General features: G+C 41.4%; 1 protein-coding gene across 1 annotated transcript; it reads right to left on the bottom strand.

Moving 5' to 3' along the window:
* Positions 1-20,628: 20,628 nt before the first annotated feature.
* On the bottom strand, positions 20,629-61,530 carry LOC134494804 (thyrotropin-releasing hormone receptor-like). The gene is made up of 2 exons (XM_063300050.1): positions 60,721-61,530; positions 20,629-21,009 (listed from the first exon to the last, which is right to left on the bottom strand). The coding sequence occupies exons 1-2, from the start codon at positions 61,528-61,530 to the stop codon at positions 20,629-20,631; spliced, it is 1,191 nt and encodes a 396-aa protein (XP_063156120.1).
* Positions 61,531-72,089: the final 10,559 nt, after the last annotated feature.

Genomic DNA, 72,089 nt, shown 5'->3' with positions numbered 1-72,089 from the left:
AATGCATCACATTTACCTGAAGATACCAAATCAGAATTATACCATTTCATCCTAAGATATTTTTACTAAACTTCACTAAACCATACATTTCTTTCAAGAATACCAAGCTGCCATTGTGTATGTAAACAACAGCAGGGATTTTATATGCTTTTAATTGGAAAATGTCTTTGATTCCCCTCTATGGAAGAATGGTTAACCAAATTGTGGGAATATGCTTCATTGTCTAGAATAACTTCATATTTAAAATCTGATATGAGTTTAATCATATTTGGAAACCATTTCTAGGTTACAACCCTACACATAGAATTGTGCCACATCTAAAATTTTGGTTTTAGAGTTATACTTTAATTTCACATATAATCTATATATTATTTACAGTATTTTTGTAAGGTACTGTTTATTATTTATAGCTTTTCTTTCTTTCTCTCTCTTACTGATTTCAACTTTGTTAACCAATTATTTTAAAAGTTCCATAAAGATATGTTTGACTAGAAATTGGGTGTGAAATGCCTTATGATATTTTAAGTTTATATTCATATATTAGAATATATTAGCCATATGATATCTTAGATTTCTTGATTATTTGACATTTGTTTGCTATTTGTCCATATTTTATTCTTTATACTGGGTTTCTTTTTTTAAATTATCTGTGTGATAATTTTTACTATAGCAAAACTAAAAAAAACCCACCCAAAAGAATTGAAAAACCTTTATCCGCTTATTTTCTGTATATCCTTTATATCAGATGTATCAATCATCCATTTATGTATCCATCTGGTCTCTGGCATCTTAGTAGCTAGATCCTCTCCTTAGCCACGTCACTTAGATTGCCCAATATTCATTATTTTTAAGAGTATTCTTTATTCTGAAAGATGGCCCATCTTCCTATATAACACAGGAGAGTTTTAGCAGCATTATTTATTTAGAAATACAAATGAAACCATGGTTTCAAACAGACAATATTGATCCACCTTTGCTTTTGATTGGTTGCATGTACTGGGGAATATCGGGAGTTTTGCCTGCACAGAACACTTCATCCACAATTTAAAACCAACATTTCTATTCATCTTCTTTCAGGGTAGGTCAAAACTTTGTGATACCTTGCTACACATATAACAGCTGGGGGCAAGAACACTTTGATTATAGGATCCCCAACAGAGTCTGGGATGTCTTCAGGGCTATGAATTTGAAATTACTTGGAAGACTGACTGTACATTTAACTGACAGATAAAGGCCTCAATAGCTGTGAAATGACTGCTATACAATTTGTTCTATAAGATTAAAGTCATTACTTTGTCTATTGTTTTTTTTTTTTACTTTTAATTGTAAACTCCCCAGAGTCATTGGGAGTCAGGCAGCCTATAAATCTTTTTTTTTTAAACTGTTCAATCATGTCTGATTCTCGGAGGCTACCTAGACAAGTCCCTGCAGTTTTCTTGGCAAGGTTTTTCAGAAGTAGTTTGCCATTGCCTCCTTCCTAGGGCTGAGAGAAAATGACTGGCCCAAGATCACCCAGCTGGCTTTGTGCCTATGGTAGGAATAGAACTCCCAGTCTCCCGCTTTCTAGCCTGATGCCTTAACCACTACACCAAACTGGCTCTCATATGAATAAATATTAATGTAAATCATATAAATAAATCTATACATAATATTACATGAAAAATGGATTGTTAACACTATGAGTCCCATTCTGCAAATACAGCAGTCTAGCAGATATATGGTTGCAGGTCTCAAGGAGGTAGACAAATAGACATACAAACATATATACAATATCTCTGAACTGCCTGACATCCCACATATTAGACTATACTTACAGTGACCATATTTTCTTGGAAAAAATAAAGGACAAATGTGAAAAAGGGGCAAATCTGAAAGAAGTTCATAAGGATTAAAAAAAATTAATTGTTTATGTTTATAACTTTGCATTACAAAGGAAAATTCAAGAGCAAAACCAAGAAAATAAATAATTAAATTAAATAAACCTAAAGTCCCAGCTCCTGCCGACCTAGCAGCTCGAAAACATGCAAATGTGAGTAGATTAATAGGTACCGCTTCAGCAGGCAGGTAACGGCATTCCATGTAGTCATGCTGGCCACATGACCACGGAAGTGTCTATGGACAAACGCCGGCTCCTTGGCTTTGAAACCTGGAGATGAGCACTGCCCCCTAGAGTCGGACACGACTGGACTTAGTGTCAAGGGAAACCTTTACCTTTACCTTTAAATCTAAAGGACAGCTTTCTGAAATAAAGGACTATCTTTTATAATAAAGGACATAGTCACTGTAACTATACTCAAGGGTCAAGTAGCACTTCAAATCACTGGAAGTGACTACCATGCATGAGTTGCACAATACATTGTAAAAGCAGAGTGAGGGCTACACATTTCTTTATGGAGTTGCTTCAACTGAGTGACACAGTGGAATAACCATCAACCTGAATCACTCCGTTGTGCTTAGGCAGACCATATTTTCTTGAGACAAAAACGGGACATTGGGATGGCAAAATGGGGCAGGGCTGGGCGACGGGCTGGACTGGCAGGCAGGAACTTCCCTGGTTTTCCTGGGCTGGGAATCTTCGGATTCCTTCATTTGCAAGAGGCAAGGCTGGGCTGGAGAGTCTAGTGAATGGCTGTCCCTGACAAGCCGTTCCTCCTCTGGCTGTGCTTTTGCATTCTTTTCTTCCCGCTGTTTCAAGGCAGGAGCCAATCGGCTCACCCTTTGATCACCGCCTATCAGCTGATCCTGTTTTTTTCTTTTTAGGTTTCCTGCTGGGTTTTGCTCTGCGGCTTTTTCCCCGCTGTTTCTGCTGAGCTCCCTCTCCTTCCACTCAAAGTCAGACCGCATTCTGACAGGTTTGCGGGAACTTTCAAATTTTTAAGTAAGATTTTTAAGAAAACAAGACAAAATGGACATTTATATTAAAACAACAGGATGGTCTGGAAATGTTAAAAAAATGGGACTGTCCCATTCAAAACGGGACATATGGTCAGCCTAATTGTGCTGCATAGCCCTAGTGTGGAACTGAATTGAGTTGCATTGAATTGACAACTTCCAGCATCCCCCACCAGCATGGACAATGGTGAGAGATTGTGGGTAAGGGACAGAGAAGCTCGGGAGCTATACTACAGTTCTAGAGAAGAAAGGCTTGTCTCTTCCCTCCCACAGTGGCAGAACACAGCGTGGATCCCACATAGTTTCTTCCTTTTGCTGCTCTGGAAATGATGTCCTGTTACCTGTGGGAGAGAGGTTCCCTGGGCAGCCTATTTCTAGCCTCTGCTTCTCACCCTGATTCCATGTCCTTAAAACAAGATGAAGAGTGTCTTATGTCACAGAGGATGAATGGGAAGGAATAGAGGTTAGCTCACTGAAGGTATTTAAAGCTTCACACAAGATTTCCACACAGGAAGAGCAAGAATACACTAGGTAGACTTACTACATCAATCCCATCCAGATCACCAAGCCTACCAAAGTAAAGAGATTGCTGTACTTATATACACCCCTTCCCGGTTTAGAAGGGTTGAAAGTCTTGATGACCATAGACAGGCTTTCCTCTCTAGAGCTTTAACCACCAATGTGTGGAAAGTCGAATGATGAATCTGGGGCAGCAGGGATAGATAGAATGGCAGGGCCATCAGAGCACCTCTGCTCACCTCCCCCACCGTATGAAGATAGGAACAGCTTTGGTAATGGCTTAAAATAGCTCTGGAGCCTTTAAACTCTCTGGATGATGGAAAGCAACTTGAGAAAAATGAACTTTCATGAGGTTGAACTGAGTGTGGGAGAATCTATGCCGATGAACTGCATCATACTGTTTGTTGTCATATTGAATCCCTTGCTCATCTTGACATCTGAAAAACATTTTCCCATAATAGTTTTACAAAGAAATGCTTGAATGTATCACCAAGAATACTTGATTCTGGAGGGCAGGAAGGAGCCATAGAGGAGAGACACTTTTAAGAAACACGGGCGATATGTGTTTACCTCTATGCAAATTAGCTGAAGAAGGTGTTCTCCTGTGAAAGAAGCCAGAATTTCAAGGCACATGGACAATATGCTAATGCTAAAAAGTTACAGGATCATTCAAACTTTCTCTTTTGTCTTTTCCCAATTTTTATAACAGTGAGCATGAATGGGCAAGTGGAAGGAGGGTCTTGTGTATGTGGGCAGTCTTTCTGGCTCCAGTGGCCATCAAACTCTTCCTAGCTGCTATTTCTAGTTATAGCTCTGCCCTGTGTATATGGCTGACATGCACGTATGCATATAAGTTTCAGGCATGGCAAAAAGTGCTGTGGCAAATGTCTGCTGCTGACAGATTAACTCCTCTAAAAGGGCCATGTCCTTTCTGCAAGCTGGAATGCAGGCCAAGTCATTTGGTAAGGGGAGTATAATGTTGTGAGCAGCTGTTCTAGTAAGTTGTTCTATTTCTGAGCCTGAGAAGTGTATCAATCCCTTGTGGGCTACGCATTTCTTTTAAAGAGCTGAAGCTGTTATCATTTTCTTTGCAGAGTAGCTTACATCTTCAATGTCACTGAACTGAATCAAAAGTCAGGCTCCATACTTGAGATTTGGAAATGTGTCATCTGTCATCATTTGGGTTTTCTTCTTCCTTTATCTGGAAAGCTCATACTTTTTGGCAAAGGAACAGAATTGTACTTCAATCACCAGAGAGGAAGGGTGGGCAACCTCTGGTGGGCAAAGAGCACATGTAACATTTCTAGGTAGCTGAAAGTCACAAAGTAGGTGGGGCCTATTTCAGGGTTTCCATGACAGTTGTCATGGGATTTCCACTTCAGAATAATGAGAAATTATGCCATCCATTTTCAGAAATCATGGTTAAAAGGTATCTGAGGGCCAAAATAAAAGGCTTGAAGATTGCAGGTGGCCATGGGGCTGCCATGTATCCACCTGTGCCATAGATATATTATTCTGTTTTCTTTCAGAGGCATAATTTTGATACATGTAATGAAATGCTATGTTTTTTTTTAAAAAAATAGACATTTCTAAACTGAAATGCATAGCTACATTATTAATCTTTATTACTGTATTGCCTTTTTTTAGAAAAATGCACCAGGCTGGCATGATGTTCTTAAGCCATTCAATTTTTACATGGGTGTGAGAGTCATTGGTTATAGCTGAGGGGTTCTGAGGAGTGAAGAGTGAGTAGGCTTGGGGAGCAGAGGTTGACTGATATCCCAGACTGCAGCAGCAGATCACTGAACTGGGAAAGGAGTGGAGGAAGTTGGTGGATAGGTGGTTGTGGTTGAGGGGCAAGAATTGTGGTGAACAGAGGATGGAGGAATGGTGGAGGAAAATGTTATGTTGTGTGTTACGTTATGTTTTATGTTATGTTGCACTAAGAAGGGATAGGAAGTTGGGGAGGAGAATAGGAATGTAGTAAGCGAGACAGAAGTTAGAATGGAACTAGGTGGCCAGCCTGAATACCTTAACCAGGTTGCTGGCACACTGAGGTGTGAGTGAATGTAGGGTGTGGTGGATTTTGGAGAAAGCAAGCATGGCTCAAGGCAGCTGCAGAGGGCTGCAGAGGGCTGGGTTAACTGCAATTGTAGTCGGATGCTGTAAGGAGACTCTGGGATTGTTGGGGAGAAGATGGAATGAGAGGTTTGTATTAATGGGGAAGGGGAGATACGGTGCGGAGTTTGGGTTGGGTTATTACAGGAGAAATGAGACTGGCAACTTGGTCCCTGCCTCTTTTTCTGGCCTTGCATCTTTAGTTGTGGCTCCAGGAGGCTGGAGTGCTAGTGAGCTTGGTCTCCAAGAGCTGTTGATCTGGGATTCTGTGGACTCAGGTGAAATGGAGTCTGCTCTCTGGCATGAGCTCTGCCCCTTGGAGCTTCATAACCATTTGGCTGCCTGAAGGTGGTGATTAGCTGGGCCAGGAAGTAATCAATTCCTACCTGGAGGAGGGGTGTATGCCAGATGCCTTTAGGGAGGTGCTGATATGCCATTTCTTGAAGAGGAATTCCCTGGACGCAGCTACTTTGGGCAATTACTGTCCTATCTCCACCCTTCCCTTTATTGGTGGAGCTTCAGTGTCCTTGAGAAAGTAGATTATCTGGGCCACTTTCTGTCATAGGTCTGGCTTGGGCATTGGCATGGAATTGAAACATTATTGGTCATTCTGATAGATTACCTGTGTTAGGATCTGGGTGTGGAGAGTGCACCCCTCCTGGTCCCACTGGACCTCTCAGTAGCATGCAAAAATCAAGGTATCCTTTGGGATTGCCTGTGACATTTGGGGATTGGCGGCATTGTTATTGGGGGTGGGGAGAGGAGACGTCATTTCATAGGTGCTTCCTTTTGGAATCCTGCAGGATTCAATTCTCTCCCCTTTAATTTTCAATATCTAATAAGCCCATTGGGGAAATTTATCTATCAGTTCAGAGTCACATACTATTGGTATCCTGAGGATCCCAGGCTATGTAAACCACAGAGTCCTTTTTGAATTGCACCAAGATATAGTAATGTTAAATAAATAATCAGCAGATACATACATACATACATACATATGAACATATCGCCACCCCAGACCAAGCTGGAGATAATATGGAAGTCTTAGCCCAGCATCTGGAGGGTGTGGAGGCTTGGATGGGATGAAACAAGCTGAAATTGAACACCAACAAGATGCCGTTTGTCCATCTGGCTTTCTGTTATGATTATAATTCTAAACAGAGTAGCACTTCCTCTGAAAGAGGAGATCTGTGACTTGACTGTCCTCATGGAGTCATGGCTACTGCTTTATGGGTAGACAGAGGCTGGGGCCAGGGAGGTCCCCTCCCCACTTGAATGTATAGGACCCTCAGTATCCATTCTCTGCATGAACACGGGGGCTGAGCAAATTCAATCTGGGCGAGACAGTTCTAAGGTACCTGGGAACCAAGACACACAAGCTCATTTGAGATTGAGCAGGGAAAGAATTTTACATTTAGAACTATCTATCATATTATGTAGTTTCTGCTGGCTTTTTTGCATCTTGGGAGCTTTGGATGTTGTGGTATGCCTCTTTGTGCCCTCTCTCTTCTTCTTTTATATTTATTCATATATAAGTATGTAGGAATATGTATCACCCCCACCCCAAATCCTGTACTTTCTCTCTTTGTAAGGAATTTGACCTAATAAGCTCTCTGTTAACATCATACCAGTCACTGGGAGTATCCTGAAGCATTTAGAGAACTCCAATGAAACTGATAGAACTTAAGTTTCTTATCATAGCCCATGATTGATTGACCAATTGATTTTGGTATGCCTTCCAGTCAGTGTTGACTCCTGGTGACTGCCTGGACAAGTCTCTGCAATTTTCTTGGCAAGATTTTTGGGTTTGCCATTGCCTTCTTCCTAGGACTGAGAGAGTGACAGGTCCAAAGTTACCCAGCTGGCTTTGTGTCCAAGGTAGGACTAGTTTCTAGCCAGGTGCCTCGCACCGCTACGCCAAGCTGGTTCTCATCATAGTCCATTATGGGGGTACACAAATATGCTAGTGACTGCACTTTAGAAAATCATGGGTGGAGCTAAGACAAAAATAAATATTGGGTTGATTTTATTTATATTTCATTAAAAATTAAAAACTGATTAATAGTTTTCTCCTTTCCCCTGTCAATTAAAAATGATATATTGCTAACAATTTTTGGAGGCTTCTGGGGTCTGCACTTGATGCTTTCAGTGGTTCTCTGAGGCCACAGCTTAGGTTTATATCTAATCCCAGTTTTTTTCCTTCTGTACATTTTTGCTAGAGAGAAACTGGCTTCATAAAGTGTACTTTTAAATATAATTTATGAAATAGAAGTTCTTGATTAAAACTGATCAGCTAGCTCAATTGCTGAAGTTGGAATATAAACATGCCAAGAAATGTCTGCTGATTAAGAAACTCTGGGAATTCTGTCAACTGCAATTTTTTACAAAACACACACACACACACGCACAAAAGACACAAACTTTTGACTAATTACATTAATATGGCAGAGGCAGACTGGAATGAGAATGGAGCTCAGTATCACAGTACTGTATCTCATTAAGTCTGTACTGTAGTCTCTTTCCCAAATTCAATTTATCTTTCCTGCTGATTGCCACTTTGAACTAATTAAAGGGGAGATGTAGTAAAAGGGGGAAAGGTTCATGTCAGTCTTATCAGTCTATTCATAATTCTAAGCTTCTTAATCTCTTTATTCTGTAATTGTCTATTCATCTGTCCAGGAGGAAGCCCCGTTTATACCTTTATCATAAACTTTATGATACCTCTGAAAAGACACACCCCAGATTTCACTGGTAATATATTTTATAGAGACTGTTTTTTTAAATATATATTTTATAGAGAAATATATCTTGATTTTTTATGATGGCTTGCATTCCCTAGAACATGGTACTATATGTAACAGTGGGAGGTGTGCTTGATTTATAGTACTCTCTCAATAATAGCCATAATGTGCAATTTCTACTGTAAAGAGTTATTGATTCTACTGTTGTTGATCACTGATAGGGGTGAAAAAAAAATGACCTGTTGCTTGAGGAAGAAATCTCCTGTTTTGTTACAAATTCAATCAACTTCTTTTTCATTACAATAAAACAATGTTTGGGCAGATTAGGTACCTTTATCTGAGGCTCTTCCAGCATTTTTAGAATTAACATTATAATATTGTTATGAAATTTATCACTGCTATTAAAACATACTTTTGATAACCCATTTTAAATTTGACTGTTAATATATTTTATATTCAAATATGGAATATGCATTTCTAAAAATATTTTGCATTTTCTAAAAATATACATTCAAATATTTAATCACAAGGGGTCAGAACTCAGTATTTATGGAGATTCCCAACTATCCCCTTGATTATTTCTAAAGCTGATAGAGATTATTGTTGGTCTTAATCATTCCTCAAGTCTGTTGGTATGAAAAGCTTAAAAGATGTGCTGAGTTGTACTTTGTTTTAGTCCATATAACCATGCTTCTATAACTTTCCTAGAATGAAAACAAAGAAATCCTCCAGGTTTATTTTATCACACAGCCCAGTCCCTAGCACAGTCTTGGTTTTGAAAAGATAATAGGAACTTGGAATAAAATGTTTCGTCGTCGTCATCATCATCATCATCTTCATCATCATCATCATCATCATCAGGATGTCACCCAACTCCATCCAACTCTGGGCAGGCCCCAAAAACAAAAATAAAATATCCTTATGCCTCAGTCACCTCTGGCCAAAACAGGTGATGTGGTCCTGAGCCAGAGGCTGCAAGGCTGGGATGGGATGAAATAGGTCCAGGCTGAATCCTAGCAAGTATGTTTTGCATTCTGTAAGCTGCTTTGAGCCTATCATAATTAAAGGCATAGAAGCCCAGGTAAGTATGTGAATAAACCAGAGCGATCCTTTTCTGAATTATGATCTCCTTCTGGGTTTTTGATTCTAGCACTGCAACAAAGTATATTCTTTTCCCAAGCAGCATCAAACCATGACAACTGATTATTCTAATCATTAAGGGACTATTTGTCTAGATCTCGTATGAGAATTTTGTTATTTATGCAAAATTTAGGGTTCCTCTAAGTACTGTTCTTCTTTTTCATTTATCATTTATTAAAGCCCCCAAACTGAATTGCAATAATTTGATATATATATATGCATGCCCTTTTCTTGTTAGTTACATTATCCCCATCTACCAAATTGTTTCTTGCAAGGTGCAGAATAAAGGTGGGATCACCTGGGGTTCCACTTGCAATCTCTGCTCTGCTGCTGCTACGCATGTGTCAGGCTTAAAGCTGGAATAACCAAAGGCCACCCCCTTTGGGATTGTCCATGCTAATTATCCACAACATTGTTTCCAATGGCTCTGGAAAGTTCTATGTCTTTTTGGTAGAGAGAGAGAGAGAGAGAGTAAATTCTTACCTGTTCATCTTTCTCTTCTCTCCCTGCCTTTTTTCCCATTTTGTCAGTTAACTGTTTTGATGTTTAATAAATAAACAACAAACCATATTTTTGCTAGCTCTGCTGAATGGCACCTGTGCTTGGTCTGATATGGATATAGGGACTGACTGGGAGTGTGCTCAGTGCAAACTACACCGGAAATTACCCACAGTAATTTTCCAACATCTCTGAATCTCATAACATATGCTTACTGCAGATTTAGTAGTTGCTAAATCCGAGGATGTTTATTATAGAAATTAAGGGATCATGTTCAACCTTCATGGGCTTAATTAACAATTTCATTTTTCTCTGAAGCTGAAAATAATTTAGCACCTGCTCAGCTAAGCTAGAATTTTTCAATTAACGATAATGTATGCTGTCTTGGACCTTCATTTCTTCTATCTCTGGTACCTAACTGACTTGATTAGAGGAAAGATGGGCAAAAATCAGGCATGAGTAAAACAAGAGTCACTTGTTGAGATGGACGGCTATAGAAATCAAATAAATAAATAAAGTATCTGAGTAGGGAGAACACCCACCCACATGCACACTCACAGAGACTTGCCATAATGGAGAATTATTGCTTTGGTGCTGAAGTAGGAACAAGAACAACCTTCTTCAATCTAGTGGCCTCCAGTGGTATTGTAAGTCCTATCACCCCATAACCAGCATACCCAACAGGGAAAGATGGAGCTGTAGCCTGAAACCTCTGTAAACCAGGGAAAGCAAACAAAAAGCATCAGTGAAGGCTAAGAGAGAGAGGAAAAAAAATAAAGAAATAGTCAATCTAATATGCCATCATGGATTTATAATTAGTATCTGGTTGTCCACTGTGGAACCAGAATGCTGAAGCAGATGGACCTTTGGACTGATCTAGCAGAGTTCTTCTTTTTTCTTAGGGTCCTGTCATGATACTACCATTTCAAAGGCAAGCTGACCCACAATAATTTTAGCTGCTGCTGACCTTGAAATACTTAGTGTTCTCTCCACCTAACAGGAGAATGCCAAGAGTGTCATTCAGTCAGTATCCCACACTGACCCACGTTTTAGTTCATGGCTTTTGCATTTTCTGATCTGCAAAAAAAAAAAAAAGTCTTCCTGCCTGTCCGTCTGACTGGTTGCTTTTTTTTTTAAATCGTATGGCATAGCAGCTTGGTGTTCATGCTGCTTTTTCTTGCTGGGAAATCCTTGTGAGGTCCAGCAGCCAGATGTGTAGACTATTTAGCCATGACAAGTCACGTTGCCCAGGTTGCACCACGAGGAGGCTAGTCTACATTGCACCAAGTTGGGCTGAGAGAAAGTGACTAGCCCAAGGTCGCCCAGCCGGCTTTCATGCCTAAGGCAGGACTAGAACTCACAGTCTCCTGGTTTCTAGCCCATTGTCTTAACCACTAGACCAAACTGGCTCTCACTGGTTGCTATAAGAGGGAGCTACAAAGCTGACATGGCACTCTCCCTTCTGCTGCACTTAAAAGCTCTGTGAAATAAGAGTGCCTTGATATAATGGTAGAGCAGCTGAACTTCTACAGCAGAGCTTTCCAAACTTTTCACGTTGGTGAAACACTAACACACTGCAGGTGCGGCTGTTTCACTGGAAGTCATGCGGAATCAGCTGTTTTGACCCGATAATGCATACTGCACATGCACAGTACCTGTATGATCCCTCGACCACACAACACACCTACAAACTGCAGCCGACACACTAATGTGTCACAACACACAGTTTGTAAAGCTCTGTTCTACAGGAAGGAGGAAGTACCTGAACCCTAGGAGGTGGGAGGTAAGGTGAGGCAAGAGTTCCCATCAATAGGATTTTTTTTTAAAAAAAATCGTATGGCATAGCAGTTTGGTGTTCATGCTGCTTTTTTTTTTTGCTGGGAAATCTTTGTGAGGTCCAGCAGCCAGATGTGTAGACTATTTAGCCATGACAAGTCACGTTGCCTGGGGTGCACCACAAGGAGGCTAGTCTACATTGCACAGAGTTGGGCTGAGAGAAAGTGACTGGCACAACGTCACCCAGCCGGCTTTCATGCCTAAGGTAGGACTAGAACTCACAGACTCCTGGTTTCTAGCACAGCACCTTAACCACTAGACCAGACTGGCTCTCAATAGCAAAATGGTTGACCTCCAGACTTTGCAGTACTGTAGAACTGTAAATGAAAATTTCATTGCAAGAGCAATTTTAGTTATACCTCAACAGAGCTGAAAATAAATTGGCCCAGCTGCCAAATACAGAGCACAGAATAAGATCACATAGACCTAGAGTTGATTGTGGAGCAATGCCAAATTTCAAATTTCAGGTTCCTGATCCTGATTACATTTACATTGTTTTGCCTTCCAGTAAGATGGAATCCGAGAACATCTCACTGTACTCATGAGAAACTTATGTACAGGCCAGGAAGCTACAGTCCAGACAGAACATGGTGAAACAGACCAGCTCCAGGTTGGCAAAGGAGTGCGACAAGGCTGCATACTCTCTCCTCCTTTATTCAACCCGTATGTGGAATGTATATTAAGGGAAGCTGGATTGGAAGAAGATGAGTGTGGTTTTAAAATTGGAAGAAGAAACATCAATAACCTGCACTATGCTGATGACTCTGCCCTGATGCAAAATGCAAAGGATCTGCAAGCCCTAGTAGTAAAAATCAAAGAGCACAGTGAAAAAATGGGACTAATATTAAATATAAAGAAGACTAAATTAATGACAACAGGTAGACCAACCAGCCTTAGAATTGACAAAGAAGATATTTTGGCATTTTTGTGATGTCTTCATCATGTGCTCATTATCTCCAGAAAAGGAAAGGAGACAAAGTCTGTTGTTATGCAAAAACTGCCTCCAAGGAGGACATTCTGAAGGACTGCTTTGTCATTTCACCTTATTCACCTTAAGTGGCTGTCCCCAAAGACTATCAGAACACAGAATGTTGTAGCTTCCTAAAGTATTAAACTGAGTGGACACCAAAGAGTTTTCCATCACGGTTTAGACTATGACATTAGCCACTTCTCCCAAGCATGTTTTCAATATTATATTTAAGATGAAAAAATATGATAAATTAAATATTAACTTTAAAAAGACTTTTTTTTAAGTGTCACTGTGACTATTTGCTTTTTAGAAAGTCTTCTGGACAACAATGGATAATAATGGACAGCTAATTAATTATCAAGAGTTATAGCTATTTCAAATGATAGCTAGTTTAACTCACTTTTGTATTTTCTGCATTCATTTAAAGGCAGGTTGCCTTTAAAAGCTCTCAAAAGCTCATTAAAAGCAAACACTGAAAACTCTACTTTACTGATACTGTTAATATCAGCCCAACAAATCAGCTTTAGGAAGCTGTGTTTGGAGCCAACATCTTTTCATTTTTTCCTCCTGATGTCAATCATATGAATTCCTCTTTAATCCTATTAAAGACCATCCAGCATCCCAAGTAAACCACCTGTCCAAGCATTTCCCTTTGCAATCACAGATGGCCACTTGCTGCCGGCATCAGAGTGTGGATCTCCAAAATATACAATCGCATTAGCTCCAAGCTGTTAGTATCCTTTGCTGATTTACATTTAAACAGCTGTTTTCCCTTAGCTTTTCTCCAAAAAGTACTGGCATGTATTTATCATTAGATCTGTTTGGCAGATTTCTGCATGACCATTACATACCCACTATAAATTTGACGTTCGAAGTGGGTTTAACATCCCATCAGATGGGCTTGGATATTCCCTTCACATTAACAGAGCTATGCATAAATAATTTTAGAATACAATCGGTCTATTCTATCTTCCCTAATGAAATTAAAGCTATTCCACAAACTAGCATTCCCATGGATTTAAGTTAAAGTGGAATTCAATAATATTAAAACGAACTCCTCTTTGTAATCAGCAACGCCAGGGGCATCTGCAAAGGGGGTGGTGGTAAAAAGTGAAGATGGTGGCTTTGTGTGATTGTGGCAACTATCTTGGAATTTTTTACTCTTCCCTCTCCCACTCATGGATTTCCTTGCATAATGGTATTTGATTTACTAAAATTGCAACAACTATTTTGCCATTGCATTTTTGGGGATTAAAAAACAACAACTGGGAAACTGAGTGAAATGCACACACACACACACACACCCATTACTGTGAATTTATCTTTTTTTTCCCTGCAGATTTGTTCACTGGTTAGTACTTCTTCATGGAGTGTTCCCAGCCTATCAAGGATCAGATGTGGAATCATTTTGAAGACTAGAGTTTTTAATCTTAATAGTAGCTCTGGATAATGCTTCTCAATAGGCAGACCCAACCATGCCTTTTCACAGAAATCTCCCCATAGTTGCTGAAACTATTAAAATGTTCCCGGTACTTCTTCCTTTTGATCTAAAAGTATATCTGTCACACAATTACAGGGTCATGTCTTTAGATGGGAGAAGCTGCAGATGAAAAGTTCCTTGCATATGAAGCTCCCTGTACAGTAGATAGTGTTTTGGCCTGCCCCATCCATCAATTTTAAAAATTCAGGAAATGTGTTTTAATAAGTGTTTTGCAGAAGACATTAATTGTATTATAGTCCAACACAGCTACTTCCACTCTGAAGTGGTAAAGTTAAGCTACATATACTTGCTAAAGCATATCTGTATTTTGCTTCTGAGAGGAATAAACTGGAGTAGCAGTGCAATAACAAGCTGCAGAAATGGCTTTTCTGCTTTTGAAAGACAGCTGTTTTGTAGGCATATCATTTTGGTGTGCCCAGCAATACAATAGAATACAATAATATTTATTTGCTCAATGACCAGCAAAATTTAAAGGGACAGAAACAGAGTGAAACAGATACAATAATATACTATCGACTAAGAGAATAAATCAGATAATAATATAGCATTCACTCCTCTATTACTATATTGATACATTTGTTACCTGGGTAGTGTAAATCTAAAACATTACTAAGTATAAAATAAAAAATAAATCTCCCCTAACAATTTATTAATTAAGATATATCAATTTAAAAGTAATATTTAAAACAAGGGAGGTGTGCCAAACAGTTTCCAGGCATGCTAGCCATCTCAATCAGTTCCATTCTACTTGAACATTTTATGCATTTCATGTTGAGTCATACTGTTTTGCGTATTAATAGATTCCAAATCAGAGACAATATGGGTGGAGCCAAAAGCAATCTACCACTTTGCATGGTGTTACTGTGGCCCCTGGGGCTTCAGCAGATGTTTCAGCCACGTAGTCCCCCCCCCCCCTGCCCATATTCAATAACTGGTGACAGCATCCAATTTAAAGCTAATTTCAAATCAGTGAGCAGAAATGTCAGTAACAATGATAATAACATGAAGCGACATGCCCAAGTTGTTACTGTGGTTATTAGAACTTCATTTTGCTTTAGTGACTGGATATCAAGAAAAATAGTTTGTAAGTAGAAAGTTAACAGTGAAACCATTTAGCTAGAATTCAGTCTGTTTCGCATTGTAATGTTAAAGAACCACATCATATCTACATAGTAACAAAGTCCCACCCCAACCTAGAAATCAGATTAGTTTCCTCTAGGTGATATTTTCCCTCTTATTAATGCTGACAAAGTTGCCAGGTGCAATGCGCCTTACAACCAGAATACCGTAATAATGATTTAAATCTTTGGAAACAGTCACAGAACAAGAAAGAAGAACCAGTGTCATCAAAAAACACAATCTATAATTTTGTTTGCCTTACTGATATAAATTACATTGGTGCTGGGCAAAAAATCATACAGCCATAAACAGAACATCACATTTAAAGCATGCACAATGGTTAGGTAAGAATTGCTAGATGCAAGCCATGTTTGTACTAATCAACGAGAGTCCCTCTAAAACAGGAAAGGGGTCTCCAGTTCCTTTCAGCCTCAATCAGCATGTCAATGGCCAAGAATGATATTGTCAACCTAAAAATCTGGAAGTCTCTTAAGTCTCCACTCCTGTTTTAAAAGGCATATTAAATTATAGTTTATTGAGCAGACATCAACAAATACAATTTGGTCTTTCTGTTAGTAGCCCAATTGAAATCTATTTGATTTGGTCATTTCTGATTTAATTCTGATGGATTGCAATGAGTATTCAAGGATCAAATCTTACTTAGGGTATTTAAAAACAAAAATGATCTAACGTTTTCCCTGTGCTCTGTTGCATAATGATTTTCTACTTTTAGGAGGGCTGAATGAGTTATAATTTAGTGCAGTTTGGCTTAAGGATTTATTATTTCCTTTCCTTGTGACTTCCTTCATTTTCTTCAGCTTGTCAACAGAGTGCAACAACCATCCATAAATGGGTGCAAATGTGCAAATCAGCTCAAAATCACAGATGGCTGTACATATAAAGAGAATTGCAGGCAACTGCTTTTTATTTTCCTTGCTTCTCAATACACACTACAAAACTCCAGAGAACTTCAGAATTGGCCTTAAGATTTGGATTCTCAAGATTGTGTCCATGGGTGTCAATGTGCTTCCAGATAGTTTCCTAGGCTCCACCTGGCTGTTTAACATTTAAAAAAATGATTTTTTTTTAAAATGGGAAACTGGCGTATTGTAAAGTACCAAGCTAAAGTACCATCTTTATTTCCAGAATGCTCTGGACTCCCAAATATGGTGAGTGGCTGCAGCCCAGGAAATTGTGTCTTAATGCTGTCAGAAAAAGGAGTAGTCAGCAAAGATGCTGTATGTAGGGAGGGGACAGGTCTCATTCTGATAAATTGATGCTTTGTAAGCAAAGTATGGCCAAAAAAGTCAAGATGGCAGCCACAACAGTGCAATCATTGCATACTTTTTTCTTGTGTGGATTGTAGAGGAGCTCTGATTGCACTGTCATGGCCACTATTTTGATTCGCTTCGATTGGTACTATTTTGATTTTTTTGACCATACATTTCAGACACTCCTGTTCGTCTGTGCTTCTCTCTCACACAGCAACTTCTTTGGGAGTGGTCACAATCTGCCACCATATCCCTTTTTCGAATGCACCCGCAGCATACTCTCAAAATCCCATTTGTGGCCTACAAAAGGATTGGAAAACTGGCATCCATTTTTTCACTCTATAAGTATACCTGTATTGTAGGGCCAGCTATGGCCCGAAAGCACTGCCTTCCTTGAATCAATTCACCTGCTTTGCCTAAACTTTCCCCTGATCTCTTCACTGATCTTTGGAGGGAAGCTGTTGGATGGCAGCTTCCACCATCTTTGGCCAACAGAAGCCGGCATTGTGACCTTCAGCTTTCTACCTCACAGGTTACTATGAGAAGATAAAAGGCAGCAGGGAGTGGCCATAGGTTTAACTCAGATGAAAGTCAGGATATAAATGCTAAAAATAAACCAACCATCTACATTCTTGAGGGGCCTCTTAAAGACCTATCTCTTTAGCCTAGATTTAAAACTTTTTAGTAATTTTAAATAAGCTTCAATGGATTTGTGTTGACTTTAATCTCTTATTTTAATTAAAATATTAGATGATTTCCATTGTAACGTAAACTGCCCCAAGTCATTTAGGAAAAGCAGGATAGAAATGAATTTATTTATTTAATCAATTTATATGGCTGCCCACTCACCAAGTGACTCTGGGTGGACAAGAAGGATTACAAACATCCCAAAAAGATAAACAGTAAAATAATATAACATAATAAGGCAGAATATGTTGCTCCGCAGATTAGACACACAACTCGTATCGTGCAGCAAGCATATCTGACATCCTGGCCCAGCACCTGAGTTCTAAAGAACCAGGTCTTTAGAACCTTCTTAAGGGGTGGCAGAAATAAATAAATGTAATAAATAAATATAAATAAATAACATTTGTAAATAACAAATGTGCTTCCCATCCATTTCACTGGTGGGGAATCAGGTTTGTAAAGGTTCACATCAGTTGCAATCACGGAAGTAAGAAGGACTGCTCAGCCTGCCCACCCCCTGTCCCCAGCATGCCAAAACTGCTACTATATATAAGCTATTTACAGAATGAAGGTCAGGCAATGCCCTTTATCCACTACTGGAAAAGCTGCTGGTGCAGAAAAAGAAGGCAGCAGGAGCCACACACAGGCAGTGAGAAGGAAGCCAAATGATGCTCCTTCTTGGAAAAAATGTGAAAGGATTCCAGCTGCAAACCGTAGCAAAAGAAAACACAGCAGCCACTGGAGAGAAATGAGATCTCTTACTAGGACAGTGTTTCTCAACCTTGGCCGCTTGAAGATGTGTGGACTTCAACTCCCAGAATTCCCCAGCCAGCAATGCTGGAAGTTGAAGTCCACACATCTTTAAGTGGCCAAGGTTGAGAAAAACTGCTCTAGGAGGAGGAGGAGCCACCATCTTAAATGGCAGGGAAGAACCCCAAAGGAATAGAAGCAGGGCTTGGGAGGGAAGGGGGTGGTTTCTACTAGGAAAAACAGACTTTAAGACACATTGTTATTGTAAATCAACTTAAGGACTATTATTTAGTTATTCTGAAAGCCTCAGGCCATTTTATAAAGAATAAGCATGATGCTAGAATTGTGTATTAAATTAGGTATTCAGAAGGGATGTTCAGCTGAACAGGAACCGAATCTGACATCTCAATCCCATATTATTAAACTACAATAGTATACAGCTATTTGGATACGAAGTGGAAAAGGTGTTTATGATCTGATATGCACTTGCTGTTCCTCTTTTAAGAAACTGCACCTTTTCCTGGGCTAGTAGGAAGAAAATACATGTTTGGGTTGCAGTGACCTTGTGGACCCTATCAGCATCCCTCTTGCTGCACTTTTTCCTGATCTTGCATGGCTACTTTGAGGAGTTAGCAGGTGCTGCTAACATATCCACACCAGATCTGAAGTACCTTTCCCATTTTGGATCCAAATAGCTCCACATCATGAATTAAGACTAACAGGAACACCATGAAGAAGAATGGAAGATACTTGGAATTCCAGAGAAGTAGCAGTCTTCTCATTCTGAAAGAGGAAAAGAAAAAAATCAGAAACAAGGTCAAGCAAAATCAACTTGTCAGAAGACCTAAACTGGAATTGCGTTAGTAACCACCAAAAGAGTATAACATCTAATCAGCATTGCTGAATGTTTATAGGTACTATTAGAGGTGTGTCATCTTAGAGTATGGAAATTAAAAATGTTAATGTTCTCTATTATGTACTTGTGGATTCCTATAGTTTATATGAGGGTGGGGGCATAGTGAAATGTGAACCTGATCAATGAATAGGAGAAGTAATAAAACAGAAGCAAGACTTATTTTAGGACCATCGCCTTCTTCCAGGAAAATCAGATTAAGGATTACATTTTATCTATTTTGTACTGTAATTGAACAAAGTTATTGTTGTTCAACTAAAATTCTTAAGTCTTTTATATACATATACATATACATATACATATACATATACATATACATATACATATACATATACATATACATATACATATACATAAAAAGAGCCACAGTGAACTTAAAAGCCCTGGAATGTCTAAATAGTGCTGCTTAGCTACTGAAGACTTAGATTTGTGTTAATTGAAGGAAAAAAAAAAAGAGGTATAACCAAATCATCACGTGAGATGTTACTTCAGTTACATCCAGCACCTTGGAATGTGTTATCCACATCATATCTGCAGTGGCTGGGCTTCCCTGTTAAAGTGTTTCCAAACCTAGAATTCCCAGACTGGTGGACATCAGTTTCCAGATTTCCCAACCTGCATGGACTTCACTTTTACATACTTAATAATACGCTTTCAGATGCCTCTTCATATTCATAATAAACCAGATGGGAAATGTCTAGTTCAGTGGCAAAGCACATACTGATATGCAAAAGGATCCAGGTTCAGTCCTCAATATTTCCAGGCATAATCTCTGTCCTGAAGAACTGGAGAACAACTGTCAATGCAGAAGTATCAAACTAGATGACCCTAATCCTAATGAATGAAGAGGCAGTATCTTTCCACTGACTCTGTTTTAACAGCAGGGAAGCCTGTCCCATATCTTTAGAGCATGCCTGGTAAAACGATACGTATTAGGCAACAGTTAGACACTGTGGAAAGTCCTAGAAAGGCCCAATATACCAAATTTCCCTCAAGTCAGCAAGATACATAGTTTTATGTTTAATCTAGTGCATAAAACTTAGAGTCTCATTTCAGAAGAGTTAGGCTTATTCATGGAAATTGTCTTTGTCTCCATTTCTTCTGCAGGAATATCTGCCACTTCCATCAGTGTGATACTTCCCTTCTTCAACCAGCCTTTAGAACAGACATGGGAAATTTGAAGCCCATAGGTCCAATCCAGTCCAATTATTTCCATCAGGCCCCATAGAAAGGCTTCTTCTGTCTAGACTTTCATCCCATGAATCCCCTTCTTCCTGATCCAGGAAAAAAGTTTCAAATAAAGGAGCTTCCCATTTCTAGATCTTCTTCTTCCAAGGCATGGACAACAGTAAGTTTGGGCTGGTGGGAATACAATGGACAGAGTGTAGCCAGTGACTGCACACATGACTATTCTGAGAGAGGAATGCATAGAAAAGGCTATTGACACAAAGTGAGAGATCCCATTGTACCACATCAAATCTTGATCACAACTAATATTAGTCACAGTTCAGCCCACATTAGCATTTAAGTACAGCAATTCAGATAACTTTATGGAAATATTATATCCAAATGCAGAAAAAAGAATATTAGATCTTTAGCATGCTGATCAAATATTCCTGAAACTATCCACATTGGTGGTTTCTGCAACCATAGTCAGTGATTATGTGCCATGTTTATTTGGAAAGATTACTTTTTCTGGCTATTGGGGGGCAACCATTGAGATCTTCTTGTTCTGTTACATTGTGCTCAGAACTGTCATGAGAATAGTCTTTCATGGTGCTGTAGAAGACAGGGGTATTGTACTGTGTGGCAATTTCAGTTCTCTTCTGCTCACATTTGCACAACTTTCTGAAGGCAGCTCTAAATTTTTGGGACATCAAGTTATAAATAACTGGATTGATAGCACTGTTCAGGTAGATGCAGAGTCTACAGAAGAGGACAAACCAGCTGTTCAGGTAAGGAGGGTCCATGAAGGAGTTGACCACCACTAAGGTGCGGTATGGCATCCATAGAAGGGCAAAGAGGATCACCACCACAGCCAGCATCTTGGTCACCTTTGAGTTACAAAGAGACAAAAAAAAAAGTGATTTTACATCTTCTCTAGCAGTTTCAAGATTTTCTTATTATAGTGGAGGGAAAACAAACACCCATATACAGTAAATGCATACAGGAATAAAACATGAATAAATTAGCTACAACGTTAAGAATGAGTAGAAATAGTGAGTGAACAACATTTGGCTACCATTTTGGAGATCAGAGAAGATCTATCATCTAAAAGGGGGAGAAAATTCTTCCCAAACTATCATAGCTATTGTCCAGAAGGAGTAGTATTAGATCTGCCCACCAGACCTAATGAAAATGGCATGTACAGAAGCAGGTGTGAAGCATTCTATTTCACCTGCTGAACAAAGGCATACATGTTCTTGCATAGGTGAGTACAAAAATTTTCCTCCAATAATTTGGAGGTCAGAGTATTGGCTCTGGCAATGGGGAAAGCTCATCTATGAGATGGATATAAAATGTTAGCAAAAATTGGCATTGGAGAATGGTCTTCCAGTCAAACTATTCCAGGCAAAACAGGTCTTGTGCTGAGATCTCTCTTGAGATCATTATTAAAGATCTGTTGCTTCAGCTCCAGTGAGGCCCTCTCAAGGATGAGCATGGTCAAATTTTGAACAGATAAGTCAAATTTTATATCTGAATCTATACCTTATTGATATGTAATTATCCTGTAAGGTGAGGAAAGTTAGAGAGCTATCGATAAAGACAAATTTGTCAAAAATTGAGGTGCCAAAGCCACGTAAAAGACTCCGTAGAGATTACTCCAGTCTCCAGGTACAATAAAGTATTGGAAAGACACCTAGAGGCTCACAACAAAGTTCTTAAAAATGTAGACTGCACTGCTGCTAGAAAGTTTCAATCATAGGGATTACAAATCTGCATAGTGTTTAACAGATGGCTAATTACATTTCATCTGAAGATCTTCATTGCAGCGGGTGTATAATTGCTACCATTAAAGTTTCAAAATGGCATTTGCAAGTCTGTGGGCCCAGATAGAAATTACTCTTAGTGCTTCTTTCCAGATTGCCAACAACTGAAAGAAAATGCTAAGGTATTTTAATATCTTAATATGTTTAATAGAGAACGCATTAATTTTCCAAGAGTGACGTTAGATGACTGGATGAGTGATGGTAGATGACTTTTTGAGAAAACTGCTACTTTTGTTTTGTCTTAATTAATGATCAGTCATTCCTTTCTACAATAAAAGGCAGAGGGTTAGCAGCATTGGCTGTTCCTTATTTAAAGAAAGGTATTTATGCACGTAAGTGAGATCTCAAATAACAGTGAACTGTTGTATATTCCAGGTTAGTCTTATTTGGAAAAAGGATAATCTGCTCTTTGGTCTGGCAATCTGGGAATAAAAGATTCAATGGCTCACAGGGATTCCATCTTAATGAATTCACTAACAAATGGATGCTAGTTTCATTTGCAAAGATTCTGTATATTAATCCCTTACCTTCTTGACAATTAACCTAACTAATGATCCTCACTGTGAATCTTTCTTGCTGAATTGTACACTGCTGTTAGGAGCATGCCAACATACATATTTTGAGGTTTTGTTTGAATCTCATACCTTTTACCCTCCCCACCCCTTAGTTAGAAAGTCCTTCATCTTACCATGTGCAATCTTCTGAGCTAGAATGCTGTGATATGAAGATATCCTGGTTTTATTTACAGCTTCACAAAAAGACAGACAATGAAATAATTGTCTAGGACTCATTCTCACATCCCCCTAACCATGGTATGCACATGTCCCGGTAACATGTTAATAAATATATGCTATGTTCTAAGGCCTATCAATTAAAACTGACTACATTGATTGATTGTTAGATCCAAATTTGCCCCATCTCTTTGTTCCTCTGGGTTCACACCTGGATTCTCCTCTCAGTAACCAAATCATACATTTGCCAGTTCCAAATATTCTGTTCTTAACACCAACTCTCCCCCTTACTAAATTGCCTAGGTCAGACTGCACCTTCACCTTGAGTCTCAGAAACTCTGGAAAAAAATAATTCTGTAAAATAGCATTTATTTATTGTTACATTTGTATGTCACCCAACTCCCAATGACTCTGAGCAGCTCACAAGTAAGAAACAATCTAAAAAATACAAGGAAAAACAAAAATAGGAAATAAAAGATAGCAAGACCAGTTGAAGCATCCAGGTAGCCTTCGAGGACAGCCCCATATCAAGCCATGAGGTGACCCGAGCATGAAAAACTGTCTGAAGAGTCTCCTAATCAAGGAAAGGATACAACTGGCACACCAGATGAAGCTGTGCAAAGGCCTTCCTGGCCACAGCTGCCACCTGCTCATCGAGCAGGAACTGTGAGTCCAGGAAGACCCCCAGATTGCACACTACTCTTACTGTAAATGGGAAGTGCAATCCCATCCAAGGTCAGAGATGGAATATCCCCAAATCTGGCTGGCCCAAACATCCACAGCCATTCTGTTTTGGTAGGATTGAGTTAGAGATGATTCCTCCCATCCAAACCTGCACAGCCTCCAGGCACTGGGACAGAACCTCAACAGGCTCACCTGGCTATCATCAGTGTGCTGATGATACTGTACCCCAAACTGTGGATGACCTCACCCAGTGGTTCATTGTAGATGTTGAAAAGGAGGGGAGAGAGAGTAGAACCTTGAGGCAACCCACAAAGGAGGGGCTGAGAGAATGACCTCTCCCCCAACCCCAACCAAATTGACTGGAACCAGCTCCAGAGAAAGGAATAGAACCACCATAGAACAGTGCCCCCAATCTCCAGCCCATATAGCTGGCTCAGAAGGATACCATGGTCAATGGTATCAAAAGTCACTGAGAGATCAAGGACCATGAGGATGGATCACCACCTCTATCCCAGTTCTGCTGTAGGTCATCTACAAGCACAACCAAAGCTGTTCAGCACTAAATCCTGGCCTGAAACCAGACTGAAGAAGGAGGGCCCAACACCGCACCATGATGTCCCATCCCATCATCACACACACACCAGGCCCCAAACCCTGGCAGAGGAACCCGTTGAGAAGATGGTTGGTCTGCAGTTGGCGAGAAACCTGAAAGATTACCCCTGAAGGATTATCTAGACCTATTTCATCGGCCAGTGGCAGAGTATATCAGTGACTTCCAGCTGATCACGCTGGACCTCAAATAGAATGAGGAAGCCCTTCTGGACCAGTTCCAGGTAGGACTGGCGGCTGAGATTCTGGATCAGCTGGCCCGCACTGACTGCCCACAGACCCTCCAAGGGCTGATGCACCTCTGCCTGAAGATGGATGGACGCCTACAGCAGAGGAGGGCCCAACGGCGCACCATGATGTCCCATTCCATCGTCACGCACACACCAGCCCCCAAACCCTGGCAGAGGAACCCATGCAGATTGGAGGGGCACGGCCTCATCTCACACTGATTGAAAAAGAACACTGCAGATGGGAGGGCCTTTGTCTGTACTGTGCTGGCTCAGGACACATGGCCATCAGCTGCCCTGCCAAGAAGAAGATGACATCACCAGTGGGAAACGGACTGTGCCCAGACTAAAGGGGCAACTAGGCTGGGTTAGTTTGGCTGCAAGCCAAGCCCATGTGCCTCGTCCCACCCCACTCCAATACCTGGCGGTGCTTGTCCACCTGCAGGTTGCAAATTGCACCACCATTGAGGCTCAAGCTATGGTTGACTCCAGGGCCACAGCCAATTTTATAGACGCCAGGTTTGCACAAAGATGAGACATTCCAGCAGGAGATGAAACCTCCAGTGATCATAGAGAACATCAATGGGTGACCACTCTGATCTGTCCCTGTGGCATCTGCCACCCAACATTTAATCATGCGGATAGGGTCCCATTCAGAATGGATCGAGTTCTATGTTGCTGCCATGCCTCACTTCCCTGTGGTGTTAGGGGTCTAATGGCTCATGACACACGACCCACAGATCAATTGGACCATGGGACAAGTAGCCTTTCCAAGCCTGCTATGTGCTCAGCATGGGCCCCAAACCCTCGCTGCTGGACAACTCCTCAGTGCCACCCCGCAACTTCCTCTGCCATCCCTTGCTCATGGCAACTTTAAAACGTCAAATTAAATTCAAATGAAGCCTAAGTCATTTCAGTTGACTTAGGTTTCATTTGAACCACATCCCACCCAGCCCTACTTGTGTCCCATGCTCTTCATTTACAAGTGAGCAATGGGGCTTCAGTTATACAGCTGAGTGCAAGGATGGGCAACCAGCCCATTGGAATCAGCAGTGCCAACAATTTTGGAACCTTTTTTGGTCTTGGGTTGGTGAGTGGGAGGATTTTAAAAGACCATACAGGTGCCCTAAGCCTTCCAGAGGCTTAAGGCTACCACTCTTATTCTCTAGGACTTAAGGCATCCATTTACCCTTTATCCTTTCTAAGCCTCTCAACAGGGTAAAAAGGAGCAAGAGGTTTAGGCCGATCCCTTCCAGTGATAATATTATATAATTATAGTTGTATAATTGGCCATCAACCTTGCAATCCCCAGGCAGAGCGCAAAGGCTACACTATAATTGTGTTGATTCTATATTGATAGATTATTATTGATATGTCTAATAATTTTGATAATTTTTCATTTATTGTGATGTATTGTATGCATTGCGTGTTATATTGTTATATTGTAACCCATATAGAGTCATTTGATTGAAGCCACTTAGAAGCATTTATAATAAACAAACACATAAAATGCATGTCCACCCCTCAGCTGGAAAGAGTGCCTTAGTCCTGGCTTAGTACATTATGTAAACTAGGATATTTCTGCTCCATATTTCCTGGCAGATAAAACAAGAGCAAAGTCTTAATCAACTCTCCTTTTTACCCCCAGAATCTCCTTGATTTAAATCTAAACCTGTTCTGCCTCTAGTCTGGGGAATTCCAAATCATCAGATATGACTAGCCTAAGACTATGGGCTGCCTCCATGAATAAGCCAGGATTTGAATGAAGATCTTTAGTCTCAATCGAAGCGAATCGATCTTTAGTCTGTCTAATACTAAATTCCTCATTGTCGGAGTTCTGACATGCATATTCAAAGACTCCGGTTTGCTTTATTTTAGCAATGACTTAATTAGAGTTCACAGTGTAAATGGAAACCTCCATGATAGAAACTAAGGAGCCTTGACTCTGCATTGAACCACAGTGCTTTGATAATCTGCTGTTTAGGTTGAGAGACAATCCTTTTCTTGCTCCAAGCTTTCAAGCAAAATATCTGAATATCCTGAATTTCCAAATCTGCAGGTAACAGTTCTGTTGAGCTCCTTTCATCTGCCTTAAACCATAATTCAAGAAGAGAATATGATCTTAAATTAAGAATAGCATCCCGATTGCTCTTTGCATATTCACTTGGAAATAATCTCAGTAAGTTTAATCAAATTTAATCCTTAATGTGTTTTCTTTATAACCCCCAAACTGATTTTCTTCTGCTAAATGTGTTCACACACACACACAAATATTTACACTGAATTTGCCTGTATGATGCACTGACAGTATTGTTTGAACAGCTGAGGGCACTGTTTTGAATGAAACATCTATACAGTAGGGGATAATCACCCATTCAACGACTAGTTTTTTGTAGAGATAACAGTGATTAGGAGCTTTCAGCGCCATGAAATTCATTTTTTTAAAGGTAGGAGGATCCAGCGCATAACTGCTCTGAACAATATTTTACCTCTCTGTCCTTAATACTCCACTGTTCTCAGAGTACTAATGAAATCTTGATATACATATTGTTCAATTCCTGCATTGTATATTTTTAAAACAGTTGGAGTAGAAATTTATTTTATCAAACCAGATCTGAATCCATGCTAAAGACTGGACAGGCTTGAAATGATTTATTTATTTTATTTATCAAATTTTATCACCGCCCATCTCCCTGCCTGGACTCTGGGCAGTTTACAAAAAACAAAATTTAAAATACCATCATAAATACAATAAATGTAACTATAAATATAAATAGATAAAAGATAAAAAATATGGTAAAATCCAGATGGCTAAGTTTGTTCCTCAATCAGTGAGTATCAAGGGCCATTCTAAGGCGCTAGCCATCCCCATGATTGACTATTCCTCTCCCTGCTCCAGACATGCTGACACAACCAGGTTTTTAATTATTTGTGGAAGTCCAGGAGTGAAGGGGCTTGTCTCACCTCTGGGGGAAGGATGTTCCAAAGGGCAGGAGCTACTGCAGAGAAGGCTCGCTTCCTGGACCCCACCAGATGGAATTCTTTTACAGATGGGGTCCGTAACATGCCCTCTCTGCATGACCAGGTGGGACAGGTCGATGTGATGGGGATGAGACAGTCCTTCAGGTAACCTGGCCCTGTGCCATGTAGGGCTTTAAAGGTGACACCTTGAATTGGACCTGGAAGCAAACTGGGAGCCAGTGCAGTTCATGTAGCAAAGGTGTTATATGTGCCACCCTTGGGGCACCTAAAATTGTTTGCGCAAAGGGGTCTAGATAATCCATTTCATCCAGAATCCTCTGGAGCTGCAGCACTACCACTTTCTCAACCACCTTCCCCAAAAAGGGGAGGTGGGAAACTGGACGAAAATTGTCCAGTACAGTGGGGTCCAGCGATGGTTTCTTGAGGAGGGGGCACACCAGCGCTTCCTTAAAGACCGCTGGAAACCCCCCCTCTCTCAAGGATGTGTTTACCATCGCCTGGACCTGCCAAGCTGCCTCCACCAGCCAGGAGGGACGTGGATCTAATTGGCAAGTGGTGGCATTTACAGTCTGGAGGATCCTGTCCACTTCCTTGGGGCCAACAGGATCAAACTGTTCCCAGATAACAGGGTAAGTACATTTCCTGGGCACCTCCACAGACCCTGTCTCATGCTCAGAATCCAACTTGGAATGGATCCGAGCAATTTTATCCTGCAGATGCCCAGAAACTCCTTAGCATCGCCCTGTAGATGGCTACCAAGATGGTTAATGGAAAATAATTTTCTATCATTTTATTAAGAAGGATACCATTAAAAACTTTGCTGAATGCATTCTTGAAAACAAGGTACACTATCCCCACGGTATTCTCCTTATAAGTTACACAGGTAATTCTTTTTTTTTTTTAAGATAAAGTTAATCTATCAGAACCTTTTTGTGGCAAACCCATGCTGGCTGTTTTTAATTGTTGCATTCCTACCCAAATACAAATATTCTCTTCAATAAACTGCTTGAGGATCTTGCCCAATGAAGCTAACAGGTGTGTAATTTCCGTCCTTTTCCCTATTTTTTGAAGTAAAAGAAAACATTTGCTCTCCTCCAGTCTGCTGGGACCTTGCCAGTTTTCCAGGAGTTCTCAGATATTACAGTTAGTGGTTGTGCAATCACCTCTTCCAGTTCTTTCAGTACCCTAGGATATAATTCATCTGCTCCTGGAGAGTTGAATTCACTTAAATTACCTGAAAAAGCCTTTTTATTGTTTGGGGCATTTTCCTGCAAGCCTCACCTCATTCTGAGCTTTAGTTTTCCTCACACTCCTAAAGTTTCTGGCAACTGCTTCTTAGCCTTCTTTGGTTATATGCCTCTCCTTCCATTTCCTATACATGTCGCTTTTCAGGATTTTAAAGAGCTCTCTGTTGCAGAATGCTGGGAAAGCCTTTAGCCCAGGAGAGGTCAAAAAAGTCACACACCAAGCATTTCTATAAAAATAATTTATTTACAGAAAACAAAAACAAAAGCAAAACATTTAAAGGACCTAGCTCCCTTTTTGGAGCAGCCTTGCTGAGCTACATTTCCAGCAGAGAGAAAAAGAAGAAGTGAGAAGACAAGTCCGAGCAGGTCCTCCCCCCAGGCTATTTTGCATGAAGCACGTGAGAGGAGACAATCAAATGCAACCCCTTCACCTGGCCAAATGATTAGGTATAAAAGTAGCTTAATCTGTTAGTAGGGAAACCTTAACACTCCCCTTTTTACACTACAGATTAAGATGCAAACCAATCTTCTCTGACTTTATATGTCTTTCCATTCACATTACCATTATCTCCTTTGGTTTAACAGAAAGTTACCATTTTTCTTCCTGTGTTTTTCCAAACCTAGGTAATTGGTCACAACTCCAAGGCTTTTTAATATGAAATGGCTTTTTATGCAGGCTTCAAAATCAAGCCTTTGTTTTTCTGTTGATGTGAATAGCAGCAAATCATCAACATAAATGCACAGATACATACAGCCTTGTTTGTCCTTCCTCATATATACACAGGGATCTGCTTTTCCTTTTTCAAAACCAAAATTCTGCAGTTTTTCATCTACTTTTTGGTTCCAGGATCTAGCAGCTTGTTTTAACCCATAGATTGACTTCTGCAGTTCACAGACTAGATTCTCCCCTTTTTCATAGCCAGGGGGTTGCTGCATGTATAATCTGTGGTCTAAATCACCATAGAGAAATGCAGTTTGAATGTCATAGTGGTTAACTGACATTCCCTTGAGTGCAGCAACTTTTAACAGTAATCTAATTGATTCACCTTTAGTAACTGGTGCAAAAGTCTTGTCAAAGTCTAAATCTTTCCTTTGAGTGAACCCTTTTTCAACCAACCTTGCTTTATATTTTTGGATTTTGCCATCAGCATCCCTTTTCAGTTTGAAAACCCACCTACAACCCAGACAGCGTTCATTGGGAGGTAGATTTACCAGTTTCCATGTTTTATTTTCTTTCAAGGATGCTAATTCCTGTTGCATGGCAGAATGCCAATTTTGTGCAATCTCAGGTGGTAAAGCATTCACTTGTTCTAAAGACTCAGGTTCTGTGAATATGTGAAAAGCCTTTACTGTTTCAGCCTGAAAACGTGATGGAGGAACGCCTTTATTACTCCTCTGAGATCTGCGAGGTAATACAGGGCTTAAATTTTGACTCCTATCACTTTCCTGAGAAGCATCTATCTCATCAGACAGATCTTCAGTTTGCTTTTCTGGTTTAATGTCCTCATCAGGCAAAAGATCACCATCAGCAAGTCCTTGCTGTTCTCTTGTGGTGGTCAGTTCAACTGGAGAGCTAGAATTTAATCTCCCCCAGTTTTGTTCAGCAAAAGAAGCGCTTTTGCTAATTATTAATTTCTCTCCCATTATGAACCTGTAGCTCCTCTGGCTTTGTTCATAGCCAACAAAGATGGCTTTCTTTGTTGTGGGGCCTCCTTTCCTTCTCTGCTGTTTTGGAATGTGAACCCATGCAGTGCTACCAAACACTCTAAGATGGCTTACTTTTGGTTTCACACCATAAAACAAATGGAATGGAGTGTCCTGAATCATAGAGTTATACAACCTGTTCTGAACATAACAAGCAGTCGATAAAGCTTCTCCCCAGAACTTAAAACATAATCGTGAATCTTTTAACATGCATTCCATCGCATTTTGCAAGGTTCTGCCCTTTCTTTCAGCAACACCATTTTGCTGAGGGGTGTACGGGTTAGAAAGAATTTGTTCTATCCCTTTTTCCACTAGGAACCTTCTGAATTTGTGAGAAAGGTATTCTCCTCCTCTATCACATTGGAGTGCAGATACAGGCCTAGGGAATTTTCCATTTGCCCATGTCACAAAACTTTTAAATTTCTCAAATGCCTCATCTTTATGTTTTAAGATGTAGATAAATGTGTATCTTGAGAAATCATCAATGATGGTCATTGCATACCTTGCTTGTCCAAGACTTGGAGCAAAAGGACCAATAATATCAGAGTGTACAATTTCCAAAGGTCTAGTTGTAACTCTGTCACTGTGCTTACTCACAGGAGCTTTTAGTGTTTTGCATTCTTTGCAAACTACACAATCTAAGTATTTAGCACAGGGTTTTATCTTTAGGTCAGCACACAGCTGTGGCATTTGTGCTATATACTTGTAATTAGCATGACCAAGTCTCCTGTGCATCAGGTGTACACATTGGTCATGATATGGTGTGTTGCCAACTGCAGCCTTGCAGCTTGGCTTCCTTGCATTTTGCACAATGTACAAGGAGTCTTTTAACATACCAGTAGCACACAATTTCCCATTTTTACGTATCTCACAACCATTTTTCTTAAATGTTATGATATACCCTGTTGCAGCCAATTGTGCCACAGATAAAAGGTTTGATTGTAAATTTGGCACATACAACACACCTTTTACAGTTTCTCCTAAGCAGGATAAATACAAGTCACCTTGTCCCATAATTTTGGTGACAGACCCATCAGCCAAAGATACACTTTGTCTTTCAGTTTTAGACAGTGACACAAAAGAGCTTTTACAATTACATAAATGACAACTGGCCCCAGAATCTAACACCCATACATCAGAATTACCCTTCTCAGCAACCTGTGCAATTTGGGTTGTCTGAAGAGCCTTCTTCTGTGTTGCCCTTGTGTTCTTCTGCTCTGTCTTTCTACTCTTGGGTCTCATGGCACAGTCTCTTTGCAAATGTCCAGCTGAACCACAAGTGAAGCATCGCTGGCTGGCTAGTGCTGTGGCCTCAGGTTCCTTTCCCTTCTTTTCCCTCATTTTCTGGTATTGCAGCTTTCCAGAAGAGATGGGGGGGATCTTTCCTCTCTCTTCTCCCATTCAGCGAGTAAGCGCTGTGTAACATACGATGGGGTGAGGTCTGCTTCAGGCATAGCCTCCAGGGTACAAATCAGCGTGTCCCACGTTTCATTTAGTGAGGACAGGAGGATATAGGATTTTGTGAGAGGTGTAAATTCCATTCCTCTCTCCTGCAACTCAACATACAGCTGCTGAATAAAATGCAGGTGCTCAGGAAGGCTATCTCCTTCTGCAAGGTAGGCTCTGTACAGCTTTTTCGTCAGAGTAACTTTACTCCCTGCTGTTGCCTTTACATATAAGTCTCTCAAAGCGTCCCAAAGTTGCTTTGCAGACTGCATGCCTCGCACGTGGACTAGCTGATTGTCCTCAACTCCCAAGATAATGGTGGCTCTAGCCCGCTCATCCTGTCTCAGCCATTCAGCATTGGGATTTTGGGGGGATTGCTCACCAATTGGCAGCCAAAGATCCTCTCTGCGAAGATACATTTCCATCTTCAGGGCCCAATTCAAATAGTTGGTCTCTGATAGGCGCTCCAGAGGCATCGCTGAGGGCTGGGAGGTAGCCATGGCTTCTTCCTTCTTTTGCAAGTCACCTCAGCTAGCTTCTAAGTCCTGCAGACCGGCAGTTGCTGGAAAATCTCCAGGTGGCTCCAAAGAAAATCTTCACAGGTCTTTGCTACCTGCCTTTAAATTGTGCATGAGGTGTGGAGCTGACCTCTCTTTTCTCTCTGGGTTTTACTGCGTTGTTTACTGGGCCCATAACCTGTTGCAGAATGCTGGGAAAGCCTTTAGCCCAGGAGAGGTCAAAAAAGTCACACACCAAGCATTTCTATAAAAATAATTTATTTACAGAAAACAAAAACAAAAGCAAAACATTTAAAGGACCTAGCTCCCTTTTTGGAGCAGCCTTGCTGAGCTACATTTCCAGCAGAGAGAAAAAGAAGAAGTGAGAAGACAAGTCCGGGCAGGTCCTCCCCCCAGGCTATTTTGCATGAAGCACGTGAGAGGAGACAATCAAATGCAACCCCTTCACCTGGCCAAATGATTAGGTATAAAAGTAGCTTAATCTGTTAGTAGGGAAACCTTAACACTCTCTATATATCCACACTTTAGATGTCTCCCATTCTTCCTTCTCCTAAGAATTGTTTGTGAGTGGGCCTTTGGTATCTTATTTTGCAAAATTTCCCAACTTTCATGGATCTTTTTCTGTATCAGGATTCCAAGCTATTGGATCTGAACTATTTTCCATCTCAGCTCATCAAAACCCACTCTTCTGAAAGCCAGTATGTCTCCAACTCTTCTCTATTCCTTTTCTCCTTAATATTATAAACTCAAGATAATATGGTCACTGTCCCTCAAGGTTCCTCTCACTTTCACTTCTTCAACCAATTCCTCCTGGTCAATAAGGACTGGGTCCAGGATAGGAGACCCCTAATTCCTTCTTTCACTTTCCAACAAATGTAACTGTCCACAAGAGAGGACAACAATTTGTTATACTTCCAACTGAATGCTCAAATATTATTACTTGAATAGGGCTAGCAAAGGTTAGGATTTTATACACATGAACCATAGTGGTCAGGTCCTCCTATTCCCAAGTAAGGCTGCAACTGGCACACCAGCCTCAGCTGGGCAAAGCCCCCACCAGCCACCTCCTTCCACGAATCCAGGAGGACCTCTAAGTCTTAGACCTGCTTCTTCAGGGACAGTGCAACCCCATCCAGAGACATCAGAGGGACATAGAGGAGATGGTGGGAGGAGATGGGTGGTGACAAATTTGATAAATAAATAAATAGAGGAGCCTGAATGTACAAAGAGCTGGAAATAACTGAATGATTGAATAACACATATATCTATTTCTGTTCCTAAAGTGGGAGAGTTAGAAGGACAGATGATCTTGGATACTGTCAATATATACCTAGGCGCACTTAAAATACTCAGAGAACTCAGCTGTGCTTACTGCTAGGTATAGAATTGCAGCTTTACTTTATCTGCAATACTTGTTTTAACATGGTGGGGGGCTTGGAGATGTTAAAATAAACGGAGTTTCTTGCTAACCAGCAGGGTATTTATTGCAGACAAGATAATGTTGTTAAGAATAGAGATAAGGCTAATGATATTTTGAAGGAAACATGAATATATTTTCAATTTTCAGTACATATTTGATATCTTCCATTGTTTTTTATTTTTCTTTTCAATATAATAATTATCTCTTATTTTGCATCTGTCTTTCTAATTCTCCCACTTTAGACACAGAAACAGATATATGTGTTATTCAATCATTCAGTTATTTCCAGCTCTTCGTACGTTCAGGCTCCTCTATGTCCCTCTGATATCTCTGGATAGGGTTGCACCCCAGGCTCAAAGACTACTGCAATATGCTCTATGTGGAGCTGCCTTTAAAGACCACCTGGAAACTTCAGTTCAAGCAAAATCCAGTGGCCCAGGCGCTCACGGGTACTTGTCAGCAGACACATAATACACCTATTTTGCAGGCCCTGCATTGCCTTCCTATTAGCTTCCAGCTGCAATTTAAAGTGCTGCTTTTAATCTATAAAGCCCTTTTATGGCTTGGCACTGGGTGACCCTCAGGACTGCATCTGTCCACACTTTAATTTCTTTTTAAGTGCTTCCAATGAACAGTTCTTGTTTTAACACATCAAGTCTTGAGTATTGGTCTCCTTGCAGTCCAAAGTTTTTTCAACCATTTGCTCCAGCATTACAGTTCAAAGACTTCAGTTTTTCTTCATCCAGCATTATTCTCTCTCTCCTTGTATAGAGAGAACAGCAAATCTACATCCATTTTTGCCATCTACTTTAGAACTTCATTTTTCCCCCCTTCTTTTTCTGGCCTTGCTGTCTTAACAGTCAGGGAGAATCAATATTTCAGTACCCAAGTCAGGTAGGTCCCACATCTGGATTAGGGAGTCTTGTGCTCAGGGTTCCACAGCTGGTTACCCTCCAGGGGTGTCTGCAGGAAGGAGGTGAAAAAATGGGGGCCACCACTATGCGAGCTGATCTCTCCCACTTTTTTTAAAAAAATCACTGCCACACATGTAAAAAGGGACAGGGCTTCAGCTGCCAGACTGTGGCTGCTATCCTGATTTTTTTGACCTCCCTGTGGATACCCATTATCCCCCCACCCCCGCTGCAAAAAAACAACAAACAGAAGCACACCAAGTATACTTTCTGCAAACTATGAATAACATCAGATGTAGGTTGGCCTTCAGCCACACAGGAAGACAAAGAATAACAGACAGTCCTGCATGGACAGAGAGAATTTGGCTGTTCTGCTGCAGTCCTCAACCAGAAATCTATTTTAAAACTCTTTAGTTGATTTCAATCTCAAAGATTGAAAGTATTCCAATGGTGATACTCTGAAACAGCTTCTTGGGAATCTAGCCCTCCTCTGGCTATTGAGCAATTTTTCTTTTGAGCATTTGGAAAGTATTCCTCTTTGCCTACTGAACTGATGGAGAAGGGGGTTTCATTTTGTTGCTTATTGCTGACTGAGAATGTTGCTTCTCATTCTTTTGAGAATGCCAAGAGGCTGAATGGGGTGGGGGGGAAAACACAGCAATCAAATGAAATCTGCAGTGAGCAGCAGTATTGCATCACACTTTTAGAGTGAGCATTAAAGGCTGTTTGAACTACTGTAATTCTCCCAATGTTCAGTATATTCAGGAGTAAAACAGAACAAAGCCAGTTCAGCTTGTGAGAGGGAAGTAGACTACAATTTTCAGCCAGAATGAAAGCAGTTTCAAAGAGAGAGAACTTCCTATGGGATACACCAGCTAGTGCCTGCAAGATACAGTATATTGGACCAATTACGCCCAGAATTTCAAGTGTTTGGGCTTGCTGGCTGGGAGGTCTGGGAATTGCAGCCAAATACATCTGGAGAGCAGCAGATTGCCAATGGCTGGAGTACACACTTTTTTGTCCAGTACCATCTCAACCAGGGGTGTCAGCAAAGTGTCATCAAAAAAGTCACGGTGTGATCAAAGCTCCTCCTGTTTCAACATCACAGCACATCACATTACTGTGGCTACCGTCCTGCTTTTTTATTTAACCGTCTTTTTTAAAAAAATGTCCTAAACTCCATAGATGAAATAATATCCACCAGCATTGGACATTGATTACTCAATAAAGGGAATCAGTGAAAGGAGAGATACTGCAATGGTTCAGGTGGAAGTCTAGGGATGAATTAGAGGCATTTCTTTATAGGAGACATTAGGCTAAATGTCATGGAAGCCATAGGAAAAATATTATCCCTCTAAACTTCCAAGCAGGTAGCCTTTTTTGATTTTTAGCAGAAGAGTATTATAGCATCTGAAAGATGAGCAAATTCATTCCTAATTTTTAAGGTGCCATAATGGTTAAACCTCTGAGCTGCTGAGCTTGCCGATCGGAAGGTCGGCGGTTCAAATCCGTGTGACGGGGTGAGCTCCCGTTGCTAGTCCCAGCTCCTGCCAACCTAGCAGTTCGAAAACATGCCAATGTGAGTAGATTAATAGGTACCGCTTCGGCGGGCAGGTAACGGCGTTCCATGTAGTCATGCCGGCCACAGGACCACGGAGGAAGTGTCTACGGACAAACGCCGGCTCTTCGGCTTTGAAACGGAGATGAGCACCGCCCCCTAGAGTTGGACACGAATGGACTTAATGTCAAGGGAAACCTTTACCTTTACCTTAACCTACTTTTTACCTACTTAAGTGTTCTTCATGGGGTCCATCACCTAGAAGAGAATATGAATAGCCCTATTCATATACTGAAGTGGTACATCAGTGATGATTAGCTGAGAGAGTATGCCTGCTTAACTTACATCAGAGCTAGGCCATCTTTTGACTATCATATATATTGAACTTCAGTCAGACCCCGCCCACATAGCAAATGGCATTGTAATCCAAATCATATCAAGAGATTGACCTCTGACTTATATTACATAAATAGTGAAAAGGAAGACAGTCTCAACTTACTCAGTTTGGACTAGATAAGGACTGACACTGGAACAGGCTAAGTACATAGCCATAAAATGAAGGATTCCTTTGAATCAAGCCCGGTTCTTGGTTACTAGTTTTCTTAGCAACCATGTGGGAATAATTTGCCTCTGTTTTCTTTCAAGCAGGAAGGTCTGCAGGGAGGGGGCCAAAAAAATCAAGATGTAAGCCACAACCATGTGATCAAAGTCCTGCCCCTTTACTGTATGGAGAAAGAGTAACAGCTTGTTCTCAGCCTCTGTTCTTGTAATTTTATTTTTCTTTCATCTTCTTCCTGAAAAGCCTTCTGCTTTTTAAAATCCCATTTTTGTGTGGTGCAGTGATTATCGTACTGGGCTAGGGACTGAAAGACTGAGATTCAAATCCCAGCACAAGGTCACTGTCTTTCAGCCTAAGCTACCTAGTAAGGATTTAACGGAGAGAAAATGAGTGATAATCACATCTATGTTCTTCTAGGATGAAAAGTAGCATAGGTACTTTAAAAAAGATCATTATGTCATCATTAACAGCAGTAAAAACAACAACAAAGAACAGATTTCACACATGCTATATATAAAAGCAAAAAAAGTAAAGAATTTGGAAATGAAAAAAGGGCCATTTTTGAAAGTTACAAAAGTTTCTGCATGCTAGCACTCTGGATTGATGATCAAAGAAATTTTTTCCTTTTTTTCCCCCAGTTTCTGAGAGGAGAAGCTATAAATGTAACCATGGTTATGAATAATAAGTTTGTGTTCAAATATTGAAGGTTATAAAAATTCTGAATGCTTGGTTTACAGCTACATTTTTTTTCAACACTGAAAATATAATATTCTAATCTCTAGCTGAGAACTAAAGGCATTTTTAAAGGATAGTTTCAAAGTGAAAAAAAAATTGGCCTTCCCTCTTAACTACTAGTAAGAGTACAGTGATTAAATTAAGTGTTTCCAATAAATAATAAGATTATAAACAATCTATACATTTCTACTTCAGCAACGGATTGTTACCTTGTTGTGGTGCTGGAGCTTGAGCACCTCAATGATGCCATGAGCTAAACCGTGAAGGGGCACCCAAGACGGGAAGGTCATGACAGAGAGGTCAGACTAAATGCAATCCCTGGGGAAGGTAATGGCAACCCACCCCAGTATTCTTGCCATGAAAACTAAATGGATCAGTACAACCAGAGATATGCCGGTATACCATCGGAAGATGAGACCCCCAGGTCAGAAGATGGTCAAAATGCTACTGGGGAGGAACAGAGGATGAGTTCAACTAGCCCCAGACGTGATGACGCAGCTAGCTCAAAGCCGAAAGGACGGCTAGCGGCCGACGGTGCTGGTGGTGAACGGCGAATCCGATGTTCTAAGGATCAACACACCATTGGAACCTGGAATGTAAGATCTATGAGCCAGGGCAAATTGGATGTGGTTATTGGTGAGATGTCAAGATTAAAGATAGACATTCTGGGCGTCAGTGAACTGAAATGGACTGGAATGGGCCACTTCACATCAAATGACCACCAGGTCTACTACTGTGGACAAGAGGACCACAGAAGAAATGGAGTAGCCTTCATAATTAATAGTAAAGTGGCTAAAGCAGTGCTTGGATACAATCCAAAAAATGATAGAATGATCTCAATTCAAATTCAGGGCAAGCCATCTAACATCACAGTGATCCAAATATATGCTCCAACCACAGATGCTGAAGAAGCTGAAGTAGAGCAGTTCTGTGAGGATCTGCAGCACCTACTGGACAACACACCTAAAAGAGATGTTATTTTCATCACGGGAGACTGGAATGCTAAGGTGGGCAGTCAAATGACCCCTGGAATTACAGGTAAGCATGGCCTGGGAGAACAAAACGAAGCAGGACATAGGCTGATAGAATTTTGCCAAGACAACTCACTCTGCATAACAAACACTCCCTTCCAACAACCTAAGAGACGGCTTTATACGTGGACTTCCCCAGATGGACAACACCGAAATCAGATTGACTACATCCTTTGCAGCCAAAGGTGGCGGACATCTATACAGTCGGTAAAAACAAGACCTGGAGCTGACTGTAGTTCAGATCACGAACTTTTTCTTGCACAATTTAGGATCAGACTAAAGAGATTAGGGAAGACCCACAGATCAGCTAGATATCAGCTCACTGATATTCCTAAGGAATATGCAGTGGAGGTGAGGAATCGATTTAAGGGACGGGACTTAGTAGATAGGGTCCCGGAAGAACTATGGACAGAAGTTCGCAACATTGTTCAGGAGGTGGCAACAAAACACATCCCAAAGAAAGAGAAAACCAAGAAGGCAAAATGGCTGTCTGCTGAGACACTAGAAGTAGCCCAAGAAAGAAGGAAAGCAAAAGGCAACAGTGATAGGGGGAGATATGCCCAATTAAATGCAAAATTCCAGAGGTTAGCCAGAAGAGATAAGGAATTATTCTTAAACAATCAATGCGCGGAAGTGGAAGAAGACAATAGAATAGGAAGGACAAGAGACCTCTTCCAGAAAATTAGAAACATTGGAGGTAAATTCCAGGCCAAAATGGGTATGATCAAAAACAAAGATGGCAAGGACCTAACAGAAGAAGAAGAGATCAAGAAAAGGTGGCAAGAATATACAGAAGACCTGTATAGGAAGGATAACAATATCGGGGATAGCTTTGACGGTGTGGTCAGTGAGCTAGAGCCAGACATCCTGAAGAGTGAGGTTGAATGGGCCTTAAGAAGCATTGCTAATAACAAGGCAGCAGGAGACGACGGCATCCCAGCTGAACTGTTCAAAATCTTGCGAGATGATGCTGTCAAGGTAATGCGTGCTATATGCCAGCAAATTTGGAAAACACAAGAATGGCCATCCGATTGGAAAAACTCAACTTATATCCCCATACCAAAAAAGGGAAACGCTAAAGAATGTTCAAACTATCGAACAGCGGCACTCATTTCACATGCCAGTAAGGTAATGCTCAAGATCCTGCAAGGTAGACTTCAGCAGTTCATGGAGCGAGAATTGCCAGATGTACAAGCTGGGTTTAGAAAAGGCAGAGGAACTAGAGACCAAATTGCCAATATCTGCTGGATAATGGAAAAAGCCAGGGAGTTTCAGAAAAACATCTATTTCTGTTTTATTGACTATTCTAAAGCCTTTGACTGTGTGGACCATAACAAATTGTGGCAAGTTCTTAGCGGTATGGGGATACCAAGTCATCTTGTATGCCTCCTGAGAAATCTGTATAACGACCAAGTAGCAACAGTAAGAACAGACCACGGAACAACGGACTGATTTAAGATTGGGAAAGGAGTACAGCAGGGCTGCATACTCTCACCCTACCTATTCAACTTGTACGCAGAACACATCATGCGACATGCTGGGCTTGAGGAATCCAAGGCTGGAGTTAAAATCGCTGGAGGAAACATTAACAATCTCAGATATGCAGATGATACCACTTTGATGGGTGAAAGCGAAGAGGAACTGAGGAGCCTTATGATGAAGGTGAAAGAAGCAAGTGCAAAAGCTGGCTTGCAGCTAAACCTGAAAAAAACCAAGATTATGGCAACCAGCTTGATTGATAACTGGCAAATAGAGGGAGAAAACATGGAGGCAGTGAAAGACTTTGTATTTCTAGGTGCGAAGATTACTGCAGATGCTGACTGCAGTCAGGAAATCAGAAGTCGCTTAATCCTTGGGAGAAGAGCAATGACCAATCTCGATAAAATAGTTAAGAGCAGAGACATCACGCTGACAACAAAAGTCCGCATAGTTAAAGCAATGGTGTTCCCCTTAGTAACATATGGCTGCGAGAGCTGGACCATAAGGAAGGCTGAGAGAAGGAAGATCGATGCTTTTGAACTGTGGTGTTGGAGGAAAATTCTGAGAGTGCCTTGGACTGCAAGAAGATCAATCCAGTCCATCCTCCGGGAATTAAAGCCAGACTGCTCACTTGAGGGAACGATATTAAAGGCAAAACTGAAATACTTTGGCCACATAATGAGAAGACAGGACACCCTGGAGAAGATGCTGATGCTAGGGAGAGTGGAGGGCAAAAGGAAGAGGGGCCGACCAAGGGCAAGGTGGATGGATGATATTCTAGAGGTGACGGACCCGTCCCTGGGGGAGCTGGGGGTGTTGACGACCGACAGGAAGCTCTGCCGTGGGCTGGTCCCTTTAGTCACGAAGAGTCAGGAACGACTAAACGAATAAACAACAAGCAATTCTATCAAGAGCCATCATCACTTCTGTGTTCTAGAGGTCAGTGAGACTGCCAACAGCGCTGTCATGATTTCTGAGAAACTCTCCCAGCACCATTTGGAAACCAGCTGAATCTTTCAGGTATCTATGGTAGACGGTTCAAATTGAAAAATACGCAAGAAGAACTGGTATCAGGCCACTGTGATATGTTAACTGAGCACCTTGTGGATAAAATCAGGAGGTGCTAACAAGAGCCACTGATGGCCTTGTTAGCTCATTGTGGTAATTACTAGCACTGGTAACCCCATGGCTCCCTATAAGTGACAAAGGAATAATTGCTAACTTCTCCAACAACAGATTATGTCACAACCGCTCTAAGAGATAAACATATCTAAGTTTGGCCTTGTGCGCTGGGCCCATGATGAACAACCCATAATTGTCATGACTGTCATTAAATCCAACCCTCCTCAGATCCCATTCCCAGGGATGGAAGGTTGAAATCCTTTAATATCATCAGCCTGGTTGTATCCACCACTAACTCCAAGATAAAATCAAGCAGCTTGGACAGGAATACCATTGTGCATTTGGGAGGACACTGCAACAGAAGCACCCTTAGTTTGTCCCTCTGGCCCAATGGCACAAATAAGGTTTCACATCCACATACAGCAGAGCTTCTGGTAACCTTCAGGGTCTCCTGATGGACATGTCATATTTACCCCCTCAGACCCTGGGACTGATCTTAATACACTATACAAAATCCAGGTGAGCATAACTCAGTCAAAGTCACCCTCTTGTCCTCAGCCACCCAGGTTTCAGTGATGCATGCCTGATCTGCTTGAGTGGATTATGTGGTTTCATTATAGCTAGCTCTGACATTTAGGAGCATCAGTCAGAGACCAAAGTTTCCAAAAACCCAGCTACTTGGCTGTCAAGGTGAGATCAATGGCCCTGAAGAGAGGATTGACCACAGTTTTTCAGTCTCCTTTGTCCTGAGATGGCCTAGCCTCAGTTTCACACCATACCTTTCTCTGCTTGCCTTCCCCCCTCCATTCACCCACCACTAGCCTTGTCCCACCTAAGCAAACCCAATAGTTGATTCCCACAGAATCTCCAATAAAAGTTTTTCCACACACTCCTTCAAAATCACCTGCTTTTCCTCACCCTACTTGCACTCTCTCTCCTAGTCTACCAATTCCCTGCTACTCCTCACCCCAGTCTCACCCATCCAGGCAAGATATTTAGACAACTTCCTGTTTGGTCTATCCTTCAGACCCCACTCTCCACAAGTACCCTCACTCAAGCAACCTCCATTTCTCAAACCACTTGTCCAATTTCTCCTCTTCAGTCCTCTACTCTCTTTGATCCACATTATAAAGAGAGAGAAAAAAGCTGCTTATTCCAACAGAGATTTGCCTATATTCCAGGATGTACCAGAATGATTATTAATGTTCACGAGGGAAAACGAAGACTGACATTTTCTGCTGCTTCTTGCTTTTCCTAAAGCCAGACAAAGCCTGCTTGGAATACTGTGAAAACAGACCTCAGGAAATATTTCCTTCCATTTTAGAAACTGATATCTTATTCCTGCTTCTGGTTGCTGTTCTGAGGCTCACTGTGAGGGGAAAGTCAATAAATGAAGGCATGAATGATGAGATGGAAGAAAACAATCTCTCTCACACAAAAGAACAGAGCTTATTTAATAATATATCACCCAGAAGACACACCAAAAGAGGGCAGGAGATTGTTCAGCTCAATAATTGGTACCAATGAAAGAATGAAGCAGTTCTTGGTCATGGCTCATGATAGCATAATCATGCTATATCAGTAGTGAATACAAAGTACCAATGCTAGTGACTCCAAGCCTTTCATATAATGCATGAGGTTTTTGTATGTCATTTCCAATACTGCCAAGATCCATCCATCTTGCTTTGAAGACCTCCTTCCAGTTTTTGATTTCCACATTTAAATAGATATCTTGCCGTTACCTTCCCCAGGGATTGTGTTTAGTCTGACCTCTCTGTCATGACCTTCCTGTCTTGGGTGGCCCTTCACAGTTTAGCTCATGGTGTCATTGAGGTGCTCAAGCTCCAGCACCACGACAAGGTAATGATCCTTTGCTGGAGGCTTTAGACTATACTTGTAATAAACTGTTGTGCAAAGGGAGGTGGTTCTAATAGGGGATTGTCCTCTATCAAGCTTTAAAATATTGGTCTGTCATCCGACAGCAATTTAAACAGGATACAAAGGAGAATCCAAGCAAGCTTGTTGCAGAGATTTCTGTCATTTCATGTAAGAATAAAGTGCTTGAGGCATTCTTTGACCAGTCTTGTTTTGAACATTGCCAATTTCAGTTTAATAGTTTAGGGACTGACCCTACTGCCCTGAAGAAGATTAATGCAAACTCTGCATTGGGAGCCAAATTTCTCTCTGGTTTTAGCCAAAAGAATTATTTGTTTATTTATTTATTTATTTATTTATTGTCATTGTTGTTGTGTTGTTATAAAAATTACAAGAAGAAAGAAGAAGAAATAATGCTGATACAAATACATACTGAAAGGAATATATAGTAAGAAAAGGAAAAAGAAAAAAGCAGTATAAGCAAAAAAATACAGGTGGATGACTAACAAATATCTTATAGCCAGCAGATTTAAGGTGCCAGATAGCTAATATATTCTAATAGACCATAAACAATTTAGATACTATAAGACATTTCATATTCAATTTCTACTGAAAACATGTCTCTATTGAACTGTAAAATTATTTGGTTGGCAGAAATGCAACTGATAAGAGGAAAAAGAAAAGTGATACATAATGAACAATGCATTAAAACTACTGCAAATAATGGGTAGGCTATATATCAGATTGAGAGCCAGTTTGGTGTGGTGGTTAAGGCATCAGGCTAGAAACTGGGAGACCAGGAGTTCTAATCCTGCTTTAGGCACAAAGCCAGCTGGGTGACCTTGGGCCAGTCACTCTCTCTCAGCCCTAGGAGGTAGCAATGGCAAACTACTTCTGAATCTTGCCACAAAAACTGCAGGGACTTGTCCAGGGAGTCACCAGGGGTCAAAAGCTGACTTGAAGGAACCAAAAAAAAAATCAGATTAAAGTACAAATTCTAGAACCCAAACTTGGGATGTAGCGAAATTCCATGTACAGAATTATAGCCCAGAAAAGGTTTCCAAATAGGATTGAATGGTATATCAGATTTACTTTTATGTATGAATTTGTTTTAGACATCCAGGCATATTCCACAGTTTCATTAACCATTCTTTCATATGCAACACAGACAAAAAACAGGTGAAGCTTCAATCACACCATCACAGCTTCCATCTTGACTTTTTAAACCATGCTCGATGGATATACCCTTGTTCCTATAAAATAAATTCTTATCTCCATCACAATTTCAATAGCTTTTAACAGTATCCTGCAGTTAGAAAACATTCTGACTCCACTACGACTTGTCCAGAAGTTCAAAAGTTCTTAAAAAAATGTAATATTTACAAAAATCCTCTCTTCCAGGTTGCTGAATACTATGCTTGGTTTCTGACTTCACCAACTTCTAATTCCATTTAGAAAGGTATTGTTGTTTATTCGTTTAGTCGCTTCCGACTCTTCGTGACTTCATGGACCAGCCCACGCCAGAGCTTCCTGTCGGTCGTCAACACCCCCAGCTCCCCCAGGGACGAGTCCGTCACCTCTAGAATATCATCCATCCACCTTGCCCTTGGTCGGCCCCTCTTCCTTTTGCCTTCCACTCTCCCTAGCATCATCGTCTTCTCCAGGGTGTCCTGTCTTTTCATTATGTGGCCAAAGTATTTCAGTTTTGCCTTGAATATCATTCCCTCAAGTGAGCAGTCTGGCTTGATTTCCTGGAGGATGGACTGGATTGATCTTCTTGCAGTCCAAGGCACTCTCAGAATTTTCCTCCAACACCATAGTTCAAAAGCATCGATCTTCCTTCTCTCAGCCTTCCTTATGGTCCAGCTCTCACAGCCATATGTTACTAAGGGGAACACCATTGCTTTAACTATGTGGACCTTCATTGTCAGTGTGATGTCTCTGCTCTTAACTATTTTATCGAGATTGGTCATTACTCTTCTCACAAGGATTAAGCGTCTTCTGATTTCCTGACTGCAGTCAGCATCTGCAGTAATCTTCGCACCCAGAAGTACAAAGTCTTTCACTGCTTCTACATTTTCTCCCTCTATTTGCCAGTTATCAATCAAGCTGGTTGCCATAATCTTGGTTTTTTTCAGGTTTAGCTGCAAGCCAGCTTTTGCACTTGCTTCTTTCACCTTCATCATAAGGCTCCTCAGTTCCTCTTCACTTTCAGCCATCAGAGTGGTGTCATCTGCATATGTGTGATTGTTGATGTTTCTTCCAGCAATTTTAACCCCAGCCTTGGATTCCTCAAGCCCAGCATGTCACATGATGTGTTCTGCATACAAGTTGAATAGGTAGGGTGAGAGTATACAACCCTGCTGTACTCCTTTCCCAATCTTAAACCAGTCCCTTGTTCCGTGGTCTGTTCTTACTGTTGCTACTTGGTCGTTATACAGATTTCTCAGGAGGCATACAAGATGACTTGGTATCCCCATACCACTAAGAACTTGCCACAATTTGTTATGGTCCACACAGTAAAACTTCAGCAAAGGATCGTTACCTTGTCGTGGTGCTGGAGCTTGAGCACCTCAATGATGCCATGAGCTAAACCGTGAAGGGCCACCCAAGACGGGAAGGTCATGACAGAGAGGTCAGACCAAATGCGATCCCTGGGGAAGGTAATGGCAACCCACCCCAGTATTCTTGCCGTGAAAACTAAATGGATCAGTACAACCAGAGATATGTCGGTATACCATCGGAAGATGAGACCCCCAGGTCGGAAGATGGTCAAAGTGCTACTGGGGAGGAACAGAGGATGAGCTCAACTAGCCCCAGACGTGATGACGCAGCTAGCTCAAAGCCGAAAGGACGGCTAGCGGCCGACGGTGCTGGTGGTGAATGGCGAATCCGATGTTCTAAGGATCAACACACCATTGGAAACTGGAATGTAAGATCTATGAGCCAGGGCAAATTGGATGTGGTTATTGGTGAGATGTCAAGATTAAAGATAGACATCCTGGGCGTCAGTGAACTGAAATGGACTGGAATGGGCCACTTCACATCAAATGACCACCAGATCTACTACTGTGGACAAGAGGATCACAGAAGAAATGGAGTAGCCTTCATAATTAATAGTAAAGTGGCTAAAGCAGTGCTTGGATACAACCCAAAAAACGACAGAATGATCTCAATTCGAATTCAGGGCAAGCCATCTAACATCACAGTGATCCAAATATACGCCCCAACCACAAATGCTAAAGAAGCTGAAGTAGAGCAGTTCTATGAGGATCTGCAGCACTTACTGGACAACACGCCTAAAAGAGATGTTATTTTCATCACAGGAGACTGGAATGCTAAGGTGGGCAGTCAAATGACACCTCGAATTACAGGTAAGTATGGCCTGGGAGAACAAAATGAAGCAGGACATAGGCTGATAGAATTTTGCCAAGACAACTCACTCTGCATAACAAACACTCTCTTCCAACAACCTAAGAGACGGCTTTATACATGGACTTCACCAGATGGACAACACCGAAATCAGATTGATTACATCCTTTGCAGCCAAAGGTGGCGGACATCTGTACAGTCGGTAAAAACAAGGCCTGGAGCTGACTGTAGTTCAGATCACGAACTTCTTCTTGCACAATTTAGGATCAGACTAAAGAGATTACGGAAGACCCACAGATCAGCTAGATATGAGCTCACTAATATTCCTAAGGAATATGCAGTGGAGGTGAGGAATCGATTTAAGGGACTGGACTTAGTAGATAGGGTCCCAGAAGAATTATGGACAGAAGTTGGCAGCATTGTTCAGGAGGCGGCAACAAAATACATCCCAAAGAAAGAGAAAACCAAGAAGGCAAAATGGCTGTCTGCTGAGACACTAGAAGTAGCCCAAGAAAGAAGGAAAGCAAAAGGCAACAGTGATAGGGGGAGATATGCCCAATTAAATGCAAAATTCCAGAGGTTAGCCAGAAGAGATAAGGAATTATTTTTAAACAAGCAATGCGCGGAAGTGGAAGAAGACAATAGAATAGGAAGGACAAGAGACCTCTTCCAGAAAATTAGAAACATTGGAGGTAAATTCCAGGCCAAAATGGGTATGATCAAAAACAAAGATGGCAAGGACCTAACAGAAGAAGAAGAGATCAAGAAAAGGTGGCAAGAATATACAGAAGACCTGTATAGGAAGGATAACAATATCGGGGATAGCTTTGACGGTGTGGTCAGTGAGCTAGAGCCAGACATCCTGAAGAGTGAGGTTGAGTGGGCCTTAAGAAGCATTGCTAATAACAAGGCAGCAGGAGACGACGGCATCCCAGCTGAACTGTTCAAAATCTTGCAAGATGATGCTGTCAAGGTAATGCATGCTATATGCCAGCAAATTTGGAAAACACAAGAATGGCCATCAGATTGGAAAAAATCAACTTATATCCCCATACCATACCATACCATAGTAGGGATGCGGTGGCGCTGCGGGTTAAACCGCTGAGCTGTCGATCGGAAGGTCGGCGGTTCGAAACCGCGCGGCGGGGTGAGCTCCCGTTGTTAATCCCAGCTCCTGCTCACCTAGCAGTTCGAAAACATGCAAATGTGAGTAGATCAATAGGTACCGCTTCGGCGGGAAGGTAACGGCGTTCCGAGTCGTCATGCTGGCCACATGACCCGGAAGTGTCTATGACAACGCCGGCTCCAAGGCTTAGAAACGGAGATGAGCACCGCCCCCTAGAGTCGGATTCGACTGGACTTTACGTCAAGGGAAACCTTTACCTTTACCTTATCCCCATACCAAAAAAGGGAAACACTAAAGAATGTTCAAACTATCGAACAGTGGCACTCATTTCACATGCCAGTAAGGTAATGCTCAAGATCCTGCAAGGTAGACTTCAGCAATTCATGGAGCGAGAATTGCCAGATGTACAAGCTGGGTTTAGAAAAGGCAGAGGAACTAGAGACCAAATTGCCAATATCCGCTGGATAATGGAAAAAGCCAGGGAGTTTCAGAAAAACATCTATTTCTGTTTTATTGACTATTCTAAAGCCTTTGACTGTGTGGACCATAACAAATTGTGGCAAGTTCTTAGCGGTATGGGGATACCAAGTCATCTTGTATGCCTCCTGAAGAATCTGTATAACGACCAAGTAGCAACAGTAAGAACGGACCACGGAACAACGGACTGGTTTAAGATTGGGAAAGGAGTACGGCAGGGCTGTATCCTCTCACCCTACCTATTCAACTTGTATGCAGAACACATCATGCGACAAGCTGGCCTTGAGGAATCCAAGGCTGGAGTTAAAATCTCTGGAAGAAACATTAACAATCTCAGATATGCAGATGATACCACTTTGATGGCTGAAAGTGAAGAGGAACTGAGGAGCCTTATGATGAAGGTGAAAGAAGAAAGTGCAAAAGCTGGCTTGCAGCTAAACCTCAAAAAAACCAAGATTATGGCAACCAGCTTGATTGATAACTGGCAAATAGAGGGAGAAAATGTAGAAGCAGTGAAAGACTTTGTATTCCTAGGTGCAAAGATTACTGCAGATGCTGACTGCAGTCAGGAAATCAGAAGACGCTTAATCCTTGGGAGAAGAGCAATGACAAATCTCGATAAAATAGTCAAGAGCAGAGACATCACACTGACAACAAAGGCCCGCATAGTTAAAGCAATGGTGTTCCCTGTAGTAACATATGGCTGCGAGAGCTGGACCATAAGGAAGGCTGAGCGAAGGAAGATCGATGCTTTTGAACTGTGGTGTTGGAGGAAAATTCTGAGAGTGCCTCGGACTGCCAGAAGATCAAACCAGTCCATCCTCCAGGAAATAAAGCCAGACTGCTCACTTGAGGGAATGATATTAAAGGCAAAACTGAAATACTTTGGCCACATAATGAGAAGACAGGACACCCTGGAGAAGATGCTGATGCTAGGGAGAGTGGAAGGCAAAAGGAAGAGGGGCCGACCAAGGGCAAGATGGATGGATGATATTCTAGAGGTGATGGACTCGTCCCTGGGGGAGCTGGGGGTGTTGACGACCGACAGGAAGCTCTGGCGTGGGCTGGTCCATGAAGTCACGAAGAGTCGGAAGCGACTAAACGAATGAACAACAACAACACACAGTAAAAAGCTTTAGAATAGTCAATAAAACAGAAATAGATGTTTTTCTGAAACTCCCTGGCTTTTTCCATTATCCAGCGGATATTGGCAATTTGGTCTCTAGTTCCTCTGCCTTTTCTAAACCCAGCTTGTACATCTGGCAATTCTCGCTCCATGAACTGCTGAAGTCTACCTTGCAGGATCTTGAGCATTACCTTACTGGCATGTGAAATGAGTGCCACTGTTCGATAGTTTGAACATTCTTTAGTGTTTCCCTTTTTTGGTATGGGGATATAAGTTGATTTTTTCCAGTCTGATGGCCATTCTTGTGTTTTCCAAATTTACCTTGACAGCATCATCTCGCAAGATTTTGAACAGTTCAGCTGGGATGCCGTCATCTCCTGCTGCCTTGTTATTAGCAATGCTTCTTAACGCCCATTCAACCTCACTCTTCAGAATGTCTGGCTCTAGCTCACTGACCACACCGTCAAAGCTATCCCCGATATTGTTATCCTTCCTATACAGGTCTTCCGTATATTCTTGCCACCGTTTCTTGATCTCTTCTTCTTCTGTTAGGTCCTTGCCATCTTTGTTTTTGATCATACCCATTTTGGCCTGGAATTTACCTCCGATGTTTCTAATTTTCTGGAAGAGGTCTCTTGTCCTTCCTATTCTATTGTCTTCTTCCACTTCCGCACATTGCTTGTTTAAGAATAATTCCTTATCTCTTCTGGCTAACCTCTGGAATTTTGCATTTAATTGGGCATATCTCCCCCTTTCACTGTTGCCTTTTGCTTTCCTTCTTTCTTGGGCTACTTCTAGTGTCTCAGCAGACAGCCATTTTGCCTTCTTGGTTTTCTCTTTCTGTGGGATGTGTTTTGTTGCCGCCTCCTGAACAATGTTGCGAACTTCTGTCCATAGTTCTTCCGGGACCCTATCTACTAAGTCCAGTCCCTTAAATCTATTCTTCACCTCCACTGCATATTCCTTAGGAATATCAGTGAGCTCATATCTAGCTGATCTGTGGGTCTTCCCTAATCTCTTTAGTCTGATCCTAAATTGTGCAAGAAGAAGTTCGTGATCTGAACTACAGTCAGCTCCAGGTCTTGTTTTTACCGACTGTATAGATGTCCGCCACCTTTGGCTGCAAAGGATGTAGTCATAGAATTGCTACTGAGCAGCAAAAGACAAGGTTATTGACAATGGCAGTTCTAAGTTATTGGTTCTTCTTGAATTACTGATATCAATATTTTTTTCATTTTGAAAAGAGCTAAATACACATTAGGCCACAGCAGCTCTGAAGCAGTAGAAAAATATGGAGACTTCGGGATTGCTGTTGCTCAGAAAAAGTCTACAACAGAAACTTTACCTGGTGATTATACTGTAAATGCCTTTAAATCTCTTGACAAGCTTATTCACAAATGAATATCAGCCATCTCCCCGTCCTGCCCAGGAAGATAGCAGCTACTGTATCTATAATCTGTCTTGAAGAATGGTTATTTGCATCCATTCAGAATTGTGAGCTGTGCTTTTTCACCCCTTTTGACTGGAAATTGTCCCTTCATCTGCTTAGATTCAAAGGAACCAAAAAAAGAAACACACCCACCCTTGCAAGCAAACATGGAAAGATGCATTTGTACACTTCCCATTGGCAAACACTGATTCAATTCATCTACTTGTTCAACTCCAGGGGTGAGGGGGAGTTGTTCATTTCCCCGTGCATAGCTTATGATACTGATATTTTTTCACAAACAACAAACTGGATGCAGAGTTGTCCCTCGTACGCCTGGCTTTCAAATCTGGGTTGCAAAAGGTTGCTATCCTAGATGGTAGCAAAGAGACTCTTAAAAACTATATCTTTCCTGGCATCTAATGATCACCCAGATCTAGTAGCCCCTCCCATTCATAGTTTGGAGGCATTTTCCCTTCTGTAAACAAAGAGTAACAGATTCTGAGAAAGTTTCACACCAGAAGAAAGAGAAGGTGAATAGTTTGGGGGCAGAAGCAAGGGCAGTATTTTCCAGGGGATTAAATTTGGAAGGAGTATTTTTATAATTCTGTTTAGTTCAGTTTAGGGCTTATACTAGAGTTCGTGTTTCTCATTCCTGATTTTCTTTTCTTTTTCTTTTCTTTTTAAATTTTAATTAAAGATATACTGATCAACAAAATGCTGAAATAGAAACACAACAACAAAAAAAGCAGAAAACCAAAATACAGAAGTCAAAACATGTAAGTACCTGATTTGGGCCATGGGTGTGTGCACTCACATACGCTTTAAGGTTAAAAAGAATGGTTTTTACAGATTGAGGAAAGTACCAGGATTTGCTTTGTTGATAAAATTTAAAAATTGAAACCAAGTGTGAATAAAACAATCTTCAATTAAAGGAATCTCCATGACTCTTTGCTGCTAATATTTCAGCCAAGAGTACTCCTCACAATTTTAAATACCATTCATCCAAAGAAAGGCATATTTTACTTGTCTGGTGTTTTGCTATAGTAAATCTGGAACTTACAATAAAATGGAAAGCATTGTTTGGGTTGCACCATTTTATATGACCTGTAAAAATAAAGAATAAAGTTACTTCTAATAATAAATTATTAAAGATCTTCATATATTTTTCTGAGTTCCCTCAGAAACTTCCAACCAAAATGAATAATTGAAATCTTGGCTTTTAAGTCAAACACAGTCTGCCTTTTGTTAATGGTACTTAATATTTTGGGAAGGGGTTGACCATGCATTTGGAGAATGCTCCACAAGTCCCTGTTATAAATGCTGGATATATACAGTGGGATTTTTTGGGGGGGAGGTCAAAATTAAATTGGGAAAGATAAATAAGAGTAATACTCAAGTATAAATGTGAAAGAGAATATCCAGAGTATTCCCTCACTCTCAGCAAATCAATGACTACTAAAATTAAGCTGGTGGCAAGAGAGAAAAATACCCAACAAGATTTTTAACTGAAACATAAATGGATTGATCTAAATTCCTACCTTTTTAATGGCAATAAGGCCATAAAGTATTATTTAGCTTTTTAATTCTGAGCCTCATAAATGCACTTCCTTCCATTTCCTTCCAAATAGAAGAAAACGGAACATTGATTTAACTAATTTATCTTCAGAGCCACTCTCTCTGATTAAGTATCTAAGGTAAGCATTCAGCTCCACGGCCCAGAGGTTCATAGGAGAGCTTAATGAACAAAGTATTGAAATAAAGAATTATAACCTTGTTTAAAGCAATTTCAGAAATGTAACAGTGGCTACAATCCTACGCACACCAGGGAGGACATCTCATAATATTCAAGGAAACTGAGTTTGAAATAGATATGACTGGGTTATATGAGCTTCACTAAGAAATTGAGCTTTTACTTTTTCTTGAACATAGCGGGTTATATTGTGCTTTATGGCCCATTCTGCCCCCTCTGGCTTATTTTTAGGATGACAGCTCTTAATTTGCACAAGTGTATATCACACGACATTAGAAAAATCATTATCTAAGGCAGGAATTCCTAGGCTATGAATGGCCAGGGAACTCCTAATGTGATACAATTAATGAACTCAGGTTTTATACTGGGTCAGATTTGGTCCATCTTGACTATTGTGTACTCCATCTCCTTAGCTTCAGAGGGGGCTCCTTCCAAGCCCTTCCTGGAGATCCTCAGGATTGAACATAGGAATTTGCAGACATTCTGCCACTGGGATTTCTTCTACTGAAAAGTTACTAGGTTGGATCCACTCTTAGCGTAGATCAAGTGTAATCAGGGGGCTTATGTTACATGCTTAAAACCCATTAATGTCAATGGATTGCAGTGTTTAGACTGACCCCATAATCTCTTGAAATACTTACTCATAGGGAAGATTGCTTGCTATAACTCTAAATAATTCATTGGTAAGGAAGGCTGGCTGGCTGGCTGCCCATGCGATGGTGAAAGCAGATAATTTCATTGTGTCTCTATAGTAGGTAGGAATGTCTCATCTTGTCAGTCTGCTCTGTGCAAGGAGCAGGGTCACTGGGAAGGACTTTGAGGCAACAGTCCAAGCCTGTTCTCAGCAGAATAAGTAGCAAGCCCTCCAAGTCCATTGAGTCTGGCTTATACACTTCGAAAGAGATGAACTCTGGGGAGGAGTGTGCCCTCCAAAGTCAGAGCTTGCTTATCCCACCACAACAGACATCTGTGAAAAAATGTCATTAAAATACCAGAAAACTCCAGCCCAATCAGAAGGCCTGCCTCTTGGATGCCTCTGCATTTTTTATTGAATTATGTTTACGGTTAAACAGCCAGTTTTTAAAAAAGAAGTACTGTCTATGCACTTATCGTAACAATGATTTGCCTTAATATAGAAGTGCCTTAAGCATTACAGGTACTAAGGACACCCATCTCACCCCTTAAACCTCCTTCCCAAAATGGGCCATGTCCTTGTCCACTTTTAAAATGTGGCTTTCAATATGCTACATAAAGCCAGGTTTGGACACTGAGCAAATGGAAGTCACATGTCTCCTGCCCTTAACTAAGGTTAAGAAAACACAAGTGCTGGGTTCACACAGTATCATATATACCTCCCCTAAACCATATTATGGATAGATGCAATGGCCTAGTTTATTCTGTAAAGTAGGATACACAATATCTTAAAACAGTGTCTGAGTTCGTACATCATGTGGAAACAAACAACACAGCCCTGTGTTACTGTAGTTGGAGATGTTGGGAAAACCCTGCTTATCTTTAAACCAGACTTGAGTAAGACTGTCCTTGAAACAAAACAGAAAGTTTCAGATAGATTTTTGATCTATTATAGCCTGGACCTCTGTAATGCTGGACACACGCCCACTCTGCAGATAGGAGTAATATCTAAACCTACTGTGTTAGGTAAGCCAAGTGTCATATCTCAACTTTCCTGCCTCCATACTAAGAATTAAAAAGCTTAATTATGTTGCCATCTTAAACATGGAAGGCTCTTCAGAGAACAATAAACAATGTGGGAGATCTAATGCAATATGTTATATCTTTTTAACTGTGTCAGGCTAAAAATGTAAATCAAAGGTAGTTACAGATCACACGGTAAATGAATATTTTAACCTTGATTTTAAAGAAAAAATACGATGAGTATACCTGAAAGACTACAATATTGCACACAGGAAGTTGGTTTATTGGGTTTTGTTTGTTTGTTAGTTGCACAAAGCTATAGATTTCCTTATATAGCTCAAGGACAATATACCTTTATAAAATGAAGCTTCTACTAGTAGCAGAAAAGATTGTTTTAATTAATAGTGCTAAAAAATACTGGAACCCTTTCCCTTGCTTTTCCCCAAACAGAACATGTCTTATTTTCTCCAAGTTTGCCCAATCCATTAGAAATGTCAGGGTGGGGTGTGAGAATGGGAAATTTAGAACCATAACCAAGGTGCTAAGAAAAAGTGGGAGGCCTCCCTCTACTGGATAAAAAATGCCATTGTTTCCACTTACAAACGCATACAGTGTATTCTACTAAATGAAAATAGGAATTTTTTTTCCATGATTAAAATGACCCTCAACCAGGATGCTTCTATATGATGCAGCAGCACATTCCTCCTATATGGAGATTTCCACTATAATAATGTCCACATGAAGCATGTGTGATAGAGTCCACAAATATATTTCAATACATGTTTTAATCCTTGTACCAAGCTGTGTCTTTTGGCTTCCCTCCCTTGCTTGTGCTGCCAGAAACATCTGACCAGCCACTGCCATGAGCAAATAGTTTTGCAAAATATACTTCTACCTAGTTAAAAAAAGGACATAATCATTTTGGCCTTGTATATGTTCTATCAATCATCCATCTATCTATCCATCCATCCATCCATCCATCCATCTATTTTTTTCTCCTGATTGATTTTGGATTTGATTGCAGTATATTTATTTATTCATTCATTCATTCTTCAAATTTCTGTCACCGCCCCTCTCCCCCAAAAAGGAGACAATTGATTGATTTAGGATTTGATTACAGCTGTGGTAACTTCAGCTGTATCAAAGTTTATTGACTTGATGGGGGTATGTTGTGTGTATAATTACACACATACATACAAATGCACATAGACACATATCTCTTACCTCCTTTCTGCGTTACTCATAGGAAGGAGGCATTCATATGATTAAGAGGTACTGTAGTTGGATAGATGAAACCTTAGCAAGCAATTCGCTCTACTCCACTTCCACAAATTAGATGTCAACATTTGCCAGTCACAAGCCTATGAGTCATGGCTTCTCTGGAATCCAGAAGCCCAATCCTAGAGGGTCTCAGAGGGGCCTATGGGTATGGTGATTTATAACCATATGGTTTCTACCTGTAGATGTCACACCTAATGCCCAGCCTAACTGCACAACTTCTAAGATGAGACCATCAACATGGCTCCACTGCCCCTTGACTGCATGAGCCATATAGAGAGAAAGCCACTATCAATTATATTTTATTTATAGATACTTTGGACAAATTGTAGAAAAGTAGCATATAAAACAGTGAATTTGGTGTTCTTATTTTAAACTCTTTAAATCCTAAATGTTTCCCTTTTGGCTGGTCAGAAAACACAATAATAAAACTATTTCTCTACAAGGAATACATCTACATTCATAATCAGAAAGGGCTTTTGAAGAATTCAGCTGGTAACTGCATTCTATTATGCTTGAGTGCAGGTACGTGTGAACCTTTACAATCATTTTGAATTAGAGAAATTAATAATACTTGATGTAAGTAAGAGCTATTTTACAAGCCGTGGCAGCGTAACATTCTCCAGATCAGGATATAATAATTGGCAATTACAGAGTAACCACACTTCTCTTTGCTCACAACTTTTTTTCTTTTTTGTTTTGTGGGAAAAGCAGTTTTCCTCTTTAATCTTGAACTGGAGAAAATCAAATTACTTTCTGAGTGAAGCTAGGTGCTTATGAGGCAGTCAGCCTGTGCACATTTTTTGCTGGAAAGGTGGGAGGAATACATATGTTGCTGGGAAATCATTTCCTTCAAGGGCTTGGGATGGAAAAAGGGACACAGCCCTGGTGGAAAAGCACTCTGCATAAGGTAGAAATGGGGAGGAAAGGGAGAAACAGTAGGAGAGAAGTGAGAAAGCTGGGGTGGCACAGAAAGGAGAGATGCAGTAGTGTACATTGTTGTAAATACCCACCCAGTTTCCCGTTTTGTCTTCTGGGGTGCCAGGGTTGGCAAGACACTAAAGAATAACCACTGATTTGCCATTGTGGGATTATCTAAGGTGCCAGGATTTGCATAACACCAAACCAGGATTGTTTTCTGGAATGCCAGGCTTGGCATGATATTAAAGAATTTGCCCTTTGCTGCCTCTGCTCTGGGGTACCAGGAAGGCTTGTAGAGCAGGTTGGCCAACACTGCTCTTCTTCTAGTCACAGGACCCCTTCATAACTAGAAGAACTCAGGAAAGTCAGGGTTTGGGTTTACTAACATATACTCTGTGTTTGTTAGGAAAGTAGCAGAAGCAGGCTGGCATGATAGTTACTGAGATAGGCAGATCACAGAGGAAAGTGGCATCTGGAGCCTTGCCACCCCCTACAGTATTTCTTAAGAAAAGTACATGCCTAGATATTCCTGTTCATAATTTCTCAGCGACCTGTTGAGTAGCAAAAACCTGGTCTGTATGCCTCCTCCTCATATAAAGCTGTACTGTACTTCATAAATGTTGCTCATTGTCACCTCTTACATTGTTCCAAACAGAATTCTGGCTAACGTGTGCCCAGGCACACTAAACAAACTAATCCCCCCTGTAGTTTTTGCATTCACCCTTGTTGCCTTTCCCTGTGATAAGGGAGCAATAAGGGTATTCTTGCCATCATCAGGCACAGATCTACTCCTCACACACTGTACATAAATTGCACAACTATCCTATAACCAAACCACATTCATAGTTTAACATGTCTCCAATTACACTATCTATAACTGCAGTTTCACCATCTACTATATTCTCAGAATATTTCCATCCCTTTTTTTCTTGGCCACTAGTATTTATAGCTTTCATAGCAAATTGTTATACGGCATATACCTCCTAGTTTCTGGAATGCAGACAACAGTATGTTGGCTTGCAAGGTAGTCTCTACATAAGAAATCTTAGCTTGCATGGAATAGAATAGCATGAACCTTCTTGGGATAAAAGTGAACATTGATTGTGCTTGGGTCATACTGTCAAAAGTGTTCCCAAACTGCCTGGTCCAATTAGTAGGAAAGGCTGTGTATGGCATGGGTATGACTAAGGCTGGTAACCTTGCCTACACCTTCTCTATATTACATCTCCATGCTGTGCTGAAAATTTCCAGAACTTTTTTTTTTTTTTTTTTACAAACAAGGCTTTTTAGACTGTTTCAGTATTTCATTGGAAATTTGTTTATGTTGTGGTTTTTGAGCTTACTTTTTTACTGCAAGGTTGTGAAGGATATTATATGGTGGTTTGTACACTTTGTTTTACACCAGTTCTTGCTACATCTCTTCAGCATCCTGTAGCCTCTCTGCTTATTCACCTTCCTGTTATGTCTGCTCATTCATCTTCTGCAAAATCCTCAGTGGAGGAATTTTCTCATGGTGTCCTACATTTGGATTTAATTGGAATATGTGGGAATCCAGGGAGGTTTTGCAATATTGACAAGATGGCTTTCTGAAAGATGAAAGTCAAGACCAATCCCAACTGCCCACACCTTGCTACCTGCCCAGTAAGATAATGCAAGAACCCTATGCCCAATCCTATGGAAATTCCATTGTTTTTTCTCCATCTTTGGAAAAAAATAAAGCATTTCTTTCTCAGAAAAATTTAATGCCAATTATTGTTACTGCAGAAGAAAATCAGGAAACATTCATCCATTGCATTATCCCTTTTGTATTCGGTGTACAGTATGCCATTAAACTAGCAGAGGTGAAGGTGGAAATATAAATAGTAACAGATCTTGGAAGGTTTGAGAGCTGTGCCCCTTCTCTGTTTATTGAATAGAAGTAGATATGAAGATCTCAGTCTGGATGTATCCTCTCTTAACATTAATCATTAATTGTAATTCTCCTAGTCCAATCAAGTGAAGAACCCTGATTCTCAAGGAAGTGTGTATAAAATTGTAGTCTTGGAAATTAATTTTAGTCACATGATTCAGACAGATATCACACCATGAGCAATAGACTTTTGATCCTCAGTAAACAGGGTTAGGATCACCACCTTCATCTCACAATGATTAAGCAGAGCAGCAGACTTCTGGATATTGCGAAATGTTGAATTCCTTTGGAACCAGGAGTAGCAACATTTTCATTACTAGGAATAGACATTTTTATTACAATTTTTCATAGCAGGAAAGGGTGCAGAGAACAGGGCAGTGAGTCATAACATCTCACAACTATAATGCATTTTAATTTTTGCTTATCTCCCATGAGAATTCAGATGGGAGTCAGGTCTCCAATATTTGATTATTTGTTGAACATTTTGGCAATGTGATTGGGGCAGGGGGTAGGCTCCAGGGGCTGTAAAAAGGTAGCTGGGGGCTGCATACCTTGCATGGGCTTAAGGCTGCCCACCTGTCCTTGGAAGCATGGCTTGCTAGAGGTGGGCAAGGCAGAACTCTTTCTTGAAGTCTATTTTCCCCACATTCCCTCTTGCTCTCCCTCCCCCTCCCTGGTCCCCAGGTTTGGGGTGAGGGATAGGTAATGTTTGTTCAGTCCACCCTTTTATATATCGGATTGTTTTTTAATAATGTTATGTTGGAGTGTTTTTTTCCAGAATCGTTTATTTTTATTGTATGCTGCCCAAAGTCATATTGGTTGAATTGGGTGGCCTTATAAATACTTGAAATAAATAAACAAACAAACAAACAAACAAATCATCTGGGAGTGGCCATATGAACCATTATTCGATAATGACATGACTGAGAAGTGAATGCTCTGAAGCCAGTGGCAAGGAAGAAATACTCTGTTGTCCAAAGCCTCAGAACAGAGACTTAGCATATCAAGGTCCAGAACAACAACAAAAGCCAATCAATAAATAGGAGAGGGGTATTCCATTCAGTTGCTGGTAGCAGCTGAAACTGGAATTCAATTCTACACTTAGTGGCTCATGGCTACAACTAGCTCAGCACAGCCTAGGGGCTGCCCTATATAGTATTTTCAAATAATTTCGCCTCAGCTCCACTCTTCCATATGCCAAGGTGTTCACATGAATAGGTCTTTGGAACTCCACCTTGTCTTCCCCAATTTGCAGATGTTACCCAAGAGAGAAAGATAAAGGATCTGTTCTTGTTCACATTTGTGGACTTCTAATGCAAAGTTCATCATCCAAGATGCCTTGGACAGTTTCTCCCACCAGCCCCATCCAACATGACCAGTGATGGGGATTGATGGGAATAGTAATCCAAGGGGTCCAAGTTGGAGAAGGCTGCTGTAATACTGCATGCCCACCTCCATTTAAAACCACTCTTTCCTATTTGTTCCTCCACCTTCAACCAAAATTGATATTAGCTTTCTAATGCCAGAGACTTTTCTTTTTAAAAAATCCACTTATGAATCCCTTTTCACTGGGTGACTCTGAACCTGTCATTCTTACTTTCAGCCTAGCCTACCATCCAGATATGTTGGGAAGATTAAACTAGGGAAACGAAAAGAACTATCTTTGTCTGCTTGAGCTTCTTGCATTATATAAAATACTTTGAAAAGAATAGACGGATGATGTAAATTAAGCTATATCTGGGAATGTCCAAGGGATTCTAGGATGAAATGAAAGGTATAATTTACTAAAGTTAAGTAGATGCATAATGCTCATTTTACCTGATAGAGCCCAGTTTTTATCTTCACTTCAAATCTAGGACCTCCAAATATTCCATATTTGTTCTTGTACTCATTTTTCTTTCCTAACATAACAACACTGTGTTATTCCAGCCATTATATTATCTTTATTTGTTCTTTCCTCCTTATTTCTGTAGCAGTACCCATAAATTCTATTTCCCATTCTGTCTATATCTTAATTAAATGCTCCACAATCTCCTATCTTTCACCAAAGGTAAATTGAATAGCAGAGTAGATGGAAAAGGTCCCAGCTTCATTGCTGGTGACTCCAGTTAAAAGGTCCAGATGATAGGGAAGAACTTCTTTGGCTTAGACACTGAAGAAAAGTTGCCAGACCAAAAAGGATAGGCAAAGAGCTTGTCCTGATATAATGTAGATTCTTGGTGTCAAACAAGTTCAATGTTATACTCAGAACAGATTCAGAAAACACTAGACAGTTAGTTGGGTCCTGAAATGGGGAGTGATTTGTAGAGCACATAGGGCATGCACTGAATTTCTATAGTGGAAGAAAGGGATGTGGATCAATACATTTGTATGCTAATACTTCCTTTTATTATTGCTCTAGGTCAATATTCACAGCTAGAGCCCAGCACAACACATTTCATAGCAGCTTCTCTTCTCCTTCCCCTTTTCCTTTTCACTAGGGCAGCAACATAGTTCATCAAGGTGAAGCTGCATTTGAGGAAATATTAAACATCACCAAATGATCAATTATTGGTGCCTGGGGTGAATCACCTCACCTTCCTAACCTTTGAGAAAAATAGTCATGGTAGTGGAGGATACTGGAGTTTTCTCTCTCTGACACCAAAATCTCTTACCCTAAGACAGTTTGGAAAGGACCATAGTTCAGTAGCAGCAGAGGCTCCCTTTTCTTCTTCATCATCATCACATAAAAGAATCAGATGGGACATGTTGACTACTCTGCCTGAAATCCTAGAGAGTTACTGTTCCTAAGAGGAGAAAAAAACTGGACTAGGTGGACAAAGGCTTCCTAAACTCCCATGCAGCTACACACCTAATCTGCATCTCTACCCTAAAAAGAAGCAAAAAGAAGAACCTGTTTCCTGGAGCTCAAAGCACCCTTGTTCCCCCGGCAAGAGAGCTTCATGGAGCTGGAGGTAGTGATGGAGCTGCTGCGTTTGCTCAGCCGGCTTGCATGCTGCGGTGTTGCAGGCAGTGGGTTCATGAAGAGAATGCGGGCAATGAGACCATAGAGGACAGTGGCCAAGCCCAGGGGGACGACGTAGAAGATGGTGAAGTCTAAGAAGTAGATGGGCATGTAGAGGTTCCTGGAGACACGGTAGCCACAGCTGACTTGAGTGCCATCAGTAAACATGGCTTTCGAGGTGTCCACCAAAAAGAACCACATGAGACAATAGAGCGAAGTGCAGAGCCACAGGGCAGCGATGATGCGCTTGGCCCGGGCTACAGTGCAAAGCAGCTGTGCCTTAATTGAGTGGCAGATGGCAATGTAGCGCTCCACTGTGAAAGCTGTGATGGAGCATGCTGAGATGTTGATGCCCAAGTACTGCAGGTAAGTAATGCACAGGCAACCAGCATAGCCATACACCCAGGAGGCCACCACCTCAGAGATGTTGGGCAGCCCTGCTGCCAGTAGCACAATCAGGTCGGCCACAGCCAGGCTAACCAGGTAGCAGTTGGTGGGAGTCACCATGTGCTTGGTGCGAAGGACCACCAGGACCACCATGACATTGCCTGCAATGCCTACCCCACAGATCAGCAGGACCAGCAAGATGGTGACCACCTGCACCTCCAGGGGCAACTGTGGCATCTTGTTCAGAAGAGTCTGATTGGTGCTGACATTGCTCATGGGGGTTCCGAAGGAGTCCCAAGATTGATTCTCCATTTGTGGCTCTCGCGTGGATTGTTCTTCCTTGATGCTGATAATTTCCAAGCCAAGAACTACTTCAACAGGTACCCTAAGCCAGCAAGAAGAAAGAGAAACATTGAAATATTGAAACATAAGATAGGAGGCCATAATTCAGTTTATGGTGGCAATTCTTTTAATGACACAGCAAAGTGTGGGTGGTACATTCAACCACAAGGAGAAAACAAGGGTATTTATAATTCTCAGTTCCAAAGCTCTAGAGACAGGAACCCTTGCAGACATTGCAACTAGAGATTAAGTTGGTCCAAGAGTTGGAATCAAGAGATCAATTTAGTATTTGCTACAGGGTAAATATAGCTTACCCATATCTAAAACAACATATTTCATATGAAAGTGGGTGATACTATGAAGTGAGCCCCAGTATCTCTTAATATCTACTTGTCACCAGGAATGTTCAACACGTCAAGAACTAATTTGATTCAATGGTGGTTTGATTGAATCACCCACTGAAGCAGTTCCACTAAGCATCATGGTTCTTCCATGTCTTAGATCAGAGCAACTGAGCCAATGAAGAGATTATAATTTCTCTGGCCCCTCAGTGATCTCCTGTGCATATAAAGCAAAGCGGGTGGTTGAGGCAGACCCTTGGTGTGGTGAAAAATGCAGCCTCTGACACTTTCCCTTAAGGATTGGAACAGCAGGTGTTGCCTTCAAGCTCTGAGATGGATCATGCCTGCTTTGCACAAGCCTACTGGGTGCAGTGGCCTCTCCCAATCCAGTGTTCTCCAAATGAGTTAGGATTATAATGGCTTGAAATTCCACCCAACAGAATGATGGTGGCTGGGGATTATAGCAACTGAAGTCTAATCTCTAAGGCAGACACCAGTTTGCAGGAGGCTCACGAGGAAAGGATAGCACCACATTACCAGCAGCACCAGCCTGTTCCAAATGATTGTTGCAATTGAATTCCCTCCCTCTGAGCAAGCCTTTGCTCCTCTGCAGGCAGCCCTGCTGAGCCGTTTTAAAACTGCTTGTCACACCTTCTAGAGGTGCGCTTGACAAAGTCCTGAAGCTCCAGCACCGTTCTGGAGGTCTTGGTCTCCTTGCATCGGATGCTGAAGTCAAAAATGCTGTCGAAAGCCTTCCTCGACCCCTTTCCATAATACAGTAGAACAGTGTTTCTCAGCCTTGGCAACTTGAAGATGTGTGGACTTCAAGCTGCCAAGGCTGAGAAACACCGCAGTAGGACCACGCGAAGAGGCAAAACACCGGCTTAGCATGCAGGAGGTTGAGAGGACAATCTCCGGCCGACACCTGCTAGAGTGGGCAGTAGCCAGCCGGGTACGCCGGACTGACTTCACCGGCCCCTTAGAAGCTCGAGGTGCCGGCCACTCCTCAGCCGGAAGTTGCTGCAGGTCTTGAAGCAAAGCTGAGAGTCGCAGCTGCGGGGATTTTCGCGTGCCCAAGTTACTCCCTCCCCGCCGCTGCTTCTTTGCTTTCAACGAAATTCACTTTGGGAGGCACGCGTCTTGGTCCTGGCTGAGGAAGCCACCCGGGCGGGATTGGGGTTAAGGAAAGGAAGCCGGGAGGAGGAGAAGGAAGGCGCGTCGGAAAAGGATGCTGAGGCTCATCTCCGAGGGTTAACAAACGGAGGGGATAAAACGGGACGGGGAGAAGAAGCGGGTAAAGAAGCGAGAAAGTTTACCATCGCAAAGCCGAGCGGAACGAGGAAGCGCTGAGCAGCGGACGCCGAGCCGGCTTGCTCTCCACCCAGCCTCGTGGCCCGCCTGCTGGCTGCCTTTCCCTCTCTTCGCGTATTTATTTCGGGGAGCCGGCGCTGCTGAAGTCTGTCCCGCCTCCGCTTGCCGTCCGCGGGTAGGTAACCGGCAGCAGCGGGGTCCTAGTGCTCCCTTTCGCTTTGCTACAGGGGAGGGAACTCCGGGGCAGGGGGTAGCGAGGACGTGAGCCGAAGATCCTCGGGTCTCCCTGGGCTCCCGTCCCCGGCCAGGACTTCGCGCTCGATTTCACGCGTCCTGAGTGGGGTGCGATCCCACGCCCTAAATTTACGCCCCATCAGATTATCTTGTCAAATGCCCCCGAAGTCGCCGTTGTTTTTAATTAATGAGTCTTAAAGAGGTGACAAGTCTCCTCCTAATAAATCTGGTTAGACTTCAAGGTGCTGTAAGACAGGATGGCGGCTGGATGACTCTAGAAGGCAAACAGCCTTTGTTCACACAACTTTTTTTTTTCCAGCCGACCAACCTGATTACCCTTGGGAAATCTCTTCTCTGGCAAGGCTCTAACGATCACCTGCCAAGCAGACAGGCAAAGCTAGGGGGTGAGGGACAGATCCCTTCCTTTCCCACTTTGCTGTGGCTTCTTGCCGGCAAAAGCATCACCTGTTGAATGTATGCCTATTTCCCAGCACACAAAGATGTAGCTGCCCTAATGCCAGGAATGGACATGCTCTGTTTCAGGCTGTGCATGGAAGCATGTAGCAGGTTGGCTGGCTGTGATTAGTTACTGTGCCCCGATGGGAAACCACAAGCCCCAGCGTTCTCACTTCAGCTGGTGAGAGGGGAAAGGTGATAATGATCGCACTGCTAAATGATTGTGTTGCTTCTTTGCATTTTTGAATTGTTTTGGTACTACAGACTGTTTGGAGTGTCTTTTTAGAGAAAAATATCAGTAAATGTAACATTAAATGAGTTTCAGGGACTACCAACTTGCCTTGAAGGAAAGCAGTTCAGGGATCCTGGGAGTAATGGGAGCATCCTGTTAGGATCATTGATGCCGGTGAAGTCAAAGGAGGAGGAGTGAAGCTCAGAGGAACCCACAAAGGGGATGTGAACAAGTGTGGCTCTTCAGGCATGAGGGAAGTCAGACCACCTAGTGGAAGGAACTCCAAAATCAAATCCAGAAGAAGGCAATGGAAAATCACTTTGGTACTGTTGCCAAGAAAACTGTATTGATGTGCCTGAAACATTTAAGCAAGTTCGGGTGCCAAATGATGAGATACCCCACCCCCTCAGGTCAGAAGGCATTCCTCTAGTTCAGTGTTTCTCAACCTTAGCAACTTCAAAATGTGTGGACTTCAACTCCCAGAATTCCCCACCCAGCATGTTGACTGGGGAATTCTGGAAGTTGAAGTCCACGCATCTTAAAGCTGCCAAGGTTGAGAAACGCTGCTCTAGTTCCTGGGAAAGAACATTGAGCTAAGCCACAAGGGAATCTGTTCATTGATAGAGCCAGGATCTTGTAACTGGAATATGAAATATGAGTTGCATGAACCAAAGAAACTTGAAAATGTCAAAGCACAATTGAAGCACTGTCATGTTCACTGTTTCAATGTGCACTGTACATCGTAACGTTTCACATGCCATGGTGCTGACGCGCGTTTCTGTTTGGGAGGGAGCTGCTGGGAAACCTTGTACCAAGCTCTGTATCTATGTTCATTACAATGGAATGTGTTTGGGTTATGTGCTCTGTTCAAGGACTTTTCCCGCAGACCATCAGAAGCCGTTAGGAGCACCTGGGATTGTGAGCCTGGGAAGATTCTACAGGGGGAGGGATCTCATTTGCACCGAGGGTTTTTAGTTTGCATTTGGTGCGCTTTTATCATTCTCAGCTTTCTTTGTGATCCTGCATACTATTCTTTAATAAATCAGATATCTTTGAATTCCTGCTCATGAGTCTGAGAGCGTTTTAGAATAGGCAATCATTACAAGCACACTGCACTGACTGTTTTAGGAAAAAGTTAACTTAGGTGGACCAGAATGGGCCACTAAATCAGATGATTACTTGAAATTTTATTTGGGGCATGATAAGACCATATAAAGCAGTGTTTCTCAACCTTGGCAACTTGAAGATGCATGGACTTCAACTCCCAGAATTCCCCAGCCAGCCTGGAGAATTCTGGGAGTTGAACTCTCCATATCTTAAAGTTGCTAAGGTTGAGAAATACTGATACAAAGGAATGGAGTGGCAATGATGCTCAAAACAGACATAGCAAAATATGTGTTCAGTAATAATCCCCAAATTAGATCCAGTTTATTAGCATTAATGGATATCCAGTGATTTTAGACAAGTATATGCACCTACCACAGATGCAATAGTGGAAGACCTTGAGTTATTCTGTGGTAAATTGCTTGGCGTGCTAAATGAAGCTTCAAGAATGGAGTCATAACTATTAATGGATAATTGGGATGCAAAAATTGGAGAAATTGAGGAACCTGCAATTTCAGGAAGATTTGAACTGGATAAATGCAGTAAGTAAGCAGAAAGTAGGTTAACTGAGTTTTGCAAAGGGGATTCTTTGATAATTGCCAGTAACAATTTCAGGCAATATAAATGCAGACTATACATGGATATCACTGGGTGGACAAAATCAGAATTCAGTTGAATATATAGGGGGGGGGGGAAACAGGAGATGGAGAAATACAATCCAGGATAATTTCAAGTACAGATTCCATGTCAAATTTAGGATAAAATTTAGGAACCTAAGAGTAGGTGTACTGTACCAGCAAGATTTGAATTGGACAACAATTGAAGACACATGGAATATATTACAGGAATAACAAAACTGGAAAAGGTGACAGCTGAAATCAAAATTAGTAATGCAAACACTAACGATTTGAGTTATGTAGATTGAATTACTTTGTTCATTAAAAATAAATAATATTTATTATGAAAATAAAAAATAGTAAGTAAAAATCTGGGTTAGTATTAACTCTTAAGAAGACAAAGGTAAGGTCAATTAACATTAGGAACTTACAACTAATGGCAAAGAAGTGAATGTGGTAGATAATTTTCTTTTCTAGCATTTAAGGAGAGATCGTGATGAAACTGTTCTGGAGGAGATTTATCTCAGGGACGAAGGTGGTGAAAAACCCAAATAAGATCATGAGGAAAAGATATTTCAATGACAGCAAAGATCACAGTAATAAAAGCAGAGATCTTTCTAGTGGTAAAGTATAGTTGTGAAAGTTGGACCTTGAGAAAGGGCAGCTAAAAGTAGGTAGTTGCCACTGAATTATGGAACCAATCAATCAACCAAATACAGAAGGACTGCAGATTCACATATTTTAGGCACGTCAGTACACTTGGAAAAACAATCGTGTTTGACAAAAATGAAGGAAGTTGAAGAATAAGTAAAAGAATGAGATCAAGGAAATGAAAAGTCCTTTAAAAAGCTTTAGTGCATGATTACAGCAGGGTTCTCCAAAGTGGTCATATTGACCCCCAAGGGTCGATGGGATTATCCATTGTTGTTGTTGTTGTTCATAGTACTATTAGTTAAAGTAGTATTTATTAAATTATTTTCATCAGGCCCGCAACTAGGGTCTTTGTCACCTGGGGCAAACATGGATTCCACGCCCATTTTGGTGCCCCCCAGTGCTCATTTTGGCACCCCCCCAGCATGGTACCCGGGGCACATGCCCCGCTTGCCTCCCCCTAGTTGCGGCCCTGATTTTCATATAATAAATGTTTGGGGGTCAATGAACAATCTAAAACTTCATGAAGGGGTCAATAAGCTGAAGAGTTTGGGGACCCCTGGATTAGAGCCAAGCAAAATGATGAACATTGGTCCATGCAGGACTGCCTGACTCAATGCCACTCATCATCATTATCATCATCATCATGAATTATAAGGAATTACAACAATAGCAGCAGCAGCAGCTGTGGTTCTTCCATAGTAATGGCTTACAATATTTTTTCAGCTGCCAATGCAGAATTCACATTTCATATCTCCTGGGAATGAGACCATTTCTACTCTAATTTATAGCATCTTATAATGTTGTCTACAAACCATAATGAAGCCACATTTTATATCACCATAACAGAGACTGTACAATGTTGTATAAAGCCTGTCTTATTATTGTTATATCAGCACAATGGTTGGATGATGCTAGACATCACTAGGGAGGAAATGGCCTGCATCCCAGAGAAGTTTTCAAGGCTCTGGGATGAGATTCAGAGATGTCACTAATAATGACAGAAGAAGCGCTTCACTGCATGCCTCCCCTTCCCCGCTTGCCATAAGCCCATGGATGCATCTATCTTTGTTGCTTCAACAGATGTACAACCAACCTTCCCGTTGCTGGGCAGAGAGTGCTTCCAGGGATGACTGCTGCTGCTGTTGCTCTTCAGGAGGTAATAGTTAGAGAATGATCTCTGGCAAGGCAGGTAACTTTATGTTCATGAGAAGAAAGCATGCAATAGTCTTTCAGCTGAGATAAGATGGAAATGTGTACCAGGGCCTGTGTATAAGGGAGGGAAAGAGAGACAATGGGGAAAAAAAGAGCAAGATGTTTGTCATTTCTGAATGATACAAGAAGTGATTACTTCTTGGATGGGATGGGTTAAGATGTGAGAATGTTTGTTCCGGAGCCTGGAGAAAAGGGTATGTTTTTAACTATGTTTTATGGATTGTTGTGAGCTACCTAGAGTCATAGTATGAGATAGACAGCCATATATGTCCTACAAATAAATAGATAGATGGTAGGTAGGTAGGTCGGTCGGTCTTTAGGATGGAAAGCCAGTTTGGTCTAGTGGTTAAGGCTCCAGGCTAGAAACCAGGAGTGTCCTAACAGCCAGGTACCACGCTGAGACAAGGAGTAGGTCTCTAGTGTTTTATTACTGCTACATAACAGAGAATCCTAACAAACTGAAGAAGCGTGGGAAAACCCAGACATATAAACCCCAAAGGCTAAGGCGGGCCCGATCTGTGTCTCTTTGAATGGCCACCTAATTCCTCAGTACTACGCATGCGCTTTACAGCCTGGATGGGAGCCCCCTGCTCGCCATCCTCACTCATGACAAGGAGACTGTGAGTTCTAGTCCCACCTTAGGCATAAAAGCCAGCTGAGTGACTTTGGGCCAGCCACTTTCTCTCAGCCCATGATGTCAGGCTCAGGCGACAATCTGGTCAGTCAATTCCTGTCGCAACCAACAGATCAACGTTTGGTTGATCTGGAAAAAAAAAAAAAGCAGACCCTGCACATGCAGGAAAAATGCTAGGAAGGGAAAAAAATGGATGCCATAAGGCCTTGGGGTTTGGTTCGGTTACATTCGGCTGAAACAGAGTACAGTAACCTTCTCTGGATTTAGATGCTAAGTAGAATCTGGTTGCTTAGTACTTAGGATGGGAGACCACCTGAGAATTCCAGTGCCGTAAGCTAGCCTAGGAGTTTGAAAAAACATTCCTTTGAAAGACAATGGCAAAACACTTCCCAACCATTGCCAAGAAAACTACCTAGATGTGCCCACACAGTCACCGGGAATTGTACTTTCTTTTGACCACTCTGGAAATGTCCTTAACCTAGTGCCCTTTAAGCATTTTGGCCTACGATTTCATCATCCTAGCTTAATGTAATCCCACACATTTGGAGGACACTAGGCTTGGGAAGACTGATCTAGAGTTTCTAGCCAGTGTTATCTACAGTTGGTGGGGCTGCCTATCCCAGCTGTCTTCTAACAATCCACTGCTTTGTTGCAGACTCTGTCTCTCTCCTGTGCCAGCTGAGTACATTTATCTTCTTGCTTACTCCATTTATAACCTTTTATTTCCTTCTTCCCTATAACTCTTTCTTCCAGATGGTTCAAGGCAGCATGCATGGCTCCTTGGCCTCCACTCCATTTTAATCTCACACCAACCCGGGCAGATAGGATAGGTGGAAAAAAAAAGGATGGCCCCAAGGTCACTCAGTGAGCTTAATAAGGATTTGAACCCCAGTGATTCTAATCTGTATTCTAGTTCTGTAAAGCAAATTCTTTAAAAAGCTAGATCTGAAGTTCCTAAATTCCAGGAAAGTGGGTCTACCCATGATCTATAAACTGTGCACTTAAAAACTGGGATTCAGATGATAGCAGGAAACAGTCATTGTGAATCTTTGACCATTTAATTAAAACAATGACAGGAAACAACTTTATTGATTACAAGTACCGTATAGTGCATCGCTCTACAAGGCTGCCTTATAATTAATTGCTTCTAAGTTGATGACACCTTGCCCCACAAGGTGAAAACCAATCAGAGAATACAGTTATTACTGAACATGGCTCTCTGAAACCCTTAGGTAAAGGTAAAGGTTTCTTTAAGTCCAGTCGTGTCCGACTCTAGGGGGCGGTGCTCATCTCCGTTTCAAAGCCGAAGAGCCGGCGTTTGTCCGTAGACACTTCCGTGGTCATGTGGCCGGCATGACTACACGGAACGCCGTTACCTGCCCACCGAAGCGGTACCTATTAATCTACTCACGTTTGCATGTTTTCGAACTATTATTTAAGCTAAAGCAATTTTGGACACAATGTAAAGGCAAGAACCATGGAAGAAGACTCTGATGCTTGGGAAAATTGAAGGCAGTTCAGAGGTAGCTCAATATGATCACTGATGACACAAGTCTGACCTTACAAGAACTCAAAGAAACAATGATAGACAATCCTAGTGAAATTATGCCCATTGTGTCAGAAAGAGCCCAGAATCGCTGGGAGTCGGGCAGCATAGAAGTTTAATTTATTATTGTTGTTGCTGTTGTTGCTTTTACGAACATAAACTATCTGGACTTTTGCCCAGGCAGTTCAGGATAACCTTCCTGAGATCTAATCTTTGAGATCGTCAATGTGACTGAACTGAAACTACATCTAAGAGGGAGGGGAGATTATAAGATTGTAACTCTTTTGAAAAGAAGGTTAGAAAATCATTATATTTCATAACTTTAGTTTTTCTTTTCTTTTTTCTTTCTTTCTTTTTTAAATTTGTATTTTACTTTATGTAAAACTCTCAATATAAATAAATAAATAAATAAATAAATAAAGTGAACTGACACTTATAGTATTACTTGGTTCTCATTATCTGTCTTGCTTAACTCTGCCTTGAATTTTCATAACATTGATCCCTCCTATTCCTTTTATATATGATGTTCTCACTCTTCTCCTTTCCATTAAAGGCAACTGATGATTTCACTGTAGCATTGTGCAACTTTAAACTAATTATACAAAGTATACAGAACATCTTAGAAAGAGGTATGTGAAAGCAGAAGTTCCTCCTCTAGCATAGGACTAAAGTTGTTGCAAGAGCCAGTTTGGTCTAGGGGTTAAGGCACCAGGCTAGAAACTGGGAGACTGTGAGTTCTACTTTAGGCATGAAAGCCAGCTGGATGGCTTTGGGCCAGTCACTCTGTCTCAGCCCTAGGAAGGAGGCAATGGCAAACCACTTCTGAAATCATGCCAAGAAAACTGCAGGGACTTGTCCAGTAATTTCCGAGAAGTGGACACACAACTGAACAGCAGAAAAAAAAAGTTGCAATTTCTTCAGTTATCACTTTCATAAAACCAATGGATCTCATTTTTACCTTCACATCTTTCCTGTATCCAGCAAATATTCCATTTTCTTTTCATTAAGTTCCATTGTTGCCAGCTTTTTGTGTATTTTTGGATTTCTATTAATTCCAACTGTCAGAAATCAATCAGGAGAATCTTTTTCAAGTTTTAGTCATGGTTCCAGCATGCCAGCCATTTCTCTACGTCAAGAATGAAGTTGCATGAACTCAGTACAGCTGCTTTATTAGCTCTCATCTTGGGAGAGTTGTTTTTACATTAGTCCTGACTGCACAGTGGTTGGACAGTGTGGATGCCCACATTAGTGACAGACCTGATGGGTGTGATTCTGGTCTCCCTCTGTGTGTTGCAGGCATGTTTGGAGGGTAACGTCCTATGCAGCACTGAAGTTTTGATAATCTGAAGTAGAAGCCATTGGCTTTCTTATTGTTTATTCGTTTAGTCGCTTCCGACTCTTCGTGACTTCAGGGACCAGCCCATGCCAGAGCTTCCTGTCGGTCGTCAACACCTCCAGCTCCCCCAGGGACGAGTCCATCACCTCTAGAATATCATCCATCCATCTCGCCCTTGGTTGGCCCCTCTTCCTTTTGCCCTCCACTCTCCCTAGCATCAGCATCTTCTCCAGGGTGTTCTGTCTTCTCATTAGGTGGCCAAAGTATTTCAGTTTTGCCTTTAATATCGTTCCCTCAAGTGAGCAATCTGGCTTGATTTCCTGGAGGATGGACTGGTTTGATCTTCTTGCAGTCCAAGGCACTCTCAGAATTTTCCTCCAACACCACAGTTCAAAAGCATCGATCTTCCTTCTCTCAGCCTTCCTTATGGTCCAGCTCTCGCAGCCATATGTTACTACAGGGAACACCATTGCTTTAACTATGCGGACCTTTGTTGTCAGTGTGATGTCTCTGCTCTTAACTATTTTATCGAGATTGGTCATTGCTCTTCTCCCAAGGATTAAGCGTCTTCTGATTTCCTGACTGCAGTCAGCAACTGCAGTAATCTTCGCACCTAGAAATACAAAGTCTTTCACTGCTTCTACATTTTCTCCCTATTTGCCAGTTATCAATCAAGCTGGTTGCCATAATCTTGGTTTTTTTGAGGTTTAGCTGCAAGCCAGCTTTTGCATTTTCTTCTTTCACCTTCATCATAAGGCTCCTCAGTTCCTCTTCACTTTCAGCCATCAAAGTGGTATCATCTGCATATCTGAGATTGTTGATGTTTCTTCCAGCAATTTTAACCCCAGCCTT

Source organism: Candoia aspera, chromosome 3, assembly GCF_035149785.1.
Source record: "Candoia aspera isolate rCanAsp1 chromosome 3, rCanAsp1.hap2, whole genome shotgun sequence".
NCBI classification, from domain to species: Eukaryota; Metazoa; Chordata; class Lepidosauria; order Squamata; family Boidae; genus Candoia; species Candoia aspera.
The sequence above is the reverse complement of the archived record's forward strand: the minus strand, read 5'-3'. Positions and strand labels throughout refer to the sequence as shown.

Bases quoted from the DNA above. Each gene is read 5' to 3' on its own strand.
- LOC134494804 (XM_063300050.1), bottom strand. From the start codon at position 61,530: ATGGAGAATCAATCTTGGGACTCCTTCGGAACCCCCATGAGCAATGTC. The intron at 21,010-60,720 runs GTTCTTCTTTTT...TGTAACTCAAAG, and splicing joins CTTTGAGCTCCAGGAAACAG to GTGACCAAGATGCTGGCTGT.